Below are 72089 nucleotides of genomic sequence, written 5' to 3' on the forward strand. Positions count from 1 at the left end.
ATCCTACTGAGATTTGTGCGGTTGTATATATTCTTTTCTGCTGATCAGGCACTCCTGTCCCTCTCAGCTGGTGTTCTGCATGCACTTCTGTGTCTGACAGTGTATTCCTAATGTATCCGTGGAGAGAGATGTACTCCACGTCCACCTGCTCCTCTGCCATCTTGTTCTCCTGGACGCCAATATTCTTGCCTGGAGAATCCCATGGACAGAGGTGCCTGGAGGGTTACAGTCCATGGGGTCACAAAGAGTTGGACACTACAGAGCAACTAACACACACGATTATCCCAGCGCTGTTATGAGGATAAAATGAGACAATGAATGGAAACCACTTAGTGCAAACACTTATTAGACCTTCCATAAATGTTGATAACGATACAGTAAATTTTCAGTAATTATCTCATGCTACATATCTGCGAGTGACGACTCTTGTCTTACCTTTTCTAAGCACCTCTTAGAATGACAGTCCTTAAAGATATCCTTTGTAAAAGATATTTAAGCATGTATCTTAAACTCTACATCCAATAATGTTACCAAAACAAATCTCCTACAATGAAAACATTGATTTTTGACATATGGATAACTGGAGCCCCCTACTGTCAGGGGAGCCCTAACTATCTGATTTTGTTTTCTGTTTTTTTCCATCCAATTCTCAAAACTCCTAGGAGCCTTCTAGGAGTCCTGAGAAGACTCGGGACAATTGGTTAACCCAAGACAACAGAGGGCTTCCCTTGTGGCTCAGACCGTAAAGAATCAGCCTGCAATGCAGGAAACCCAGGTTCCATTCTTGGATTGGGAGGATGCCCTGGAGAAAGGAATGGCTACCCACTCCAGTATTCTTGCCTGGAAAATCCCATGTACAGAGGAGCCTGGAAGGCTACAGTCCATGGGGTCACAAATAGTCAGACATGACTGAGGGACTAACACACAACAACAGGTCCCACATGGCAAAGAACCTGAGAAAACCAGCCCTCTCCATAACAACAGGAGATGCTTTCCAAGAGCGGGATAAGTTGAGATTTCTTGATGCTTCCAGAGTATTCTCAGGGGCTTCCCTGGTGGCTCAGAGGTTAAAGCGTCTGCCTGGAATGCAGGAGACCCGGGTTCGATCCCTGGGTCAGGAAGATCCCCTGGAGAAGGAAATGGCAACCCACTCCAGTACTCTTGCCTGGAGAATCCCATGGAGGGAGGAGTCTGGTAGGCTACAGTCCATGGGGTCACAAAGAGTCGGACAGGACTGAACGACTTTATTTACTATAGAGTATTCTCGAGTCTCTTCCCCAGATAGAAGCCTCCATCCTCCTCACCACCTCCCAAAGAGCTGAGCCCCCTCTCACTGCCCTTCTGAAGCCTGGGGATTCTGGTGCATGGAGACTAGCCAGACCCCCATGGCAGGCACCACATTGTCCCCACTCTGCTCTGCTCTGAGGAAAGGATGGAGCCTGGGAGCCACCCAGCCTCCTCCCCTTTAGAAATCAAAGTCTGAAATAGGCAGTCAAGAGGCTGAGGAAAAAGAAGAGACAGAAGTGACCTGAGAGCATAGCCGCCGCCACCACCACCATGGGCCTTCACAAGAAACCCAGGAGTGAGATGATCCCAGAGAAGCTGCAGACGCGGGAGGAGGAGAAGGTTAACTTGAGGCCACTCTCCGTGCTCACGTAGCCGGTCCAGAACAAGACCCCGGTGCCCATCAACTGCCGCAACAACAGGAAGCTCCTGGACGCTGTGAAGGCCTCCGACGGGCACTGCAACACGGTGCTGGAGACGCGAAGGAGAGGTGGGCCGAGGTTTCCAAGGGTGACAAGGGCAAGAAGAAGTCCAAGCCAGTCAACAAGGACCGCTACATCTCAAAGATGCTCCTGTGCTGGGTCTTCGTGGTCCTGTGAGACCCGCTCAGCCCTGACAAGGAGGGGGCCTCCTCCCCGCCGTCAGAACCTGCCCCTCATTCTTGTTAAACAACAAACAAAAATACTAAGGAGCACTGATATTCCGTTTAAAACTGCAACTCTCCCCCACATCTCCAGCTTTATTCCTCTCCATTGTGTTTATCATCTTCTTACATTCTGTTTTACTTGATTTCTTGGTTGTCTGTTTTCCCCTTCTAGAAAGTAAAATCCTCGAGGGCAGGGATTTCTTTCTTCTTTGCACACTGCTATATTCTAGCACCTAGACCCTGCAACACTGTAGGCTCTGAAAATATTTCTTAAATGGCTGAAGCAATTGAAGAGTATTTATTGGATTTGAAAGTGGCTCTATCTTTTTGACAGATCATAACAGGTCAAAGCTTTAAAATTTCAAATATTGTGAGTTTTACCCATGTCCTCCTTGAAATATTATGAAAGTTTATCACAAGCATCTCTAAAAAGGCTGAAGTTTTAAAATGGATGCAAGGCTTAAAATAGTAAATGATACTGTTTTCTTTGTTGTTTGTTTTTCTTCTATCTGCCTCGTCCCCTTCACCAACACCACTGCCTTCCCCCACCCACCGCTGCCCTCCGTTGCAACATACACATATATATCCTCTTGGATTTTGCCCCCCTTAGGCATCTAGACTATTTTGTAAATTTAAAAATACCATGATGGAAGGAGGGAGAAAAGAGTCTGTTTTTAGTTTTAAAAGCCTAGGCCCTGAGAAAATTCAGAGCATAGGAAAATCGTGAGTATGGGTCAGATATTTATACCCTCAGACCAGGAAAAGATTTCCCAGGCTGTTGAGGGCAACCACTTGTTTTCTGTATCTATGACTCTGTTTCTATTTTGTTAATTTTTTTTTACTGTTTTTAAAAAATTTTATTTTTGGTTGCTGTGTGCAGGGCTTTCTCTAGTGGTGGTAAGCAGGGGCTACTCTTGGTTGCAATGCAAGGCCTTCTCGTTGCGGTGGCTCCTCTGGCTGTGGAGCACAGGCTCTAGACACCTGCGCTCCAGTAGCTGTAGCATGTGGGCTCAGCAGTTGCGGCACAGGAGCTTAGCTGCTCTGTGACACGTGGAATCTTCCCAGATCAGATCATGTCTTTATCCATGTTCCCTGCACTGGCAGGTGGATGCTTGTCCACTGCACCCCGAGGGAAGTCCCTTTTTATTTTTACTACTTTAAAAATATGTATTTATTTATTTGGCTGTGTTGGTTGCAGCATCAGGATCTTGGCTGCAGCTCGTGGGGTTTCCGTTGCCGCTCTCGGGCTTTGCTCCAGTTGTGGTAAGCAGGCTCTGGAGTGCGCAAGCTCAGTAGCTGCAGCACGTAGGCCTAGTTGCCCTGGGGCATGTGGGATCTTAGTTCCCCAGCAGGGGATCTAACCCATGTCCCCAGCACTGGAAGGCAGATTCTTTACCACTGGACCACCAGGGAGGTCCCTGTTTTGTTTCTTAGATTCCACATGTTAGTGAGACCATACAGAACTTACTTCAGTTGGCATAACACCCTCTAGATTCATCCACCGTATCACAAATGGCAAGATTTCATTCTTTTTATGGCTGGATAATATTCCATTGTGTGTGTATGTATATGCATATACACAGTGGAATATTCTTCTTTATTCCTTTGTTGATGGCCACTGAGGTGGTAATGTGATGTTTTACAAAAACAACACAGATATGTGGGATTATGGATTATTTTGTGTGTTCCCTTTTGTGAAAAAAAGGGATGACAGATTTAAATTAATTTGGCTCCAGGCATACTGGAACAAGATTTTGTTAGTGCCTCATTCTCCCCCTTACACTGAGGCTCTTCCAGGGCCCAGTTACAAGTCTTGCACTACAGTAGATGTAGCCACAACTAATATAGCTTCCAAAGAGGACAAGTAAAGTGAGCCCCCTGGGATCAGGAAAAGCAGCAGGAGGAGGGGCAGTGAAGTCTCCTTGTTTAAATGCATGTCATGTGTGTTCAGCTCAGATATTTCTCTTATTAAGCTCATATTCTATGTGATTAACACAATTTATAAGGTTTCATAGATACATATCCCTATAGTGTTACACAACAAATTGTGTGGCTAGCCTAGACACAACTTCAAAAAAATTCACCTTCTGAATTATTCCTTCTATATGACTTCCTGATCCTTTATTGACAGACCTACAACCCTCATGATTTTAAGTGTCTCTTGCTGATATTTTGCAATAGGAAATCTAGGCTTGAAGAAATTTCTGCCAGGTCATTTATTATTAATAGTGACTATTTCCCTCATTGGAGAAGGCAATGGCACCCCACTCCAGTACTCTTGCCTGGAAAATCCCATGGACGGAGGAGTCTGGTAGGCTGCAGTCCATGGGGTCGCTAAAAGTCAGACACAACTGAGCGACTTCCCTTTCACTTTTCACTTTCCTGCATTGGAGAAGGAAATGGCAACCCACTCCAGTGTTCTTGCCTGGAGAATCCCAGGGATGGGGGAGCCTGGTGGGCTGCCATCTATGGGGTCGCACAGAGTCGGACACGACTGAAGTGACTTAGCATTAGCATTAGCATTTCCCTCATTAAGTTACAAAGGAATGAGGTACTTTAGAACCCAGAAGAAGCCTCCTGAACCTCACTTGGCGAGATTGTGTGATATGTAGGCTACTCATAGGCTAAGGAGGAGAAGGCAATGGCACCCCACTCCAGTACTCTTGCCTGGAAAATCCCATGGATGGAGGAATCTGGTAGGCTGCAGTCCATGGGGTCGCTAAGAGTCGGACACAACTGAGCGACTTCACTTTCACTTTTTACTTTCATGCATTGGAGAAGGAAACGGCAATCCACTCCAGTGTTCTTGCCTGGAGAATCCCAGGGGCAGGGGAGCCTGGTGGGCTGCCGTCTATGGGGTCGCACAGAGTCGGACACGACTGAATTGACTTAGCAGCAGCAGCAGCATAGGCTAAGGACTTGAGGTTTATTGTATGTGTGATGGAGACACATGAAGATGCCCAAGGAGAAAGTGATCTCTGCGTTTTAAACCCTGCTTCTCAGAAGCTACTTTTGTAGCAGTATGAGCAAGGGTTGGAGCACCAAGACTGTGTGAGCAGGAAGTGGGCAGCTGCAGTGATATGAGGTAGAGATGATCAGGCCCATAGAGAGAGCTGTTATTTGCTGAGTGCCCCATCTGTGTCAGAGAAAAGAGCTCAGTGTTTCTCACTGCTAGTCTCCACAATAACCTTGTGAAGCAGTTCTTAACTTCTTTTCACGGATCAGAGAAATGGAGACCTAGAGAGGTTCATTACGTTGCCTAAGTTCACACAGCTACGAAATGTTTGTTGTGGTTGTTCCAGTGGCTGCTGCTACTGCTGCTAAGTCGCTTCAGTTGTGTCCGACTTTGTGCGACCCAATGGACGGCAGCCCACCAGGCTCCCCCGAGAGAACTGCTACATCCCAAATGCCAAAAGTGCCTGTTTCACGAAATTCTGGAGACAATCTTAAAGGACATCTCCCTGCCAGACTGGAGAGAAGTGGGAATGAGAGACGGAATTTCAGAAATAGATGATTCAGAATCTATGAGATGTATTTTGTTATTCAGTTGCCAAGTCGTGTCCAGCTCTTTGTGACCCCGTGGACTGCAGCACACCAGTCTTCCCTATTCCTCACTACCTCCCACAGTTTGCCAAAGTTCATGTCCATTGAATCAGTAACGCCATCCAACCATCTCAAATGAATGACACTAAGAAGAGCTCAGAAAGAGAGAACATTCTGAAAAACCAGCAAAGTCAGCATCAAAGTGTGGTTTCTGGAGCACCTGGAATCCATCAGCATCACTTGAATTCATTAGATGCCAAACCTTAGACCCCATCCTAGAACTTCAGAGTCAGAAGCTCTGGGTTGGGGCCAACAACCTGTGACCTAACAAGCCCTCCAGGTGATTCTGATGTACAACCAATTGAGAGAACCATCGAGGGAAGGGCTGGGCAGAGAATGAGGAAAAGAGTGCAAGAAAAGAGAAATGAGAGTTTCTGGAAGAAGTGGTCAGTGGAGACAAATGCTGTGGACTCAAGCAGAGCAGCCACTACATCTGATGAAACAGGATGTTCTCGATGACTTTGCCAGGAATAGTTTTCCATGGTTGGGCAGACTGAGGGCTTATCTGGAATAATAATAATAAAATGGAGAGTAAAAGAAAAAGGAGAGATCGCTAGTAGCTTTAGAAGGACATAGGGTTAAGGGAAAGTTTTTTGTAAAGAGGACAGAATTATGCTTATATAAGACAAAGGTGAAAAATAAACAAGAAAAAAAAAATTAGAAGCTCAAAGTGACTGGACAGTAAGATCGAGCCGAGTGTTGTAGGTAGCAGGGGCAGGGAGATACTGGTTGAAACAGGACATACCTTTCCAGAAATGGGAAGGACAAAGGCAGAGAGAAGTCCAGAGGTGTTGAAAAAGCAAGGACGTTTAACACTTAGCATGATGCCTCCCACCCAGCAGGCTCTTGGGACTAAGGAGGCCACTAAATTTCAGCTTGACTGTTCAGTGGCCATGTGGCCTTAGGCAGAGCAATGGACCTGAGTCTCGGTTTCACCCATCTGTGAAAGGACAGGCCAGATCTTAAGCAGAGCTCAAAGGGGCAGGAGCTGGGAAGCAACCTTGGAAAATGGGAAGATCTAGAACAATTCCTGTGAGGAATGGGAGACAGAGACCAGTAAAAAGAGCAAGTACGCAACCTGGTAAAGGGTACATAAGGAGCTTGTGAAACCAGAATGGTACAAAACTTAAAAATAATGTTCCAGCTCTGGACTGACATTCCAGTCCTTCTTATTTTGGTTCAACTTCTGTATACATCAAACAACAAACAACCCCAAACCCAGGATTGTGTGGTTACTGAGAAAGGAAGAGCTGCTTATAGTGGATTAATTTTATGTATCGTCTTGACTGGATCACTGGGTACCCAGATGACAGTCAAACTTTATTCTGAGAGTTTCTGTGTGGGTGTGTTTGGATGAGATTAATATTTAAATGGGTGGACCCAGGTAAAGCAGACTGCCCTCCCTAATGTGAGTGGGCCTCATCCAATCAGTTGAAGACCTGAATAAAACAAAAGGCTGACCTCCCACAAGTCAGACAGAGTTCTCCTGCCTGATGGCCTTCGAGCTTCGACATTAGTTTTTCCTCATTCTACTGCAGCGTCTGGCCTCCAAACTCAAACTACAACATCAGCTCTGGAGATCTGGGACTTTCCAGCCTCCATAACTGTGTGAGCCAATTCATTATAATAAATCTCCTCTCAGAGTTTCCTATTGGTTCTGTTTCTCTGAAGAATCCCCCCAACTACTCTACTGTCTCCCTGCATGATTTTACCATTCATCCCCCTCACTTTTGGAGAGGATTTGAAAGGGCTGCTTAGCATCATGAAATTTCAGGCGAGCCTTTCAACATGCAAACTGTTCCTTACAGGAGCAAAAGCAGGCTCATTGGAAAGGGGTTCTGAAATGAAGTGAGAATAAGGGAAAACAGAATAAACAGAAGAATTACCAAGGTAAAACAATCAAAAGAGAACCAGAATGTTAAAAGATTGTGACCAAACAAAATAAGGCACGAAAGATACACAAAGTTATCAAAGAAGGAGGAAAAAAAAGGAAAAATGGAGAAGTCTTGATAAATGTTATTGGGGCCTCACAATTTCAATGTGGGATTTGATGAGTTTGGGGAGACTAAACTGGAGAGTTAACTTTTCCAGGGAGGAGGAACTGAAGCTGTGTGTCTGAGTTTGAAGATAAGAGCCTTCCAAATCATTTATTTTAGAAAAGGAATTCTGAGGCAAGGGCAAACAGCCAATTTAAATCTGTAGCACTTTGGGAAAAGCTCACACTTTCCTTCAACTGAAGTACCTAATTAGACGGCCCCATTCCAGAACTAACACTAGCAATTCTCAAGCAATCAATTCCTTGTTCCCAATGGTCACACCTCTCTGAAGTTGCAGTACTTCCTGAAAGAGTTAGGAATGCAATATTAGCTGAGCCAGATGAATACCTTAAATGACTTAAGAGGCAGAGGCAAGATAGAGGTTAGAGTAGCAACCATTTATATGATAGATTTATTTATTTTAAAAAAATATTTTCTTGGCTGTGCTGGCTCTTAGTTGCAGCATGTGGGATCTTAGTTCTTTGACTAGGGATCGAACCCCAGGCCCCCTGCATTGGGAAAGTGGAGTCTTAGCCACTGGACCACCAGAGAAGTCGCTCTGATAGATTTCTATATTATGTTAAAGAACAGAGATCATAGCTGCTTGTTTCCCAGTAAAAGGGCATAATGGATTGAAGCAAAAAGACAACTTGCCCTCATCATGAATGTGGAAGTGAGACATACATATTGGGAAAATGGGAAGGAAACCAGTGTCCTCCACCCCCACGAGCTCTGTTGTCATATGTTGGCTATTGTCAAAGAACTGCCATACCATGAGTTAGCTGGGTATGTATCCAATAGGGTCTAAACTGCCAAGTAATTTTATAAACACATGATGACTAGGAGTTTGAAGAAATCGGGGCAGAAATTCATAGTAAAGTTCACAAATTACTAAACTCTGCCTGGATCTCCATGGACATTTGCAGGATACCATTGAGTCTGTTCGCAAAGCACTCTTAAAGAGTGACGGGGTAGACAGCTTTGGGGTGCAAAGTCCAACATACTTCCTGGCATAGAAAGTTCTCAATAAATCCAGGTACTGGATGAACCCAGCACTGGCCATAAATGTGACAAACACATGAGTAAGAGCCCTGCTGGGGATTCTTGAAACATGTCAATCAGACCGTTCGGTGGGTTCCCTTGCCATGAGAACTCAATCTAGGTTCTCTGCCGTGGGCTGTAAGACCCTACTGGCTTCAAATTGTTGACACCCCCTCTAGGTCAGAAGCTGTGTTGACCTTGCTATTCGAACCCTCTGAGTGCCTTCCCCGCCTGGACCTTTGCATCTGCTGTTCCTCCAGCCAGGGATGGTCTTCCCCTAGTTCTATGCAGGCCCAGCATCTTCTAGGGCAAGTCACCACCCTGTTTAAAGCAGCTCTCTTCACCCCTTCTCAGCCCAGGTCACTCTCTTATCACCTCACAAGGTCAGAGGTGCAAGGCTGTACTTGATGTGTTTGTTGCCGCCCCACCACCAACAGGTCAGCTCCAGGTGGGCAGGGTCCTTCTCCAGACTGCTTCGACACAGCCAGGTTTTCACAACTAGTCAACATTTGCTGAAGGAAATGGATTCTGCCCTCAGGGAACTCATAAAGTGTACCTTCAGGGAAGGGTCGTCCAGTGAAAGAATGTGAAGTCACTCAGTGGTATCCTGACTCTTTGTGACCCCATGGACTGTAGCCCGCCAGGCTCCTCTGTCCATGGGATTTTTCAGGCAAGAATACTGGAGGGGGTTGCCATTTCCTTCTCCAGGGGATCTTCCCAACCCAGGGATCGAACCCAGGTCTCTGGCATTGTAGGCAGACTCTACTGTCTGAGCGACCAGGGAATCCCCTGGTGAATGAACGAACTAGAGATATTCTCTATAGAGAGTGTATCTATATTCTCCACAGAGAGTGTAGAGGAGTGTCAGTGACATGTACCAAAGCAGCAGAGAGAGACCATCAGACCAGTTAATCCTCACATAGCTTATTTCTCAGACACTGCTGGGAAGGAGTGCTGACTGTTGTCATGACAACTGGCAATAGCAGAGTTCCCTGAAACAGATGTGTGACGACCCGGTAGTGGGGGAGGGGTCAGCAGCCTGCTGCAGCTAAGTCCAACTGCAAGATGAGTGGAACAAAGGAAAACACGAAAATAAAGACACTGACAGAAAAGGCCATTAAACCTTGGAATAAATAGCAAGAGTACCGAAAGGAGTAAAACCTTGAAGTGTAAAACTCCACATCTTTCATAAAGGGGAATTCAAATTAATTTTTTATCTACATTGATATAAATATATAAGAAAAGAATTGAGGGAATTTGTATGTAATTTGAAAATTTAAAAACCTGGCAGGCTTTTAAAATTTAGAAATAATAAATATATATTAGAAAAAATATATATTTATTTATATATAAATAAATATATAAATAAATATAGATCATAAAATTTATCCTTTTAAAATGTCCAGTTCAGTGTGCTGTGCTGTGCTTAGTCCCTCAGTCATGTCTGACTCTTGCGACCTCATTGACTGCCGGCCAGGCTCCTTTACCCATGGAATTCTCCATGTCAGAATACTGGAGTGGGTTGCCATTCCCTTCAGGGAATCTTCCCAACTCAGGGATTGAACCCAGGTCTCCCACACTGCAGGCCGATCCTTTACCATCTGAGCCACCACATCAGTGGGTTTTGATATATTCACAAAGCTATGCACTATAACCATTATCTAATCTCAGACTATTTTTATCACTCCTAAAAGAATTGGGTACAATTAGTAGTCACTCCCAAATCCCTCCCTCTTCCTGGTCTCTACCAACCATCAGTCTTTCTGGATCTTTGGCTTTGCCTATTCCTGACATTTCATATAAATGGAATCATACAAATATATGACCTTTTATGTCTGGCTTCCTTCACTTGGCATAATGTTTTCAAGAGTCATCCATGTTGTGGATTGGAACTTCATTCCTTTTACGGCTGAGTAATATTCCATTGTGTGGCTGTACCACAGTTTATTCACTCATCCATCATAAGTTCCTGGGCACATGTGTCGTGTCCACTTTTTGGCTATTGTAAATGATGCTGCTATGAACTTTCATGTACAGGCTTTGTAAGGATATATATGTGTGTGTGTGTGTGTGTGTGTGTGTGTGTGTGTGTGTGTGTGTTTACAATTCTCTGGGGATTATGCCTTGGAATAGAATTTCCAGTCATATGATCCTGGTGAGTTTTTAATGGGGGAATTTGCCTTCAAACTATATGTAGCTAGAGAAAAACTGATTTCAATTCACATGAGATGTAGAAAAGACAAGAAAGAAACATCAGGTAACATAAAAAATAATACTAACAATAAAAACAGCAGCTAACAAGTTAAACCCCTCTTCTGTGCCATGTGCCTTACTAGGAAGTTGGTACACACCATGAGGTTTAATTCTCACAATAATCCTAGAGTGTTGTTATAATTATCCCTCTTCTGCAGGTAAAGAAATGGGTTCAGACCCCAGGATGTCAGGCTGCCCAAGACCACACAAGAAGAGAGCACACAGATCTGAACGTGGCAGGGATGTCCAGCTCCAAGAGGCCAGCAGAGACCGCAGACTGCTGGGGCATTCCTCACCAGCACCCATGGCCTAAATTCCCCATCAGAGAGACTCTGGTCAAGTTGAAAACAAACATAAAACAATAATAAAATAATATTCTGCTTTCAGAACCCACACTGAGAAGCTAAATTAAAAAGAAGGAAAGCATCCATTTTGCACAAAGGGACATTGTTCCTGGGTAAGTGAGCTCTTCAGACCTGTGAGCAGACATTCCTCCAGCAGCAGTGCTCGGGCGCACTGAGGCTGAGCAAGGGTGGGGACAAGGCTGGCTAGGAGGCTGTCAAGAGAGCAGGGCCGGGGTGGAGAAGGGGAGGAGGAACCCCAAACGCTGGAGTGCCTGGATCAAAGGGCGAGACAAGGAACAGAGAGCAGAGGTGGGTGTGAGAGGCTGGGGTAAGGGGGTATGGAGGTTTGAGTTTGGATGTCACTCTTTCTTCCCTTGGCCAGTTATCCTGCCACTGGGTTCAAGAAGGAGGCAAAATCTGTGACAACACATCCCTGGTGAGAACCACCCGCACACAAGGTAGATGTCTGTGCACAACTTGCCTCTTTCCAAGGCCACCCTGTAAACTGCTAGACTTCTTGCTGAAGACCTGAGCTGTTCACTTTTATGAACCTCTTAAATCCCTCAAAGAGTCAAGAGACAAATAATGTCCTTCAAGAACATGTACTGAATGTCCCCTCAAAATCTCCCTCCAGAGCCTGGCATGGCAGCCGCTCTGCACACAATGAGTGCTAAGTGAGCGCTGACTGACAGGAGAAATTACATTCCCTTTAGAGCCACCCAGCTGTGTTTTCAATTCCGCTGATTCAATATTTCCCATCAGAAACAGCTTTTGGTCTTTCAATATTGCAACTGGTTTACCATCGTGCGCAGAAAGGCACAAAGTATACGCAGCTGTCTTTTGTGATCAAAGAGAAAGCTGTCTCGTGTAGCAATCTGAGGCCCATCAACAATGACCCAGAAAGCAAGCCTTTGCTCTCCTGGGAAATCAAGTCTGGCAATCAGAGTGAAAAGAAGCTGGGCTGGCTCTGCCAGTTAAGAGACAAAGAGAGCCACCAGACATGCAGCATGTTAGAACAGCAAGGGCAGAACAGCTCATTGCTCCAGTGTCCAACCTGACACAGTGCGCTAGCCACTATCACCTGTAGCTGTGCACATTAACTAAATTCAAATAAGACTACAAGGGCAGTCCCTCAGTCACCCCAGCCACACTTTAAGTGACCTGTGGCCACCTGTGATAGAGGGCACACTGGGTAGCAGAGACACAGAATGTCCATCACCATAGGAAAATCTCTTGGATAGTGCTGAACCAGACCAACCATGTGGTCAGATCTGGAAAAAAAAAAAAAGGAAAAAAATAGACACAGATGTATAGAACAGTCTTTTGGACTCTGTGGGAGAGGGCGAGGGTGGGATGGTTTGGGAGAATGACATGTATAGTATCACATGTGAAACGAATCACCAGTCCAGGTTCGATGCAGGATACAGGATGCTTGGGGCTGGTGCACTGGGATGACCCAGAGGGATGGTACAGAGAGGGAAGTGGGAGGGGGGTTCAGGATGGGGAACACGTGTACACCCGTGGCGGATTCATGTCGATGTATGGCAAAACCAATACAATATTGTAAAGTAATTAGCCTCCAATTAAAATAAATAAATTTATATTAAAAAAAAAATTAGTCTATTCTGTACCCACTGACAGAAATAACAGGTTGACTTTTTTGGACCAATATCCTTAACTGTTTTCAGAATTTGGACTTCATAGATCAGTAAAATACCTCTTTCTTATTTGGGGTTGCCAAGTTTATACTTTGTCAATTAAGGCTGCCACCAGATGACTCTTAGGCCCACCAAGGCAGGCACTGTGCCTTTTCACCGCCCAGCATCATTTAGGCATATGCCCTGTACCTAAAACAATGCCTGGTGCCTGGTATGTGCTCAGTGACTGTCTGCTAAGTAAGTGATTACACAGGCACACACAGACATCCTTATTTTTTTCATGTTTTTGGTGAAAACTCTGTCACTGGCTGGCACCGGAAAGGTGTCTGGGTTCTACACACACACACACACACACACACACACACACACACACACACACACACAAGGCTGGATTAAGTCACAAAATGAGTATGAGTCATCTAACATTTTCTGAGAACTTTACATGAATAAATACTTGCAACAAAATATAACAAATCAGAATGGGCTTCTCTAAACTGTATTTCACAACTAACCTGAGGGGCAGTGAAGGGGAGTGGGGAGAGACTGTTAGCTTTTCAACGGCACCAGAGTGCCCTCTTGTGGGAAAATGAAGTACTTGCGTGGTCTCAACTTTTTTTTTAAAAAAACATGATGTTTCTAGTAACACATTAAAACCTGTACTGACAAGTAATTATTCTGAGAATCAGCCCAAATATGTATACCAGTCACTGTAAAATCTGGCCAGTTGTGTTGGTGAAAAAGATAATTAAGAAAGATTTGTCACAGAACTATTCAACGAGGTCATCTACATACCTAGGAAATAGACCCATGAGAACTGCTTTTTAGGTCTGACATTCTGGTTTGTTTATCCTCTAGCTAAAAAAAGAAAACTACCACTGTCAGGTTTAAGGCAGTGTTGTACATACTGTTTACTCCACTTTTGGGCAAACATCAACAAAAATTTTTGCTGTATCCAATTTATTTTTCACTTTTGATATCATTTTTTTTTTGTTGTTTATAGAAACCATTCTTTGAAACTCTGTTATAGCTGTACTTTTACACTTTATAAGTAGTGATAAACCATACCCACAGTGGATTTTCCATTAAAAGACTAAAAATGGGACTTTGATCATTTTAGATGATTTTTGCAAATTTCAGCTTGATACTCTGTGGCCTTGCAAGGGCAATGGACACCGATGCTGGTCAGTTTTGGCCAAGGCAGAGCTTTCTGCTTCTCCTGATCCATGTAGATGTAGAATGCTGGTCTGGCTGACAGGTAGGAAAAGCTGACTTATCCATGATGATCCTATTAAGTGTGGTCTGTGTGAAATAGAGAAGAATCACTATCTGAATGAGACCTTAAGAAGCTCACAAATTTTAAAGTCAACAACCCCCTCTGGGTGGAGGGGTTCAGAAGATGAATCTTTAAAAAGCAGTCTCAGATTGCAATTGGCTGACACTAGCATCTGAGCCTCTTGTGTGCTTGTAGGCAATTCCTCAGACGTACTCCTTAGACTGTTAGCCACAGCTCTAGAGAATTTAGCAATGAATTTGCATTTTTATTAAATTCTGCAGGTAAAGAACCACTGTGGACATAATCAATTCTGAGCAACTGTTAGGAAATGTCGCTTGTGTGTGCTGCCTGCCTTCTGCTTTGTTGTAAACTTTCTTCTTCTTGTTATTTTGACCGTTCTTGCATGAAGGTTGTTGTCCTATTTCCCCTCAGTTTCATTTTTTTAATCTAGCTAAACAATCCCGGGGGGTATTCTCTACTGCTAATCACTTCCATGGTTTTATTCTGTTTCCTTTTTCCTCTCACAAGTCACTGGACTCGGATCTAAGAATATTCTATGGGTTAATCTGCCAGTAAATAAAATAGTTCTGATGTGTTGTATTTCCTTTTTAAAAAGGCCAGAATTACATTCATATATTAAAATAAAGCTATCCATGCTAGCAAAATAAAGACCATAAAAAACTTTACAATACTGAAATGGGTAGACTTCAATTTAGAGACAAGAACTGAATTAGAGCAGTTTTCAACAAATTTCCTCTGGAATACTGTTACAGACTTTCTAGGACAAACCATCCTTTACTAATGTTAACAGGAAACAATAACCACATTTCTTCTAAAGGCCAGCACGGTTTTCACTATAAGCTATTCCACAGTATTTGTGTATACCACGTTTAACCTTGTGTGTGCGTGCTAAGTCGTTTCAGTTGTGTCCAGCGCTCTGCGACCCTATGGACCGCAGCCCGCCAGGCTCCTCTGTGCATGGGATTCTCCAGGCGTGAACACTGGAGTGGGCTGCCATGCCCTCCTCCAGATCTTCCTAACCCAGGGACAGAACCCGAGTTAGTATCTCCTGCGTTGGCAGATGGGTTCTGTACCCCTAGCGCCACCCGGGAAGCCATTTTAACCTTGTGTACATGTTAATTTCCAACATTTGGGGCTATTTAAAGTGAGAGCAAAGAACAGTTCACATCTGCTGAGTATCTGTTACATACACAATATTACTTTAAAGGTACTACTTGATACATGCTCATTCAGAAAGCTCCACCCAGAACACACAGTGTCTGCTTAAGGGCGACTCCAGCAAGTAGGAAAATCTTCCAGGCCGAATAACTAGCACGGAACACCTGGGCACATCATCCAAATGTCTGGGCCAAAGAGTAACACAGCTCATTATCTGATGACCCACACTCCATGCCTTTTCCACATCACTGTCTATCTTGAAAAGAGATTATGGAATGTGCTTGCCTCAGTCATTCAGCGCCTACTAGAGACTGGGGGCATGGGAGGAAGAGAAAGAGCCAAGTGGTCAGAAATCTTAGGCTCTGAAGAGTCGGACACGACTGAGTGACCAAACAACGAACACTAGGTAACCAGAAGAGTGAGTGAGAGTATGTGTGGTATGATCCTATTTTTATTTAAAAATAAACTGTGTGGACAATGTATGTTATAGAGATATAGGAGAAAACCAGAAAAACGATGTAAAAACTTCCTTGCAAAGAAGAAATTGAGGGGGCTGGAGGGGTGGCCTCATGTTTTACTTTATAGAAGTCTGGATTTGTTTGAAGTTAACCATTACTTCTGACTTAACAATATACAATTTTGAAACCAAATGGATTTAGGAGGCTAATTTTCTAGGTGGAATATGATAGTTTAGAAATGCCCTTAAAATGTAAAAACCTCTTTCATTTACAAGCCTGTGAGGCCATGATAAAGGGAACACTGCCACAAAACCTGATTTCAAAAGCTCACTCAGGACATTACCCTGTCTTATTCCAGAGATCTATAAGGCTAGCCATGCCTCTTTTCAAACTGTATCAAAAATAACACAGATGTCAAGATGAGGGCAAAATTAACAATCTTAAAAAACAAACATAAAATAAGGACTTAAGACAAAACAGACGACTAAAGCAGCAGAGTTCTACTAAACTTTATTCAAAACTGACCCTACTTCCTACTTGAGGTACCCCAAAGTCTAGTGTGCAAATATAAATACCCATCACATGTTCAAAAATAATCTTCCAATTGGTGCTCTGACCCAGCTTTGGCACACGTGAATCATCATGCATGTCAGCCACGATGGTCACCTCTTGGTATATATAGCACAATCCTGAAGTGGCACAGCGAGTCAGCCATGACACCATTTATTAAGCTCTCACTGAACTGTATTCTTGGAAGTTACACACACCACAACCCACCTTTGCACAGGTAATTTTATTCTCTCCTGTGGGTGTCAACAGTGCTCAGAGATTGTAATTTGAAACATTCAGAAAGCACATACCTGAATATTGTCACATTTCTTTACATCACGATTCAGTAACTATTAAACAATTATGTCTACTAAATACAGTGAACAAAATGGCATAACTGTTTACACCATTCCCTTGTAAACAAGGCTTTTGTCACAATAGTAACAAATGGAATTAATGCATACCACAATATGGATGAGGAAAGACCTTTTTAAATAAACCATTCAGTTCATAAATAAACTCTGATTTTTTTTTTCAGTACACATTTACAGACCTGATCAATAAAAAGAAACAAGACATGTAGTTTCCTTTTAAAAAGAAAATGTTGCGAAATGGACCTCTAGCGGAGAAGGCGCCTAGGAGAGGAGGTAAGAAGCAAGCAAGGGGTGAAAGAGAGTTACAAGTACAGCCCCACGGCAGCCTATGTCTGTTAGCAAACACCGACACGACACGAGGACAGGGCCGTCTGGAGGGCTCATTTTACTTGAATTCCAGCAAGTTGCAATCGATCTTATAGTACACATAGGGGTAGTATTCCTGTTGACTCAGGTTTAAGCCTGGAATATCCATAGGAGCCTACGGAAAAGTCAGATGATTATTCAACTAAGTACTTAGAGAAATGAAAAAAGAAAAAGAATATTACCATTCACAGGCCTACCTTGGAGATAGCAGATTCTGATCCAGACCACCGCAATTAAGCAAGAGTTACCATAAGCCAAGTCACAGGAATTTTTTGGTTTCCCATTGCGTATTAATGGTATGTTTACACTTACTATAGTCTACTAAGTGTGCAATGGCCTTTTGTCTTAATAAACAAGTACCCAATCTTAATTTAAAAATACTTGATTGTTAAAAACTGAGAACCATCATCTGACAATACATGGTTGCCACAAACCTTCAATTTGTAAAAAAATGCAGTTTTGCAAAGTTCAATAAAATGAAGCACAATGAAATGAGGTATGCCTGTACCTTCTTAATGAACTGGGCTAAGTTTATACATTTTTCCTAATTTAATCTGAGTTTGACATTGTTAACTCCATTTTGCAATAAGGAAACAATCTCAGAAAGGCTGACCTGCCCTGGGAAACAGAGCAAGTGAGTAGTAATGCCAGATTCAAGTACTCTGCCCTCAATGGCTGTGTGGGTTTAACCGTGACTCCACCGTCCTTTTCTATGCATACTGTATAAAATTACTTTTTTAGTCTCAGGCTTGGGGTATTGAGTTTATGAGATACAAGGCTTATAAAATGATGGATAAAAATAAACCAACTGTGATTTTTACTGATACCACTTACTACGTATGCATGTTATAAGAATTTACTGGTATAAAATTCTGCATCAGTTGGACTTTACATATTATCAACAATTCCATGAAAATTTGGAGTCATTTCCTGCCTTTTCTTCCATTAAAAAAACCTTGATTTTTCTCCTACGGGTTCTAACTAATGCACATGTGAAATACTGCCATTCTAAACTAGAGGAAAAATATCAGCAAGCTATTTGAAACAAAAAATATAAAAGCCTGCTACAATTTTAAACAGCAACAACAAAAAGAACACATTGTTGTATGCTTTTGCATGCATAAATGTTCATACATTTCTGTTTTAAAAAAGATATAAACATACACCATTTTAGAGAAATGATAATTCTCTTTAAAAATGCCCATCTATTGACTCTGCTACTTCTACCAGATAAAGTTACAGTAATGACTTATTTTCTTCCTCTCTGCAATCTGTAATTCTTGTAAACAACTAGTATCATTGCTTGTGTGGTCTCTCTGCAGCTATAAACATCAGATCTACAGCAAGACAATGACTGGCTCTTAGAAATACCAAGGAGCAACTACTATAAAATGGAGTAAGCAAGGTAAATTATTTACTAACAAATTGAGAATCTTAAAGCAATTACATAACATCTTCTTCCAATAATTTTTTTCTGAAATTCATCCAGTTCCTATTTTACCAGGTTAATAAATACTTACATCAATAATAGCTGCTGCGCTGCTGTCTAGATGTTTATACAATTCATATAATACTTCTCTCAGTTTCTTCATTGTTTTCTTATTGGGTTGAAGGAGCATTGCTTGGAAGTTCACTGGCAAGCCATACCTTATAAGGAAGCAGACATACAGGATGTAACACAAGCAAACATATGCAGAGATTTTCTGCTTAAAAGCAAGTATTCTCATACTCTTCTTTAATCACTGTTAATGGGGAGAGGGTGCCTCATTTTAATAACCACCTTTACAAGTTCAGAAACTCACACCTTCTCTGGTCCTCACTGTCCATTAGAAATCTTTAAAATGAGAGCCAACTGTCCACTAGGAATTACTTTTAATTAGTCTTCAATTTTTAAGGTAATTTATGCCCACCCTCAGCAGACAGTGATAATATGTCAACAGTACAGGCCTCTAAGTATCTGCAGGGAACTGGCTCCAGGACCTCTGTGAACACCAAAACCCAAGGGTGTTCAAGTCTCTTAAATAAAATGGTGTAAGATTTGCATATAATCTACATATATCCTCCCATATACTTTAAATCATTTCTAGGTTACTTATAATACAATGTAAATGCTATGTAATTCGTTGTAAATAAAATGCAAACGCTATGTAAATCATCGCTAGTGCCCAGGAAATTGAAGTTTTGTTTTTTGGAACTTTCTGGAATTTCTTGTTCAAATATTTTCAATCCACAGTTGGTTGAGTCCATGGATTTGGAACCCAAGAATATGGAGAGTCAACTATTGATTCCTTTATGATAATAAAGAATATGGGGGAAAAAAAGCATGAGATTACCCATCTACTACGGAAATTCAAAGAAATTTACAAATAGCATGATGGCAGATAAGTATTTTGAACTATTTCTAATATGAGCAACGTGTACAAAGCATCACAAGATGGTTGACATTTTAAGTATCTCAAAGTAATAAAATATTTTAGGCTACTATGAAACGAGGACTTCAAATAAGGTTACTGTGTATCAAACTACATGTAAAATCTGTGATAGGTCTTTTAAACAAACACTAATATTCATAACCTACGTTTAACTTAAGCACAGAATATGGAAAGAACCAGAGCACAGCAGCATGATCTTTTTCTAAACTCGGTATCAAGGGCAAGACCAACATGCACGTCATAAGCAGTATGATACTGACAATCTCTCCCTCATGAGTAGCCCTTTGGTTTCCCCAAATCAATTTCCTATTAGCAGACTGCATTTCAATAAAGAGGTGCAATGCCAAGGGATCTACACATTCTTTAGTTCCAAGTTTCTCAATGAGCTTTCTTTACCTCAAAACAGACTCAACAAAAACCCTCAGAGCTTTCACATGAATCCATGCAATAAACGCCTCACTGAAATTCACTTTCAGCCACCGTACCAGTGGTCCCTATAGAAAGAAAGAAAAGAATCACCACAAATTTGGTCTTCAAAATGGCAGTTAGAAATCAGATAAATCAAGTATTTTTAAAGCAGTGACTATCCAGTGAGAATCTTAAGGAGAATTCAGTCACATTATGTGTCTGTGTGCTTAGTCACTCAGTCATGTCCAACTCTTTGCGACCCCACAGACTGCAGCCCGCCAGGGTCCTTTGTCCATGCGGATTCTCTAGGCAAGAATACTAGAGTAGGTAGCTATTCCCTTCTCCAGGGAATCTTCCCAACCCAGGGATCGAACCCAGGTCTCCTGCAGTGCAGGCAGATTCTCTACCATCTGTGCTACCAGGGAACCCCCAATCACATTGTAATTCACTTTAAAAATGTTTCATTATTCTCATATCTTGCATACTTTACCTTACATTAGATGAAAAGGTTAGCTACTACTGTGTAACCTCAGTAAATACAAATATCCATTGACTCTATTCACTACACAGAAAAGGCATGTATGTGTGCATGTATGTGTGTGTGTGTATTTTTCTTTTTTGCGGCCATGCTGTGCAGCTTGCAAATCTTAGTTCCCTGATCAGGGATCAAACTCATGGTCCCTGTAGTGAAAGTGCATAGTACTAACCACCAGGACTGCCAGGGAATTCTTAAAAAGGCATATACTATAGTGAAGTCATTTAAAATGATACAGAATATACAAGTGTCCTATAGATTTGAAAACCAAAGTATAAAAATCTAAATTTACTATCCAATACTGTTAAACATTTAATACGTTCAAAATAGAATTTAATTACAAACAACTTCCTTGGAAACAGAAAAAATAGTTATGTAGTAAGTCATTTAATATTTCTAAGTATTAGTTTTCTCATCTGTAAAATCAGGGGGTTGACTTAGATCCCTAAAACCTGCTCATTATGTTCTAATTTCTTAATGATTCTATTATGTATTGACAGCATAAATTCTTTATGAACTTATTAAACTATTCAGTATTATTCCTAGTACTAAATAAAAACACTTCTTTAAAGAAACAAACTTCAAACAACTTATTACCATTTCTCCATACTCAAAAGACACACACGATCAGTTCAGCTAACAGTTATTTGGGTAATATTACTAGGCTCATTTGGATATAGCCATCAATTTACACAAAAAGGATAACAACACAACAAAGTGAAAGTCTTTGGTTAAAATATCTGTTCTTTTAGGGTACTGGATCTCCCCCCCAACCAGCTGCTTTTATTTGACATTACTTCATTAGGGTTAGTTTTCTTCCAACTGAGATGTTAGGGTTTATAAAGCACTTGGAAATAGTTGTAAATGGAATGTGCTTTCGTTTCCCCTTGCATTGTAAGAGAAACACGTGTTCACTCTTCATGTTTCCCCTTCCATACACTCTTTAATCTTCACAAAAATCCTTTACTTGAGGATGGCAAGTCCACACTATCTTTCACTCACAATTCCATCCCTGTTCTCCACCGTGCCTAGAACATACTAACTCACCAATGGTTTACGTACAAATTCCTTCAGTAAAAGACTACAGCATTAAAAAAAAAAATTCTGCCTCAAGAAAATGAAATTTCCTACTGAAAAGAGAGAATAATTACTTAACTAAAATGACCCCTCACTATAGGAGCATTAATCAAAACACTGTATTTAAAATTAACTTTTGATACAGACTTAGAGGGATTAATTTTAAAATATACATTTTAAGATAACAATTCACAGATCTCAGCTTGCTTAGAGAAAACTCATTTTGACTATTTAATAGAAAAAAATAACTAAAATCAAAATCAGAAAAGTTTTTTCTTTTAAAGAAAAGCAGTACCAGTTTTTCTTCTGCTTAACACTGATTATATTAAATATTAAAAATACCTACAAATTGCTTTTTCTTGTCAGTAGAAAGCCTGTTCATTTCTTCTTTGTCTGCTTTCATCTCCTCTTCATTATACTGGAAGTCACGGACGATGAATCTAAATTAGGAAAAAAAAGAAAACCAAAATTGTCCACAGGAAGTATAGATAATCTAACAAATTTAAAAAACTTTTAAAATAATAATCTTACTTGTTTTCCCTGGCTTTGTGTCTGAAGTCATCAACTGCCTTCCTAAACAAGGTGACATTACATAGGTAACTGTCTTGGTCCTCTGAGAGAACACTAGAGAAAGAAAGACAAAGTCCATTTAAAGCTTTATATTTATTGCTCACATTCATATTGAGGGCAGAATTCAGAAACAGGGAGGAGGAAGAACAAACAGAAAGGTATGGCAGCCCTTCCTGAACCCCTCAGTGCTTTTCAGCTGTACTGCCTCAAATGCTGAGGACACTCAGTCTTTATGTTTTTACTTACAGTGTCTTAACAGGCCCCTCGTACATTTCTTCCTCACCAACAAAATTAAGCATTAACTCAAGGAAAGCTTCCAAACCCTAAGACCATGATTTTCCATCTGTATCAGCAGCAGGCCAGCCAAGGACAAACTGTCCAGCAGCTGCTTGTTTTCCAGACTCTCCCTGCTTCCCGGCTAAACACCCTCTTCTCTTTTGCAATCTGAATTCTCTCCTCTTCTTTCCGGCCCTGCCCCCAGAGGCCTGGCCCTCCCCTTTTAATTTGTGCCCTCTCGAGACTATTACACTTAGTTCTTTTACCCAGTGCCCATCAAATCCAAAGCAAGGCAGCTACCAAGTAGGCAGAACTTGATTTAAAAACGGAGGCAGAAGTCAAGTGGGGATAACTGTTTGTGAGCTACAGGTCTGAGTCTCCAAACTCTCTGCATTCAATTCTACTGTTGTGTACAAGCAGTAACAGTACATTCTCACCCGTGTAACCAAGCCAAGACGAAACTAAGAGTCAGTGCTTTTCAGCTGTCTCATGGCATTTTCAGTCACCCACATGTGTGGCAGTGCTTCTGGAGCTTACAAGCTCTTCTGTTCTCTTCTTACCTCTCTCCCAAGGCTCAGTTCTGCCATCTGCTCTGCTCCAATCAACTGACCCATTTCACTGCTGAAGCATCTTTCCTGCTTTTCTTCATGAATTATCTTTGCTAACCCGGCTCCAAAGCACAGATGAAACTTTTCTCTGCACAATGGCTAGTGTCATCTTTTTCTAGGTCCTCCTTGCTAGCATCCTCTGCTTCATCTAGAACTCCAGCTCCCTGAACAAAAAAGCTTCTGTGAAGCACCACCAAGTGTGTGGTGCTGCTTCCCACAACAGAGAAAAGGCCAAGTCAACCAATGATCTGACCCAACTAGTTTATCTGAACAGGCAAAAGTAGAGACAAACAGCTAAGCGGTAATTGTGAAAGTATATGTGAAAAGCACCTCTTTTTGAACAGTTTTTCCAACAGAAAGAAGCAGAACAATAGTCTGGCTTCCACTTCTTTGGCTGTGTGAACTCTGATGCGGCATGTATACACGTCTTTGCACTCAGCCACCCAATGACGGCAGCATTTCACATGGTCCAATCTTTCAAGATTTATGAACATTTTGCAAATAGCTAGATTTTGTGTTTAAGTGAAATTATTTAAGTTTGAAGATGGTCTTTTTCAATCTATTCTCCCTCAAAAGTCCACTTTCATCTTCACTGCTTCCAAGAGTAATCACTCAAGTATTGTGCCAAAGAGCAACAAGTGACAACGTTGCTACCTAAAATTCACTTTAAAATAAGGCACTTAGAATAATGACTAGCACATAGTAATTACTCAAAAATGTTACTTATTAGGATAAGCAAAACATCCAGCATTAGCTCATAGAGCTCTTTCCTAAACCGTGTATAGCATTTCAGACTGACTCACTAAGATGTGTCTGCCTCACATAAACTAACCATCCTCTTCAGGGCTGGCCGAGCTACTGCCCTGTTCTTAATGACTCAAATGCCTTTTCAAGGAGGTGATCTGAAATCAGTCTTTAGAACTGCTAAGCAGATGAACAGATGTTTTCACTGAGTGAGGAAGAGCTGGAGGCACTCAGGCGGTCAGTGGACACTTGGGGGTCATTCAGAAGATAGGTATCGCCTATACTCAACTGGCAGCATCTGAAACTTTTTCCTTTAAACTACTAAAGTGATTTTCAAAAGATGTAAATCTCTGAAGGAATATTTCTGAAGTCCGTCTTCCTGAGTAAACCTGGGCTCACATGCCACTCCCCTGGGCTCAGCTCTCCACAGCCCAGGAGGGCATGTCATGCGCACTGCGTCCTCTCTCTCCTCCTCCCCCACCCCCAAATGTCAAGCCAATCTCTGTGGCTTTAATGGGCTCCAAAGAACAAGGTTTAAGAACGTGTCATCCGTCCGGATAAACAGCTTCAGAGGAAAACCAGTATCAAGACACAACCTCAATCTTCAGTTTACCATGTGAAGGGCCAGTGTGAATGGAAAGCACTCCCCAAAAATGGGAAAAAAATTCACAATGAGTACAGGTTTGTGGTTTTGTTCTCAAAAAAAGAAGTCAACATTTATGAAACTGCAAGATTCATATTACCTTCTACTTTACATATCTTCTCAAAATTATTTGTCTATTTTTTTTTGGCTGTGCTAGGTCTTCACTGGTGCGAGGGCTTTTCTCCAGTTGCGGCAAACGGGGGCTACTTCTCATTGTGGTGCTCTGGCTTCTCACTGAGATGGCTTCTCTTGCTGCAGAGCACCAGCTCTAGGAATGTAGGCTTCACTAGTTGCAAAGTGTGAGCTCGTAGTTGTGGCGACAGGCTCAGCTGCTCCATGGCATGTGGGATCCTCCCAGACCAGGGATTGAACCCATGTCTCCCACACTGGCAGGCGGATTCTTTACCACTGAGCTAACAGAGAACTCCAACTTCATATATCTCATCGAGTCTTAAAAGGACCTCATAATGTGTACAGCAAAGGTGTGATGCTCATTTTACAAAGAAAATGAGGCCCAGAGAAGTTAAAAGACTTACCCTAGGTCACACAGCAAGTTGGTAGCAGAACCAGCAAAAGAACTCAAGATTCCTGGGTCCAGGACTCTTTCCATTATACTAAGCTACCTCCCATATGACACAATGAAACTGGAAAAGAAAATACTTCATCGGCCTGGCCTTACTACCACCACTTCTCTACTACCTCCCAGACTTTCCTTTCATCCTGCTGACACCTCTTGAGGAATATACACACAAAAGAATTCTTCGGGGAGCATACACACTGTACTTATATTTTCTTGGCAAGTATCTCATGTGGAAAGGCAGAATACAGGAAAAGATGACATGTTATAATGCCATGAGCGCACAACTTGCAGTGAAAAGACCTCAATTTTTAGTCCTAACTTTGCCATTTGACACTTTTATGGCCATATGCTTTAGGCCACAACTTAACTCTTGTGCATTTTTTACTTCATCTATGAGAAAAAGTGTAACAACTGCCCAAACTACTTCACAGAAGTGTTGTAAATATCAAATTAGACAATGAATATTAACCTGTAAGTTCAAAAATGCTTAATAATTTTTTTTTTTCCCAAAGGAAAGTACAGGCTAGGTAGAATCTATGCTCACTGGAAAGTGATAGTAAATATCTGCAGACCAACACAGTAGCCTAGTAGCCATTTTGGTATACTTCCTTGACAAGATAAATGGGGAATTAGAGACACACAGTAGGTATGAGATAAGTACTGAAAGAAGGATCTTGAGAAGGTTGTACAGCAGAAAAAGTACCACACAGGAGACCTGGGTTTTGGTTACAGCTATGCCACGTATGAGATATGTGACTCTGAGCAAACCACTTCAGCTCTGTGGCCTCAAACTTCCACATCTATCAACATGAGTGGGTTGGTGAGACTGTGCAAAGGCCCTTCCAAGTCTAAAATTATAATAACTAGAGTTAATATAATTCATTTATTAGGTGAAAAAGATGGTTCCAAAACTATAAAATTTACCACAAAGAAAAGATAAAGATATTTCCTAATCCAACACCCAGACTACAAAGGAATTCTGGGCGAGAGCAGGCTGTAAGGCTACTACTTACTTGCTAGACCTTGGAACTACCATTTCAGCTAGTGTCTCATACTGCTTAATCCAGTCGTTGTGGTTTAACCTGCAGAAAAGGTACAATTAAGTTACCAGAAGAGAAAAACAAGTCCTACTTCCTGCCAGACCCAGAAAGAGAAAAAATTATGTGACAAACTATATATATATATAATTCAACTATATATATATAGTAAATATATCTCAAATCTATCTAACAAAAGAAAAATCAAGTTTCCTACAGAGAATGAATTCAAATACATTGAATGGTGAAGGAGGAAACATAACGCACCATCTCTTACATCTAGTAACTACTGCAAAAGAGGCACACCCTAGAACTCAGTTTGGAAAAGAAGCAAAGCAAAATGGAGATTTGAAATTATTTTCAAACTTTAGGGTTAATTTATATTACCTCACTAAAAAGAAAAGAAGAAAGCAAATAAGGAAGTAAGAGAGAGAGAAATGAGAGAAAGAGAGAGAGAGAGAAGCCATGTTGAAATCACTAACACTTTTATTCAGTGGCCATTCAGAAGCGCTGGGAGAAGGCACGTTTACTGAAGCACAGGGTACCAGGAAGCACTGAGTCAACAAAGCGACAGTAAACCAAGCTGCCACAGAGCATTGTGCAACAGCCTTCCTTCCTTCTCTAGAGACCACTGGCTTTCGTGGGTGTGGCAATATAAAATAAAGAACTGTATCGATAGTATTGTAGCCAGGATAATAAATAAGCCACTATACAAGGTACCCTAGGTCTGACCCTAGGTTTCCAGTACAGTGTACAGAAAACTATGAAAATTTCTTGTCTTAAACACAAATTTTAAACAAAGGTTGCATAAGACAAATCTTTTCTCTGGACAACGGTTATTTCCATGCATAGTATAAAAACACACATACACAGACATTTTTCAGAAATAATCAGTATTTTCTTATTCTGCAGTAAGCGGGGAAAGGCAAAAATCAGATGATACTGTCGCCACTGTAAATTAAATGGAGGTGCTTTCCCGCCCCTTTCCAGGAGGCATCATTTTCCTATATTCCCAGTTTCCTAGCCAGATAAAAATGGAGAGCACAGCAAAATAAGACTTTATGAATAATGCTGACAAGAGTCCCCAAATCTCCCACGCCAGTTTGGATCCCCCAATGATTTCCTGATGGTAAGATTTCAGTGCAGGTCAGAAATGAAACCATTAACAGGATTTTCCGCCACCCACCCACACATACAGAATTCTAACCTTCAAAAGATTTCATTTTATCAAGATTAACTATGCCCAAATGTTAATTAATACAGAAGGCCTAATCTAGAGGAGATTTCAAAGAATTATCCAACCTAAACTATGGCCATAACCTGTACCTGTTTTTGTAAATAAAGTTTTACTGACACCAGACATATCACTTCATGCACACAGTGGGGATGGCTGCTTTTAGCTACAACCACAAAGCTGACGTGGCAGAGTTGAGTAGCTGTATCACAAACCATATGGCCTGCAAAGGGTAAAATACTATTCGGCCTTTTATATAAAAGATATGTTAACCTTTGATCTAATCCAATCCTTTACTTCTTAAAGGGGTTAATTTATCCTAATCAATCATAAAGATTTTTCAGAAAAACAAAGAACTTCCTATTTTGAAATATCTAAAAACAGTATTTTTTTAAAAATCCAATAGTTTAGCATTATTTAATTTTTTAATGGTCAACTCTACTAAGTTGAACTTGATTTAGAATCTCAGTTTATAACTGACATCTCTATTACCAGGTTACGAACTAAATTCCACTGTATGTGCCATATGAGTATATGTTGGTTGACAGAACAAATGACAAGGTGATATTCCATTCACACTCGGGTTTTGTGGAAAACTTCAAATTACAGTATCAGGCACTAACATTTTTCTTGTATTTTAATAAGTAAAAACCTTTTGTAATGAAAAGACATACTTGGGAACTACGACCAGTAACGTGACGAGATACTCTGAGTCAAGAACAAAGTCATCCTTCTTCACAATTTCTGCTAGACTTCGAGTTAGCAAACTCCCTCTGAGGAATAAGAAAAAGATCATTAGGCTGATAATTATGTGGTTCCATAACACAAGTAAAGATACAGCAGGCTAAGTATAGTTACATATACTACACATACATCTCAAGAGAGATTAGCCTGAGTTAACATTTTTTATTTGATGTATCAAGAAGCCAAAATTTAGCTGAATATTTCCCATATCTAAACCCAAAGAAATGTCAAAATTTTATCAGAATTTGCCTCTAGTGTCTCCCTTTGTGTTTGTTTTAATTATTATAACTCAGTTCTTCTCTTGATTATATATATATAATGTCTTAACTGGGAAAGTGTTATTCATTAGGCATCAATTAAAGTCTACCTCACCATAATTATGCAATCGTATCATCTAAGCACAACCTTTGATTTTCCTCCCTCTCCTTGGGTATCAATTTTGGTTAGTTAACCCAACAATCAACTCTTTGAATGCAAGTCTTCACTTGGTCTCCCAGTAGATTCACACTGAAAATGACTTGCCCTGTTTGCACCCCTGACAGGACGACTCAGTTCTGCCTCTGGGATACGAATGTATACCTTGAAGAGTTAAGTGCTTAAGGCTACACCTGTAGTAGTCATACTACAGTGAGATCAACCATAAGAAGAGTATTCTATTTTAAGAAAACCTAACATAAAAAATTGAAACATAAAAACAGATAAAAATGGAAACACTGGAAAACAGATAAATTAAAGAATGAGAATTACATAAAAAAGGATTTTTCTATATAATTCTTTTAAGCAGCAGATAATTGCTATGTAATTAAATTATGATTTAATTTAAAACAATTAACTTTAGATAATTTTTACAGTGAAAAATCAGATGGATAAAGGATAAACCAGGACCCAGCTCAGAAGTATTATGTATGAAACGAGCATAATAAATCAGCCTCACATCTGTTTTGACTAGCCTGAAATAATGAGTTTTTCTCCATGAAGTGAAAAAATACCACCTGACTACAGAAACGGCACACACTGGAACTTACTAAAACCCCCAGCAACAGTTTATCCGCAACATACGCTACACAGCGGTCCTCGACATTTTCGGCACTGGGGACCAGTTTCATGGAAGACCACTTCCCATGGACCAGGGAGGCGGGGCCGGGTGGCTCAGGGTGATTCAGCCTGTTACATTTATTGTGCACTTTATTTCTAGTATTACTACATCAGCTCCAGCTCACATTATCAGGCATTAGATTTCAGAGGTTGGAGACTCCTGTGCCACAGCGCTTCTCCAATTCTAAATTATTCACATATAGTTGACATGCTTACGCGTTCTTTCGTTCCAAATTCTGAAGATTCCCTTTCAGGTTGTTGTATGCGGATGCTCGAGATTTCAGGTCATTGTCAATCTGAGTGACACCCTTTACAGAAGAAAGAAGAGAAATAGGGAGAATCTTCCTAAATCTGCCTCTACTAATACAATTAAAGTAGTTGTGCTGAAACTTTAAAAAACAAACCCACCACCAGTTCCTGATGTAATAATATTCTATTATTTTAAAGGCATTATTTTTAAAGGTCATTAAAAAAATAACCTACTTCATTTTTAATAACTATGGGAATTTTCATATAATCTTTTCTACTAAAGATAATGTTTTATCTACATGTATTTTTATTATTGTTACTATATTCTTAAACCATGTAAATGAAATCTAGATCATTGATTAAAGACATGACTAATTGGAAGGTTTTAATACACAAGTCTAAAGAGTTAATTTCCAAAGGAACGAAATCATACAGAGTTTTGCTGTTTATAACACCACCATTCTTACACAAAACATTTTTGCAATGAAGTTAACATTTTGCTTCAACTTATTTATAAATGTTACACAAGCTAATTTTTCAAAAATATGATTAAAACTACTAACAATTTAAGGAGAAGACACAAAGCAGTAGATTTAACACTTGAAGAACTAATTTCAACTTAGCTCTACCATTATCAGCCATGTGGCACGCTGGGGTAAATCACGTCACCTCTCTGAGCCTGTTTCCTCATCTATAATAGTATCAGGAAAAAGATGACTAAATCCTTGATAAGGATTAAAAGAAAATAATGCTCAGTCATAATAAGAACACCATTTTATATTATCTGACTACTCATTTTCATTAAATTATTTGACCCTGAGTTAAAATCCTTGATAGACTATTTATTTACATTTAACCACAGAGCACAATGTACAAATAAAGTCAGTGGAAGCTAAGGAAGTCTGTCCGAATGATTTAAACTGTACTGTTCATCCAGCCAGGTCACAGATATGTTGTCAAACAGTGAATAGGTCCTTGTCTATTGCCTCATTACAGTTTCAGTTTTACATTTTTCTCTCAAGCTCAAGGACTTTGCAACAGAAAAGGAACTCTTAGTTTAGTGAGTTCATGGATGGACTTTCAACACCTGTGGACTCGCTGAAACTGTTCATAAAATCACGCAGTATGAGAACACAGGCAATTTTTCTGGGTAAGGAATCAATACTGAATGTCAGAAGGCGTCAGAGAACCCAAAAAGTTTAATCTGAATCAGTACTGTACATAAACATACTCAAGTGACCATTATCATATATCTGAATGATTTGTAAATCTCTAATCAATTCCAATTTATAATTCTATGTGATCTCAGTTATGCTTAAAATTTGTAATTTTAAAGTTACTTTTCTTAGTCAAACACTGTTGATGTAACCTTTAACTTAACCACTTAAAAAAACAAACCACACACATGGATAATGTGCATGTGAAAGTGTTATCCTCTTCCGACAACTTTCTTTTTTAAGTAAAGTTGCAGAATGTCACATATAATTAAGTTGCCTTGTCAAAACCTAAATTAGAGTACTTAATAGCTAAATACTTATAAAATAAATAGAATCACTATAAATCAATGTGTCCTACCTGTGTCATTTTTTTATCTTACCTTGGCAATTATTTCAGAAATATTTTTCAGGGACTGCTTGATTGGATATTTAGCCATGTCCCACTGAAACCTTGTTATATAAGTAACCAAGTCAACTGAAATAAGGGAAGAAATTAATTACTGAGGAGAAGCAATAGAGTTTTTTATAGTTTGTTATACAGTAATGCCAAAATGGGCATTAAGAAAATCAGTAAAGATATCATCACTTGTGAAGGTTAAATAAATGTGGGACTGTATTAGGTAACATGGATTAATCAAAATTTTTACCTGTAATCTGACTGAATTCTCTTCTCCTTACTCAAAATTTAATATATATATTAAAATGCTCCTTCTAACTTGATGACTTAATAAATGAAATATGCACATACCCATGATACATGGGAAGGTGAGAGAGACACAGAGATTGAGAAACTACTGCAAAGTGTCTCCTCAATAAGAATTTGACAAAAGTATGTTATTTCTTTGCAACTTACCCAAACAAATTGAAAATGAACTTGTCTGTTAAAACCATGTGATGACTGTTTCTAGGAGTCTGTATTTCAGTAATATTCAAAACGTGGACCTTTTCACTTTCAAATGAAAAGAATAAAAAATGCAAAGCCAAAGAGAAACTCAACAACTAATTCCCTGGAAGTCTAGTAGTCAAGATGACTTTATCCCTCAAGCCTGATGGGATCAAGGTCAGGGAAATCAAATGTCAATTATAGTTAACTGGTGAAAGTAATTCATATCAAAATATCTTCTCTCCTCAACTTCTCCCGACAGAATACCAGCAAGTCAGCAACATATCTGGTATTTTCAAAAGCAGTTTTGGATGCAATGTTCCCTAGATGGTCACCCCCCTATTCTACCAAGAAGACTGACTTCCCTACTTCATCAAGTACTTAGAGATCAGTGAAGGCACCTAAGTTAACACATCTAACTCCTGTCCTTCTGCCCCAGCCACACATTAACAGAAACAGTAAGCAGGTCAGGGTTGCTATTTTAACAGAGAGCAAAAATAAATTACTAATTATTTTAAATTGATTAAGTACTTACTGAACATCTACAATTTGCAACGGAAAGAAACGAAATTAGAGAAACACTGAATTTAAAATACAGTGACCACTGAGAGTTTAGCCAAACCTCCATACTACTGCCTTCACATGCATTTTACATGGCCAAGTAGCCAGCAGGAGCCTAGAAATCACACTAGATAATAGCCCTCCTGGCTAACAGCCCTAGATAACAAGCCTGCAATCACAGTACACGTAAGCTCAGTTCCTGGTTCGATTTCCGATACCAATCGGTGATAAGCACTCTCCCCTGCTGCCCAGGGCCTCCCCTGCTAGTGGACCCTTTAGATAAGACCCCCTGGGGCAGGAAATGGCAGCTCACTCCAGCATTCTTGCCTGGAGAATCCCATGGACAGAGGAGCCTAGCAGACTGTAGTCCATAGGGTTGCAGAGTCGGACACGACTGAGCATGCATAGGGCTCTTCAAGTTAATCAAAATTCCCCTTTTTAGTTTGAATTAACCAATCAGGACTTGGCTTGGGAATCCCAAATCACTCCACCCATGGACTCTAATAAAGGCATGTGCTCCAGGTCCTACTGTTCTTCCTGTCTGCACCCCGCCCTAACTTCCCTGCATTGCTCCCCTCCCTCCAGGACCTGTGAGTAATAAACTTCTCTATTTCTCTTTCCCCTGTGGTCATTCGTTGAACTGTGGCTCACCATCCTATGATAACCCAGGGCTCTACCTAACAAATGTTAATTTATTATAGTGACCTACCACAGTAGCACAGTAGGCTATACAGGACAGAAAGAGAGGAAAGGATTGTTTCTTATTTTAATGACATATCAGTAAAGATCCAACCAGTCAATCCTAAAGGAAATCAGTACTGAATATTCACTGAAAGGACTGATGCTGAAGCTGAAACTCCAATACTTTGACCACCTGATGCGAAGAACTGATTCACTGAAAAAGACCCTGATGCCGGGAAAGATTGAAGCCAGGAGGAGAAGGGGATGACAGAGGATGAGATGGTTGAATGGCATCACCGACTCAATGGACATGAGTTTGAGTAAACTCAAAGTCGATGATGGACAGGGAGTCCTGGCGTGCTGCAAGTCCATGGGGTCGCAAAGAGTTGGATATGACTGAGCGACTGAACTGAATTGAAAATGAAACACATGCTAAACTGATATTTCAGGAGAAAACAACAAGTGCAAGGACAAAGGACAATGATGTGGTTGAAACCATCTTTATAAAGCTATTATTACACAGAACAAACTTTATGTAATTATTAGCTTCTAGCTACAGACAGGTCAGTAGTAGACTATTCTATAAGTACTAAAGAAATGCCATATGAAATTTGAGGGGAAGAGGCATTACTCTGCAATAAGATTAATAATTTTCATTCTAAAGCTTCTGTAGTTGGATGCAATTAAATACAAAAAGCTAGAGAAAACTGCAAGTATTCACCTGGAACAATGCTGAGACACCTAACTCAGAAACACACTTTTAAGTGGAACTGACAGGTAGATCCTGGAAAGAACTAAGGTAAATCTTTATGATACTGCTTTCGGAAGGATCCATATTAAAAAAAAAAAAACTATAATATATATAATGTACGACTGTCTTATGAGAGGTTGTGTTTCAGAGGACAGAATGTAACTGGCAGTATAACCAAATTGTTAATAATCATTCTATTTTAATGGCTTTCTACGGCATTTAATACCCTTATCTATATCTTTTTTATGTCTTTCACTTTATTGAAGTCAATATCAAATCATGAAACATTAGCTTACCTCCATTGGCCAACAGGTTCTCCTGAACTTTATCTTTACTGTCCTCCAATACGTCAGCCATATATTGAGCCACTTTCTTAACCACCCTTAGGAGAAAAAAAAAAATCAGTGGTCACTTTCAGGAAAACAACCTAAATTCCATGCTACACAATGAACATGTTACATGAACACATGAATTTGACTCTGTTTCCATTACACTATCTGTATAATAATGTTAAACAATGGGTCCTAACTTCCAAAATAATGTTAAGGACAAACTGAACCAAGATTTTATTATATGTAAAACTCAACTCAGTAACTGTAGTTTTAAGGAGACCACCTGCAATACGTTTATCAAGTCTGGAAAGAAAGTAGTGGAAAGTTGGCGAGGGTAAGCTGAAAGAGTGTGCAACAGACCTCACCACCCTGCAAGAACACAGTGGGAAGCAGGAGCTTGCACTCATCAGATGCATACTTCCCCTCAGGACAAAAGGGATCCGACAGGCAACAGAACACAAGCAACAGTGCAGTCCTACATTATGTATTCATTACCTACTGACGAGCATCTACTATTTGAGATTTGTTTTGTTGTTGTTTAGTTGCTAAATCATGTCTGACTCTTTTGTGATCCCAAGAACTATAGGCCGCCAGGCTCCTCTGTCCACGGGACCTCCTGCTCAGTGCTAAAGAGGAAACAAATCATGGTGCCAAACTACTGAAGCAACTGTGTATCACCTTGTCAACCCCTTTACTTTATAAACACACCCAAGTATAAAGACAGGAAGTGATTTAGTTCCAGAAGTCACAAAACCAGTTCCTGGCAGAGCAGTGACAGAAACCTGTCACCCTGATTCTTGTGTTCTGTGTTCTTCACCCCCTCACCCCCCACCATTCCTTGTCCACCTATGGGCCATGGGTGGGATATATAAGTTCAGCTCAGTTCAGTCGCTCAGTCATGTCTGACTCTTTGCTACCCCATGAACCGCAGCACGCCAGGCCTCCCTGTCCATCACCAACTCCCAGAGTCCACCCAAACCCATGTCCATTGAGTCAGTGATGCCATCCAACCATCTCATCCTCTGTCATCCCCTTCTCCTCCTGCCCCCAATCCCTCCCAGCATCAGGGTCTTTTCCAATGAGTCAGCTCTTCCCATCAGCAACTGTGTATCCCAAGTATTGAAGTTTCAGCTTCAACATCAGTCCTTCCAATGAACACTCAGGACTGATCTCCTTTAGGATGGACTGGTTGGATCTCCTTGCAGTCCAAGGGACTCTCAAGAGTCTTCTCCAACACCACAGTTCAAAAGCATTAATTCTTCAGCAGTCAGCTTTCTTCACAGTCCAACTCTCACATCCATACATGACTACTGGAAAAACCACAGCCTTGACTAGACGGACCTTTGTTGACAAAGTAATGTCTCTGCTTTCTAATATGCTGTCTAGGTTGGTCGTAAAAATCTGTGGTGAGTGCCAACTGAGATGATCAGGTTACAGAGATGCATAAAGGAAAAAGATTTCATTTCCAGTGACTGTAATCAAAAAAGCATAATGGATCAAGAGCAGGGCAGTGAAGGACAGGAATGGTTTTTTTTGAAAGGCTGATTAGGCATGAAGAATGTATATTCTTGCCACAGGGCATCGTATGAGTCAAGATCTGGAGAGAAAGAAAAGCAATGAATGAGGAGGGGTCCAGACAGTCTGGAGTGTCATGCTGGGGAGAGAGGGAGGTTGGGCTAGGAAGGCAGGCTGGGGTCAGACTGCATGGGGATCACCTCTGATGGCAGTCAGCAGGAAGACGGGTGACACGGTCAGGACTTGGGCCAATTTCTTGTATGACTTTTGTGTTTAATGGCAGGGAGTGTAAACTGGAAGACAAATTAAGAAACTCCTGCAACATGAACCAAGAAGGGCCAGGAAAAGGCGACAGAAGGACAAAATGTGAATGACAAACCTAAGCTGAATGACCTCAATTCTAAGAAAGTGCAACAAATTCAGAAAAAAATGATGTAAACTGTAAGTCCTCAACATGCTTAAACCTGGGATCTGTACATACACTTGGCTATTATCTCCAAAATCCACCCATTCCTTCAAAGATGAACCATTATTCCCATATAACTTGAGGAGCATCTTGTAAACAGAACCATGTGCTATGAACATTCAAAAATGGGCATGATCACAACACTGCAAATCAACTATACTTTAAAAAAAAAAATGCAGGTTTACCACAGAAAATAGTTCAGAGTGTAAAATTGCCTGATATCAAATTTATCAACTTAACATTACAGAACTGAGAAATTCAAAATCTCCCTCTGCATCTCTACAAGAGTATCTATGACATATGGTCACCTTAAAAAAAAAAAAACAGTTCTAACGGTTAGACCACTGAAAAAGTACAAACTATAATTTACTCCACCACAATGTTCAGACTTAAAAAACTAACACTATAAGCTAGAATCTGTCAATTCTACCAAAGTCTAAGAACCATATGATTTTTAAAATTCCTCAGATCTTTCAGGGAGACTGATAAGGACACGAATGCATAACAGTGCAAGATAACAACAGTGCATAACAGTGCGTAAGAACTGCATCTGTGTGACACTTACTTTCCTAAAATTTGTGCGCCAATCTTATACTATATTCAAGACATCCTGCTGATGATTTAAAGAAAAATCTAGAAAGCTATCGAGGTGATGAATAAGGCTCCAAATAAGTGTTGATAATTATATTTTCAGGAGCCTCCCTTCCCAGTGTCTTTCTTTGTCATGACTTAACATTGTAATGAGGTAGGTGGGACAGCAGAAAAGACAATCACCTCAAGGTGGCAACCACAAAAAGTTTCCTCAAACTCTTTTATTAATTAAAAACTTACATTAAGAGACCAAGAGACAATTCTTACCATTGGTCAGTTTTTTGAGAGTATCATCAATAATTACTTTCACATTTGCTCTATACAGATGCAAGGAATTATTAACCCTTTAAAAGCAAATCTGTTACTCTCTGCTTTCATCCTCTTTTCCATTTTTATTGCCCAATGCCTCCTCTTACTTGAGGTTTTCATTATTTCTTGCCTAATTCGACTGTAAAACTGGTTCTTAACTGGCCTTTCACCTCAGGAATACATCTTTGCATGTATACGTGCTAAGTTACTGCAGTCGTGTCTAACTCTATGCGACTCTATTGACCACAGCCTGCAGGTTCCTCTGTCCATGGAGATTTTCCAGGTAAGAATACTGGAGTGGGTTGCCACACGCTCCTCCAGGGGATCTTTCCCACCCAGGGCTCAAACTCGCGTCTCTTAGATCTCCTGCATTCACAGGTGTGTTCTTCACCACCAGTGCTACTTGGGAAGCCTAGGACCTCTTCAGGTCTATTTATTTCCTTAGCACACGTTGTTATGTACAAAGATCTCTCTGAAACATCTCAGCCTCTATTACCAGAGCCAGTGCATTTGAGGTTCTACCAATTCAGAAAAGTCTAACAACACAGAAGGGAAGACCCTTCTGTACAGATTTAGAGAATAAGTTCCCCTCTATTCAAGCCTGTTCCTTTAAAGCGTCAATCAGATACACACTTCTTAAGATTCACCAAAATTCTTTTTTTTTTTTTTAACTAATTATACCTATTTACCTAAGCCCTAAGTATTAAAAGCTCTGTATCTCAAGACTCAAATGATTTGATTATAGACTGATTCTGTCAATTAATCAAGATACAGAAAGTTATTAAGGATCCCATACCCACCTTCAGCTAAAATACACAGAAACTGAATTTCCTAAGTAACTAAACCTGTAATCTAGAAAAATCTTTCAATGTAACTGAATTTTGAACACAAAAGCATCACTAAATAAATCTTCCAACAAATGGCAGAACATCCCATGTTCACCAACCAAAGATTTAATATGCTAGGGTGGCAACACTCCTGAAATTATTTACAGATTCTACACAATCCCCACTGAAATTCCAGCTGACTTTTTGCAGAAATTTGACACAGTGTTCCTAAAATCCAAATAGAAATGAAAGGAACCAGAATAACCAAAACAATCCTGAAAAGACTAAATAAACTTGGAGAACTCACACTTTCTGATTTTAAAACTAACTACAAAGCTACAGTCAAGAGGGCAATGTGGGACTGGCATCAGGACAGGAATATGGAACACAAAAGGGAGTTCAGAAATGTTAATAACTCTTACATTTATGTTCGACTGATTTTTGCAAGAGTGTCAGGACAATTCACTGCAGAGACAGAATAGTCTTTTCAACAAATGGCATTAGGACAACTGGATACTCAGTCAAAAGAATGAAGATGGACTTCTACCTCACACCATATACAATAAGTAACTCAAAATGAATTCAGTTCAGTTCAGTCGCTCAGTCGTGTCCGACTCTTTGTGACCCCATGAATTGCAACACGCTAGGCCTCCCTGTCCATCACCAACTCCTGGAGTTCACTCAAACTCACGTCCATGGAGCTGGCGATGCCATCCAGCCATCTCATCCTCTGTCGTCCCCTTCTCCTCCTGCCCCCAATCCCTCCCAGCATCAGAGTCTTTTCCAATGAGTCAGCTCTTCACGTGAGGTGGCCAAAGTACTGGAGTTTCAGCTTTAGCATCATTCCTTCCAAAGAACACCCAGGACTGATCTCCTTTAGAATGGACTGGTTGGATCTCCTTGCACTCCAAGGGACTCTCAAGAGTCTTCTCCAACACCACAGTTCAAAAGCATCAATTCTTCGGCACTCAGTTTTCTTCACAGACCAACTCTCACATCCATACATGATCTCTGGAAAAACCATAGCCTTGACTAGACGGACCTTTGTTGGCAAAGTAATGTCTCTGCTTTTGAATATGCTGTCTACGATGGTCGTAACTTTCCTTCCAGAGTAAGCGTCTTTTAATTTCATGGCTATAGTCACCATCTGCAGTGATTTTGGAGCCCCAAAAAATAAAGTCTGACACTGTTTCCACTGTTTCCCCATCTATTTCCCATTAAAACGACCTAAATATAACAGCTAAAACTAGAAAACTCTTAGAAGAAAATATAGACACAAAACTGTGATCTTGGATTAGGCAATGGTTTCTTAGATACAAGGACAAGAACATAAGCCACAAAAAAGATAAACTGGACAGCAAAATTAAGTATCTTGTACCTCAAAGGACACCACCTAGAAAGTGAAGAAAAACCAGAGAATGGGAAAAAATATCTGCAAGTCCTATCTGATAAGAGAGTTGCATCCAGACTATATAAAAAACTCTTACAAGTCAATAATCAAAAGAACGGTAAGTCAATTAAAAAACAGGTGAAGGATCCAAACGGACATTTCTCCAAAGAAGAAACATAAATGGCCAACAAACAAATGGAAAGATGCTTAACACATTATTAGCCATTAGGGAAATGCAAATCAAAAACACAGTGAAATACTCTTTAATATCCATTAGGATTGCTATAATCAAAAAGATGGATCTTAATGAGTGTCCATCAAGAATGTGGAGAAATCACAAGCTTCATACACTGCTGGTGAGACTGTAACAGAGTGCAGCCAACTCTGAAAAACAATCAGACAGGTCCTCAAAATGTTGAAAATACAGTTACCGTATGCCCCAGCAATTCCACTCCTTGGTACGTACCCAAAAGAAATGAAAACATATGAACATACAAATACTTACACACAAATATTCATAGCAGCATTTATTCATATTAGCCAAAATGTGGAAACAACCTTAATGTCCATCAACTGATGAATGGATTAATAAAAGTCTATCTGCACAATGTAATATTATTTGGTAATAAAAAGAAATTAAATGTTGATACATGCTACAACATGGACGTACAACATGCTACAACAACCTTGAAAACATTACACTAAGGCAAAGAAGGGCTTCCCTGGAAGCTCAGATGGTAAAGAATCTGCCTGCAATGCAGGAGACCAAGGTGTGATCCCTGGGTTCAGAAGATCCCCTGGAGAAAGGAATGGCAACCCGCTCCAGTATTCTTGTCTGGGAATTCCCATGGACAGAGGAGCCTGGCAGGCTATAGTCCATGGGGTTGCAGAAAGTCAGACACAACTGAGTGACTAACACTATAAGGCAAAGAAGCCAGTCACAAGAGACCACGTATTTTCCGATTCCATTTATACGAAATGTCCACAAAAAGCAAATCTATAGTGTCAGAACGCAGATTAGTGGGTAGTGGGGGTAGGGGATAACTGCTAATGGGAACAGGATGTTTATGATAACAGAAGGGAGATGAAAAGGCACTAAAGTTGACTGATCTCTAACTTCATTCCAATAAGCAGAGTATGTATACATATAATAATAAACCCAATCCCAGGGAGCCTGATAATAGCACTCTCATTCTGCTCTAGCCTGTTCATATAAATAAATACGTTACCCTTCTACAAATGCATCCAGTTTAGCCAGTTCATCTGACAAACCAACCAGGACATCAAGTGTGCCAACCTAGAAGGGAAATACAACATTTTATTAGATTTCTCCTTTTTTAAAAAAACAAGGTAGTACAGCATCTTGATTTGAAAGGCCTGCAGATCTTAAGTTCTCCATATTTTATTTCATAATATGCAAGTGTGGTTAAAAAATGCAAGACATTTCAAAGCTATTTATATGTACAAAATAATCCTCTAATTTATGAGGAGCACCATTTAGATGTGAAGATTCCACAAGAGCAGGCCCGTGCCTCTACTTGTCCTGCCCAGTGGGAGGGTTCATTTGAAGTTGTGGTTTACATTAGCAGCTTTTAAACACGGATCCAGGGCTGTGCATCTTTAGTTCCATTTGGGTTTTTTGGTCCTTTTTTTAAAGAAATCTTTATTATTACTAGCCATGCCACAGGGCATGCAGGAACTTATTTCCCAGACCCCGGATTGATCTGCGTCCCCTGCAGTGGAAGCATGGAGTCCTAACCACTGGACCACCAGAGAATTCTCTGTAATTTAATTGGTACACAAAACCAAGTATGTATAAACAAGCAAGTTTTAGAAGAAATGTCCATAGTCTACAGGAGTGTATCAAAGGACTTTATTTCTTAAATGAGTGCTGTGTACAACTGTCGAATATCATGATCTTTTCATCCATTACAAAAGTTCAGTCAACTGATTACTGGCAGTCTGCTTCACTTAGAGGCTGCTAGGTTACTGATGTTTAATAAACATTAAATAGATAAACTACATTAAATAACTAGATTTACCAAGAATAATTTAAAGAGATGCAATGGTAGAACAGTTACAATATCAGTGAGTATTACATGAATAACAGAAAAACATATTCACTGTGATATTTAAGAATACATATTACTAAGATTTCTCACTTCTAAAAATCTTCCCTGTGAAAGTAACACATCAAGTATTTTCGTAAGATTTCTCATTAAAATTTAAATCATAATTTAAAAAAGCACAAAAGTTTAGGGGAATATGTTACTTTGTTTTAGTAGTTTTCTTCAAAAAAATCTCAATTTCCTTGTTATCTAAAATCTGAAAATTAGAAAGAACAAGGTAAGTTGTAAATTATGCCAATCCATAGAATTTTCTCTCAAAAGAACCTGGGTATCTCATTTCGACCAAAAGGTAAGCAGAGACAGCTGTCCTTTCCCTCACAATGAACTCCTCTGCACAGCGCAGGTTTACCTTTAAGTCAGGAATGTTGAACTTTGAAGAAACTGCAAGGTTATTGTTTTTTGTAGTTGCCGCATGCAATTTCTCCCATGTTTGCTGACACGTTTTCTCCCCAGGAGCCGATATAAGCCAGAACTCAGTCATGTTGTTTACCAGATGTATCTTCCAAAATTAAGACTCTGAAAGGTAAAACAAAACTAAGTAAAAATACATTTACTACCACTTGTTTCTAAATTATTTCAGAGTGATAAGCACAGCCTGTTGCAAAACTGATTCAACAGTGGTATACAATCCTGAACAAACTCAAATTTATTTACCTGGATATAAGTCCATATAAATGGGAAACGGTGATTTATTTACATACAATACTAGGAAAAAGTGATGATAAAGACCTAATACATGAAGTACACAATTTTCTAAAAATGACCCAACATCCTAAAATGGGAGCTAGTCAAGAAGGGAGACTACCAAAAATGTCAGCCCCCAACAGTTTCAATCCCCCAAAGAAGTTGGAGAGTCACCAATTAATGGGTTTATCTTAAATTTTTAAAATAAAAAACCTAAATAGGAAGTGAAAAGCTATACATAACTCTGACCTTTGAAAAAGAACTGAATCAATGCACTTCAACAGTAGCCACCAAATAAATTTGCCACATCTGGTTTGGCAAATCCTACAAGGTCAGCCAAATTCTAATCCCTAGTCAAACTAATCTCAATCCCTAACATATACTTAATGGTCATCAACCACTTACAAATTTGCACACACAAAAAAATACTGCCAATCAGCCTTGTAAATCAGTCTTTTATTTAAAATATGCCTGGGAGGGGTGCATAACATACAACACTATTGGATCTGAGTAAGAGGCCGTGGTTCTCACTTTCCAGAGTTCCATTAAGCACACAATCCTCTTCCCCAACCTCTCTCCTCCCTTTTCCCCTCCTTCCTCTTTTCTCTCTCTCTCTCTCTCTGTCTCTCTCTACACACACACACACACACACACACACACACACACACAGAAAAACAAAGCCCAAAGTCAAACTTGGGAATATAAGTAGGTAAGCACGAAAACACAAACTATAAAAGAACTCAATATAACAGTATCATTATTTCTACTTTAATATGCTTTCAGTATAACCAACATAAACTTTTTACTACCACAACTTGTTTTGAAACCTTTCCTGAAATTTGGAGTCTTAGAAGATTAACTGTCTTACAGAGTTGTCCTGATAATAAATCAAATAATGAATGTGAAAGAACTCTGCAAATTTACATTTCCTTTAAAATGTAAAGCATGAGAGTTAATTACAATGGACTTTCCTAATTATAGAAGCCCACTGTAATTAACCCTACCTAGTCAGTACACAATTGAAGGTGATCATAGATGTCATTCTACATACTTGTTTTTTCCTAACTTCCATTTCAAGAGCATCTACCATATTCTAAATGTCTTATACATTGTCATCTCAATTAATCTTCCTAACACCTCTATAAGATACATATGATCCTTTCCATTTACAGATTAAAAAACATTCTCAGAGCGATCAGACTGATAAAAATACAGATGCCGGTACTAAATCAATCTTTCAAGAATCCTACTCTAAGATGATTTTTCCAACATTACTGGGGAAAAAAAAAAAAAGCTGCACTAAGAACTACTCTCTCTCAAATGGCCAACAAACTAAACAGAGCTTTTGTAGTGACGGCAGGCCCAGACAAAGCACTCAGCCTGGCCAGAAAAGCAGTCTTTGATGACATTTTTAAACCTCCTCTCCTTGAAAAATGGCAGGTGATGGGATCATCAGTCCTGCTTATGACACTGTTAAATTATCTAAACTGCAGTTTCTTCAAAGATTGTTAACAATAGGAGCTATTACAGTAGATGTCACTATCATACCACTCAGAGTTCTAGAAAATCTTTTTCAGCCAACAGGTTTTCAAACGATTTCAAGAAATAAGAAAGAGGACCACATTTTCTCATTTATAAATAAACATCTGCCCGACTTACTGAGTTTTCACTAGAGTTGAATGAAATGTCATGTTATTTCTAAATAGAACTAGAGTCCCCTCTGGCCTTCAAAGGCTACTCTCAGTATCCCAAGTAGGAAATATCTTGTTTACTTACTATCTTATCAATGCCACTGTAATGCAGTTATCACACTATCCTGCTTCATTTTTTTCATAACATTTTTTCCTCTCCACCTGACTGGGAAATCCTGAAGGACCAAAATCATGTCTTCTTTTCTAATGCCCTGAAAGCCCAGCATATACAATTCCTGTCAACATCAGGGACTTTATAAATGCTTGTTTTATGATAAAATGAAATATACCAATGACTCCAATCAAAAAATCTGATTGGAGGAAAAAAAATAAAAGCCAAGAAAAATATTTAAATGTTTTTAAACTTTTTTTTAACTTAGAGTCTTTCAGAAAACAACCTTAGAGTAACATAGACATTAAAAATTGATAAAGCTGCAAGTAACTAAGCCTTTGTCTTTCGTTATTTTAAGTTGTGAATACAGAAATATAAAAAAGAGAGACTGAGAAAGAACCTCTAGGTACTTTAGGCAAAGCAATGGCCTCATTTCTTCTGTCCTCTGGTCAAAGCGAACTAACTATACAAGAGGAACCTGATGGGAAAGACAAGCTACTGAAGTATCTAAGGATAAATATAAGAACTGCTCATGAGAAAAGTATCAGGAAGTCTTCCGCAAAATCCCTGTTTTTAAACAAATTCTTTATTTTTTAAACAATGCCCACTGTTATCTGGTCACTTAGACAAGTCACATAAAAATTTTTCTCTTTGAAATTTAAGTACAATTTAAGCTCAGTTCCAATAAACTAATCTCTGCAGATGAACATGTGTGTGTGTCTGTGTGTGTGTGCGAGGGGGAAGGGATGGTAAAAAAATGAAATTCATGTTACAAAACACATTTCTCTTTCTCTCTGAGCTGCACAGAAACAGAGTCAAACCTGTCCAAAAAGTCTGGACACTTCTACCTCTGTTGACTGCTTCAACTCACTGGTTTTTATGCCTAATTATTTCCCTTTGTTTCATCTTGTATATGGAAGTCAGGCATTAACATAGGCAAATCACGTTAAACAAAAGAGAAAATGATTTAAAAGGCATTCCTCAAAACTCAGATCAAGGTTGAAGTCCCTCTGTTACGTGTGTGTATTTGGCTGCTCTCTGGGTGGTCTTTTTTATACTCAAGGTGATTCCAGTTTAGATGCTGAACATTCCCGAACTGTTAGCTCCAGCCTAGGCTCCTCTGTGCATCCAGAGCTGTACCCAACAAGTCTCGACTACAAGACTTTTTCACCTGAATATCTCAAAAAACAAAACCAAAAACACATTTCTAGTCAGACTCCTAATCCCTTCCCCCAAACCTGGTCCTACTTCCGTGTTCCCTTAGCACACCTAGTCCCTGCAACACTGGACAACCGTAATTGTCAAATGTCATCAAGATAGCAGCCAATACTTCTTGCGCACTTCCTACCTACCAGCCCCAGTTAAAACAGTTTATATGGATTAGCTCATTTAGCATACTGGATGGACAGTACTTATAAAAGAAGAAACCAAGGCACAAAAAATGCCTCATAAATTATGATATATATTATAGTGCATTATCATGTCACATATCACACGAGTGTCATGTATCACGTGCTTATATGCTAAGCATGAATGTGTTATATGCTCTCATAGCACCTTTTCAGTATTTCCTTGAGAGACATTTTTATTGATATCTTTCTGCCAAATAAACTGCACATTAGAGGAGGTGGAAAGCATGATAGTTTTTGCTACAAGTGTATTCTTAGTACCTGGCACAGAAGCTGGTATGCAAAACCTCAAAAACTACGTGTTGAATATTTCTGAATGAATACCTAACAGTGAAGATGAAACAAGAGAATCAAGTACCTTGCTTATTAATTGGTTAGGTCCCCTTTACTTCCTTTACATTAAAAGAAAAATCAATTTCACTGAAGTATCATTTATATACAGTAAAATGTACCCACAAGAGCACAGCTGGATGAGTTTTTGACACATACACACACACCTGTGTAACCACCACCAAAACCAAGGTTAAGAACATTTCTGTCTTCCCAAACCCTTCCCTCACATACAGGGTCAGTCAGTCCCAGCCCCACTGCAGACCTTGGGCAGATGCTAATCTGTTTTTTGCCGCACTCTAGGCTCATTGGGCCTGACCTAGAATTCCTGTGTAAATGAAGCCCACACTGCATTCTCTTTTGTATCTGGCTTCCTTTGCTTAGCACGGCTTTGATCGCCCATATCCTGTGTGCGATTCATTCCGGTTTACTTCTTAGTGTTCCATTACATGAATGTACTATGGTTTGGGGCCACTAACAACAAAGAACATTCCTTTTCAAAGCCTTTGTGAAAATACATATACATTTATCTTGGATAAACATCTAGAATTTCTGAGTCAAATGACTAACCTATATTTAACCTTATAAGAACTCATCAAACTTTCCCAAAGTAGATGAAGTACTTTGCATTCCATTAGCAAGATACACAGTCCCAGTTGTCTCGCAGGTCCACTAACACTTAGTGCTATCAGCCTCCTTTGAGCTATTCCAGTGGGCTGTAGCTCTCACTTCCACGATGGCTACAGTTCGGGATCTTTTCACCTCATCAGCCAGCTGTATATCTTCTTTGTGAAGTTTCTATTCAAATACTGTGTCCATTTTTTTTTAATTGCATTGACCTTACCGAGTTAGTTTTTTGTATGATCTTGGTGCAATTTCTTTGAGATGTGTGTGTGTATAAAACATGTATTCTGTGCCTTGCCTTTCCTTAATGGTGCTCTTGAGCAGAAGTTTTCAATTCTGATGTCCAGTTTATCAACTTTTTCTATGATTCGTTTACCCCAGGGTCACAAGGATTTATCCTGCTTGTAGTTCAGAGAAATTCTTGAACCTGTGTTTAGAGTTTTCAACAATTCAGGACAAAATTCATTTTCTTCAAAATTGGTTCTTCTTTCCCTTTCCTGAGACAGATATGGCATGTGTATTAAACCACCTGACACTGTCCCACAAGTCACTGAGCTTCCATTCTTTTTTTTTTTTTCAACTGTTTCTCTCTCTACACTTCAGTTTAGAAACTTTCTTTCTATATCTTCTTGTTGGTTAACTTTTTCTTTACAGTTATCTGCTATTTATCTCAAGAAGTGAATTTTTCATATTTTTCAGCCTTGTAAGTTCTGTCTTTTAAAACTTCTTTCTTCATTATTTTCATGTTTTCTATTAAATCCCTGAGCATATCTGTAATTCACAACATTAAACTGTTGATCACTTGATTTTGTGTTAAGAATGTTGTGTTTTAATATATGTAAACATATAGCAGGTTCACTGCTATACAGCAGAAGCTAACACAACTGTAAAGCAACTCTACTCCAATAAAACCTATTTTTAAAAAATTTAAAAGAATGTTATGCTTTAAAACAGTATGAAAAGGCAAAATGATAGGATACTGAAAGAGGAACTCCCCAGGTCAGTAGGTGCCCAATATTCTACTGGAGATCAGTGGAGAAATAACTCCAGAAAGAATGAAGGGAGGGAACCAAAGCAAAAACAGTACCCAGCTGTGGATGTGACTGGTGATAGAAGCAAGGTCCGATGCTGTAAAGAGCAATATTGCATAGGAACCTGGTCCATGAATCAAGGCAAATTGGAAGTGGTCAAACAAAGATGGCAAGACTGAATGTCGACATTCTAGGAATCAGCGAACTGAAATGGACTGGAATGGGTGAATTTAACTCAGATGACCATTATATCTACTACTGCGGGCAGGAATCCCTCAGAAGAAATGGAGTGGCCATCATGGTCAACAAAAGAGTCCGAAATGCAGTACTTGGATGCAATCTCAAAAACGACAGAATGATCTCTGTTCGTTTCCAAGGCAAACCATTCAGTATCACAGTAATCCAAGTCTATGCCCCAAGCAGTAACGCTGAAGAAGCTGAAATTGAATGGTTCTATGAAGACCTACAAGACCTTTTAGAATTAACACCCAAAAAAGATGTCCTTTTCATTATAGGGGACTGGAATGCAAAAGTAGGAAGTCAAGAAACACCTGGAGTAACAGGCAAATTTGGCCTTGGAATACGGAATGAAGCAGGGCAAAGACTAATAGAGTTTTGCCAAGAAAATGCACTGGTCATAACAAACACCCTCTTCCAACAACACAAGAGAAGACTCTACACTGGACATCACCAGATGGTCAACACCAAAATCAGACTGATTATATTCTTTGCAGCCAAAGATGGAGAAGCTCTATACAATCAGCAAAAACAAGACCAGGAGCTGACTGTGGCTCAGACCATGAACTCCTTATTGCCAAATTCAGACTGAAATTGAAGAAAGTAGGGAAAACCACTAGACCATTCAGGTATGACCTAAATCAGATCCCTTATGATTATACAGTGGAAGTGAGAAATAGATTGAAGGGCCTAGATCTGATAGATAGGGTGCCTGATGAATTATGGAATAAGGTTGGTGACATTGTACAGGAGACAGGGATCAAGACCATTCCCATGGAAAAGAAATGTAAAAAAGCAAAATGGCTGTCTGGGGAGGCCTTACAAATAGCTGTGAAAAGAAGAGAAGTGAAAAGCAAAAGAGAAAAGGAAAGATATAAACATCTGAATGCAGAGTTCCAAAGAATATCAAGAAAAGATAAAGCCTTCTTCAGCAATCAATGCAAAGAAATAGAGGAAAAACACAGAATGGGAAAGACTAGGGATCTCTTCAAGAAAATCAGAGATACCAAAGGAACATTTCATGCAAAGATGGGCTCGATAAAGGACAGAAATGGTATGGACCTTACAGAAGCAGAAGATATTAAGAAGAGGTGGCAAGAACACACAGAACTGTACAAAAAAGATCTTCACGACCCAGATGATCACGATGATGTGATCCCTGACCTAGAGCCAGACATCCTGGAATGTGAAGTCAAGTGGGCCTTAGAAAGCATCACTACGAACAAAGCTAGTGGAGGTGATGGAATTCCAGGGGAGCTATTTCAAATCCTGAAAGATGATGCTGTGAAAGTGCTGCACTCAATATGCCAGCAAATTTGGAAAACTCAGCAGTGGCCACAGGACTGGAAAATGTCAGTTTTCATTCCAATTCCAAAGAAAGGCAATGCCAAAGAATGCTCAGACTACCGCACAATTGCACTCATCTCACACGCTGGTAAAGTAATGCTCAAAATTCTCCAAGCCAGGCTTCAGCAATATGTGAACCGTGAACTTCCTGATGTTCAAGCTGGTTTTAGAAAGGGCAGAGGAACCAGAGATCAAATTGCCAACATCTGCTGGATCATGGAAAAAGCAAGAGAGTTCCAGAAAAACATCTATTTCTGCTTTATTGACTATGCCAAAGCCTTTGACTGTGTGGATCACAATAAACTGTGGGAAATTCTGAAAGAGATGGGAATACCAGACCACCTGACCTGCCTCTTGAGAAATTTGTACGCAGGTCAGGAAGCAACAGTTAGAACTGGACATGGAACAACAGACTGGTTCCAAATAGGAAAAGGAGTTCGTCAAGGCTGTATATTGTCACCCTGTTTATTTAACTTATACCCAGAGTACATCATGAGAAACGCTGGACTGGAAGAAACACAAGCTGGAATCAAGACTACCAGGAGAAATATCAATCACCTCAGATATGCAGATGACACCACCCTTATGGCAGAAAGTGAAGAGGAACTCAAAAGCCTCTTGACGAAAGTGAAAGCGGAGAGTGAAAAAGTTGGCTTAAAACCCAACATTCAGAAAACGAAGATCATGGCATCCGGTCCCATCACTTCATGGGAAATAGATAGGGAAACAGTGGAAACAGTGTCAGACTTTATTTTTCTGGGCTCCAAAATCACTGCAGATGGTGACTGCAGCCATGAAATTAAAAGACGCTTACTCCTTGGAAGGAAAGTTATGACCAACCTAGATAGCATATTCAAAGGTAGAGACATTACTTTGCCAACAAAGGTTCATCTAGTCAAGGCTATGGTTTTTCCTGTGGTCATGTATGGATGTGAGAGTTGCTGAGCGCCAAAGAATTGATGCTTTTGAACTGTGGTATTGGAGAAGACTCTTGAGAGTCCCTTGGACTGCAAGGAGATCCAACCAGTCCATTCTGAAGGAGATCAGCCCTGGGATTTCTTTGGAAAGAATGATGCTAAAGCTTAAAGTCCAGTGCTTTGGCCACCTCATGCGAAGAGCTGACTCATTGGAAAAGACTCTGATGCTGGGAGGGACTGGGGGCAGGAGGAGAAGGGAACGACAGAGTATGAGATAGTTGGATGGCATCACTGACTCGATGGACATGAGTCTGAGTGAACTCTGGGAGTTGGTGATGGACAGCGAGGTGGGGTCGCAAAGAGTCGGACACGACTGAGCAACTGATCTGATCTGATCTGATGCTTTAAAAAAGCTTTTTTTTTTTTTTTTAAAGGCGGGATCCCCAGGTGGTCCAGTGGTTGGGACTCTGCTCTCACTGCTGAGGGCCCAGGTTCAATCCCTAATCAGGGAACTAAGATCTGCAAGACACTTGGTGCGACTGAAAAAATAAATATTAATAAAAATATGTTGTGCTTTGTTCTGACAGTCTTAAGTTACTTAAGCTTTAGCATGTTTCATTCAAGGCTGGCAATGGGCTGGCCAAAAAATTCTTTTGGGTTTTCTTGTAAAATCTTAAGGAAAAACCCAAAAGAAAATTTTGGCCAGCCCAATACTTTGTTAGGTTAGGTCTAAATCTTTACTCTGGGGCTAACTTAGCCCTACCAGTTAAGATCTGATTTTCCTGGGATTCCTCCGGATGCCCCAGGGATTCATAAGGTATTCATAAGCCCTTCAGCACCATGAGCTCTGCCAACTGTCTAGTTTAAAGCTCTCTAGTCATTCTTTTGCTGGAATGTACCTGTGCCTGAAGCATGAGATCAAGGTCTTTTTATCTCACTGGGAACTGCAGCCATAAAGAATCCAAACGCCAGTTTCCAAAGGAAACGCAATGTAACCACCAGGGCACTGCACTGAGAATATGAAGACGTGGAATCTAATCCCAGTTCTGCATGTCGTCGTCTGCATAAATGTCTTCATTTGCAAAATGAGAGGATTGGATTCCCACATCCAGGATCCTTTTTTGCTTCTATATTCCATCAATCTATACTGGGTAGGACCCAGGACCCTTTTATTTTCTTGTTAAATCCTTCAAGTGAATCAGATGATGAGTCAGGTTTTAGAACCACTGTAGTAGAACAAGCATTTCCATGATTATTTAGTGAATTATACAGTAAATGTTACATGAAATGGCAACCGTTCCTTAATAAGATGGCTACATGTCACATCATCACAAACAAGAATCACACAGTACTGTCAGGTCCATAATGCAGGAATGATTTTTGTTCTATGGAATGTAGAAACTTTAAATGTATCAACCCACTTTTCGCATGCTTTCAATGGCGGCTTATGAACTTAAAAAATAAGTGAAAAGCAAAATGACATATGAAATCAAGTACAGAACAAAACAAAATCTGGGTAAACTATTGCTTTGCTCAAGAAACACACAATTTTATTTCATTTGTGAAGGACAGAATACAGAGGATTTTTAAATGCCATATATATAAATAGGTGGGTTTGTGACCACAGTGTAGAGTCCTGATTCACTCCCAAAACTTCTTGAAAATTTTTTCCAGGGCTAAAAAGACTACTCTAGGGACTTCCCCTGGAGGTCCAGTGGTTAAGACTCCACCTTCCAATGCAGGGACAGGGGTTCGATCTCTTGGGAGCTAGGGTGCCACAAATTTTTTTTTTTTTTTTTAAAAAAAAATTGCTTTAGGTAATGGGAGGCTGTGCGTGTTAAGTTGCTTCAGTTGTGTCCAACTTTTTGTGACGCTGTGGACTGTGGCCCACCAGGCTCCTCTGTCCATGGATTCTCCAGGCATGAATACTAGAGTGGGTTGCCATACACTCCTCCAAGGAGGAGCAGAAAGAAAACAAGGCACATGATGAGATTAAAAAAATCGAGCAGAATACACTGGAGGCACAAGAGAAACACTAGTCACATTTCTTAAACACTTCTGTCTGACTGCAATAAGTATGCTTTTTTTTTTTTTTAAACAGGAACAAGTCTTTTTCAAAATGGAGGGAAGGAAAGAAGAAAGGAAATCCTGGTTCAAAGCTCAGAACCTGTTTATTTCATTACTGTATCACCCACTTCTAAGAATTTAAAGGCAGTGGATTATTTTCCAATCACAAGTGATTAGGATGCGAAATAAAAAGAGTAAAGCAGGGACTTGCCTGACAGTCCAGTGGTTACGCCTGTGCTTCCAGTGCAGGGGTCATGGATTCAAGAGCGCTAAAATCCCACAGAATCCCCAAAATCCCCTACTCCAAAAGAAGAGTAAATAACAACTATCATGATAATACAAGAGGTGAAGATAATAAACTCAAACAGCTACTAGCACTTCTTCTGTGGATGAAAGTAAGAGCCTGACCAAAGACAGGGGCAACCACAGAAAATAGGGCATCCCAGTAAGTGCTCCAATATTTAACTGCTTTCAAGAAACCAACACCTCAGTCTCTGAAATGCAACCACCTTTCACAGTAAATTTAAATTTCACAGTGAAGACTGATGGGGGTCTACATGCAAAAAAAAAACATTCTTTTACAGTCCTTGAAAATACCAAGCTGTTCACTAAAGTGGCTTATTTCAACCTGCACAAGGAGGAATACCTCAGATATCACGAAGTATCACACAGCCTTCCAACTGTGACACATCAGCGTCGAACAGAACTGATCACAGTGTAAAACAGCCCCAATCCATCCTTCTTAAAAGGCTGCTAATCCTTCCCCGGAAATTTTAATACCACACAAATAAAAGGTAAGAATAATTACCTGAATGGTAACTTCTGCATGAATGAATAATTCTGAATGCTAAATTCTATCCTTCAACAAGGAAATATCTTAACTGGGATTGTTGGAGGGGCTTACTCACAATAAAATTTGTTTAAATAAAAGCTTCCAATAACAACAAGGAATTCTACCTCTCCAGGGAGACTTTGGTGATTTATATGTAAGTTTGAAATTGTTAGGATACACAGCTTCTTTAAATCAATCTTAACTTTTGTGTTCTCTTGTCTTCAACTGAAACAGCACTTATAGATGGCCTATAATCACATTAAGGATTACCTGAACTTCATGCCATAAATATACTGAAATGTGAAAGACTTTTAGTAGATGTATTTTATAAACAGCCATCTTTTTTACATCTTTGTATCTGGCTAGAAGTACATTTGGAAAAGCCAAGCCTTACTTAGGCATGTTAATGCAAAGCTGCTTCAGTCGAGTCCGACTCTGTGCGACCCCATAGACAGCAGCCCACGAGACTCCCTGGTCCCTGGGATTCTCAAGGCAAGAACACTGGAGTGGGTTGCCATTTCCTTCTCCAATGCATGAAAGTGAAAAGTGAAAGTGAAATCGCTCAGTCATGTTCAACTCTTAGCGACCCTGTGGACTGCAGCCTACCAGGCTCCTCTGTCCATTGGATTTTCCAGGCAAGAGTACTGGAGTGGGGTGCCATTACCTTCTCCTACTTAGGCATAGATGCCATCATAAAAACAGAAACAGGCCAGAAAGATAATAACACATAACACAATGTTTAAAAAAAAATCTCTTGCAATTTCTGCTAAAGCAAGTTGAATCCACAGACAGGCAAGGAGATCACTGTACCATTACTGAAAGGAATCACCAGAACCTTCGGAGCGCCCAGACACTTCCTCTCTGCCACAGGCAACTCAACACTGACCCAGGGAGCAAACAATTCCTTCCATGCCAGGAAACTCCCTGACTCTACACTCATTGTCTCCCAAAATGTTACTTCCCTTCTCTTTCAGGTTGGTATCTGATAATAGTGACTGAATCACAACACCACGTTTCTCACCAGAAGGTGTTAATATCTCTAAGACGATGTATTCTAGCCTGAAATTCAACAAGCCAAAGACTTGAAACAAGTTTCATCACTCAAGTAAGCTTGAGATCCTGTTTCCTGGTAATGACAACCACTTATTAAATATGTGCTATGTTAGATCAGTACTCAATATGCTAAGCAATTTTATACTTGATTCCTTCAAGGAAGATGGTATCACCACCCCTATTTGCAGATGAGAGGGCAGTTAATGAAGTCTTGCCCAAGGTCACAGAGCTAGTGACTACATACATTTTACATGCAAGTTTACTAAAACACTACTCTTAACCTCTATGCCCCCAACATATAGTAGAGGGCCTGTCACTAAGAAGCACTCAGGTATATGTTCAACAGATAAAGGATGCCATCGCAAAGGGTGCTGCACAACCAAATGGTACCTCTCTCCTTCAGGAGTTTCGAAATGTCTGGGATCATTTTAGGTTGTCCCAATGTGGGGGTCACTACCATCATTTAGCGGCTGGTGGCCAAACAAGAGGCAGTTCTGTCCACAATGCCAACAGCACCCATGAAGAAACACTAAACTATAGGCTAGCCCATTAACAACAACAACAAAAAACTGTCATGGTTAAGTCAATCCACCTATTAACCACCTTTATTTACAAATAACTTCCTATTCATGGATAGTTTGCATAAAGTATCTTAAAAGATACATCATCCTCTTTCTATAAAATACCATTTTTACATTTGTCTAGCATCTTATTTTCAAATACAGAGCTAAGGTTGTATCTTCTGGTCTATGATGGAACCAAAGCACCTCTCCTCCACCGCCCTAAGGACTCCTCTTGGAACTCAATAAATATACAGCAGATTTGCTACACCTGTGGAACAGAAATTTGCTTCATTATCAAGATCAGAGTTTGAATTTTCTAGTTCCAAGGATCACTCATGTCGAAAGGAAAATTTAGATTGCCTGGTGAAGAGAATTTAGATTGCCTGGTTCCACCGCTTGAGCTGTCTTTCCAAGAGCACCATGCTAATGGTTTACTGTGTCTTTAAAATATCAGTGAAATGTGAGCTGAACATGAATTAGATTGTAAATGAAAAGGTATAAAGTTGCACAGCCAAAGAGTGAAAAAGGTTTACTCTGGCAGACAGATCAGAATAGGTACAAGAACAAAATTCAACTAAGAGGTATGTATTTCCATGGGGTCACAAACAGTCAGACACGACTGAAGGACTGAGTACACACACACACATTTGGTGCAAACTGTAGTTACCCCTAAGCAGACTCAAGCTCAAAAGGAAGACTGATCACTTAGGGACTGTGGACCAGAAGAAGACCCTTTGGCAAAGGTTTATTTTGGCATTCCAGCTTTGCTCTTTGGCCAATGCAATTATTTCCAAAGTTGTGGAAATAATCAGGGAATCAAGACTTTTGAGGCCCAAATGTTTCTTTTTAGGTAGAGAGAACTAACGTAAATAAGGCTCCGAAAACTGACATCAAAAAATAAAAGTGATCATTTACTGCCCAGTTCTATACACGAACCATCTAGCTCGCGGCATTTAGTCAGATCCCGAGTACTGTTTCTTTAGATTTTACCTAGTCCCTGAAAGATACACCAAAAGAGAAAAAGATCCGGGAGTTCTGAGACATAAACCCGAGGTTCCCTCTTTCGGCACCATTTGAGACGTGCTGGTTGCCAGAGAACCGTGATTGACAAGCTGAGCACCTTTTGCCCACCCTGCTGCTTATTATCTCCTCCACCTGAACTGTGAACTGAACAGCTTCACCCAAACTAACTAAAAAACGGTTTTTAAAGCACTGACCACCGCTGCAGAATCCCTTTGAAGCTGTCCTACTCAAGTTTCACCGAAAGTGCTGAATCAAAGGTAAGAATGCACTAGGAGAAACTCACCCTTCTCTCTAGAGAGATTGTGGTTAAGTACTGGGCAGGTAATTGGCAGTCAGAAGACAGTAGAAGTTATGCTAGACTTAAAACACATCATTTGATCTGTTTCTAGGTCCAAGAGTCTATCTAGATAGGTCCCGGTCTATACGATGAATGGCACTTTCATCTACTTCCTCTCAAAGACCTGTGAGAACAAAATAAACAAGAAAGGGGCTTCCGGGGCGGCCCAGTGGTGAAGGATCTGCCTCGCAACGCAGGGGACATGGGTTCGATCCCCGGCCAGGAAGATCCCACATGCCTCAGGACAACTAAACCACAACTACTGAGCCAGCCCGCTAGAGTCTGTGCTTCACAAAAAAGCACACAACTCGAGAAACCTGCACACCACAGCTAGAGAGTATCCCCCCGCGGCAACTAGAGAAAGCCGGCTCACAGCAAGGAAGACCCAGCGCAATAAAAAACAATAATTAAAAAAAAAAAAAAAAAAAACGTAATTCCTGTGACTGTTGTTCAATAAAAGGTATTCGGGAGTAGTTGACAGTACCAAAGGATAAGTTCAGAAGGCCAAAACAGTTCACAACTCCTTCACAAAGGAGTCTCCCCAACCCCCAAATGATCCAACATCTGTGTACTTCAGGGCTGTTTGGGGGGCGGGGGGGGCGGGGGCGGGGGGGGGGCGGGTAGTTACAATAACCCTCAGTGAGGGATGCAAACACAATCTAATCTTTTCTCCCCTTTGCTCCTGCGTTTCTCAGGTGATTCAATTTGCCGGTGTGACTCTCTCCTCCAGTTCCTTTTCAGAGTTTCTTGCCTACTCTTCCCCCATTCTAATTAAACAACAACAACAACAACAAAAAAAACACTGAGTTCTCTGGAATCCCGTTTTTTCCCCTGTCACAGGGACCCTGCGTCCTCGGTGAGGGTCTCCTAGACCCTCTAAACTGCCATCACCTTACTCGCAAGCACGTACGCCCAGGGGAGGTTGTCCCGCTCGCTGTGACCTCACACACACCACCCCGTATCCTCATCTGGGCCACTCTGTTACCTTTCGTCCCCCGGAGCTAGGATTCGCTGTGACCCTTACCCCAACCCAAGGAGAAACGCCTCAGACCCGCAGTGTTTATGTCTGCCTCTGCCACAGAACAGCCCCTAGGGCCCTTTCTCTTTTCCCCTCCTTCCATTCCCCTTAGAGACAGAACCCAGGCCCACGGCGGCGACAAACTCGCGCCGAGAAACTGGACACGGCCGCCCAGCCGGCGGCTCCAACGCCACAGCCTCGGCCCCCGCGCGCACCCCCATCCTTCCCAAGCCGCGACCACAGCGCGAGCTTCGGCCCGGCCGGGGTTTCCGAGGGGAGGTAGCCATCGCTCACTGACCCAGGGAAGTGTCAAACGAGGACGTGCCGGCAGTAACAGGCAGAGAAGCGGACAGCCTGGCAGGCGTTAACGGCTCAGCGCTCCATCCCCTCCCCGACCTAAGCTCCGGCCTCACGGCTTCCTCGACCACGGCGCCTACGGAGCAAGTCACGTGCCAGCCGGGACGGTCAGCTGACCGCGGCGCGCTCCGCCCCGCCTACGTGCGCCGCTCCGCCTACGCGCGCGCCACTGCGCAGCCGCCGCGGCCGAGCCCACGGAAGAGGGGCGGGGCTGGGAGGCTCCCCGGGGAGCGGGGGAGAGCCAGAAGTCTGAGCGGGCAGAGCTCTTCCGGGGAGGGTGGGGTTTCTGCGTCTGGAGTTCCGCCCGCCACCTGTGAATTTCATCGCTGCCATCCTTAAGGTTACCCCACTTATTTTCATGTTTCTGCGGCTTGGAATTTGCCTTCAGACTTCTCCACTCAGGATTTTCTTCGGACAGCCCGGTTTTCTGAGTAATATCCTTAAGAGTTCCCTTCAGCCTCTGATTCACCTTTTCCTTCCAGTCCACTTCGAGTTAATTCCATAAATGTCCTTGGAGCATTTACTATACGCTCGTCATTGTGCTCATTATCTTAGGATTGTCTACCGACGTGAATCACTCCTTGCAGGAGAAAGCTTGTAATCTTGTTCGGGCGTCTATGAGGCCTGTGATAAACATCGGATAGTTGGAACCACAGTAGATAAAAATGAAAACCAAACAAGGTTACAGGGCAGAGGCACGGACAGGAGAAATCATGTCCTCTGGGAGAAAAAGATAGCAAACCGCTCTCCTGATATTTCATATTTCATTAGCTTGGGAAGGTAGGTGGTATTATTCTGGTTCAGAACATAGTTTAGAAACGTTCAGTTCAGTCGCTCAGTCGTGTCCGACTCTGCGACCGCAGAAATTGCAGCACGCCAGGCCTCCTTGTCCATCACCAACTCCCGGAGTTCACCCAAATTCATATCCATCGAGTCGGTGATGCTATCCAGCCATCTCATCCTCTGTCGTCCCCTTCTCCTGCCCCCAATCCCTCCTAGCATCAGAGTATTTTCCAATGAGTCAACTCTTCTCATGAGGTGGCCAAAGTACTGGAGTTTCAGCTTTAGCATCAGTCCTTCCAAAGAACACCCAGAACTGATCTCCTTTAGAATGGACTGGTTGGATCTCTTTGCAGTCCAAGGGACTCTCAAGAGTTCTCCAACACCACAGTTCAAAAGCATCAATTCTTCAGCGCTCAGCCTTCTTCACAGTCCAACTTTAACATCCATACATGATCACTGGAAAAACTACAGCCTTGACTAGACGGACCTTTGTTGGCAAAGTAATGTCTCTCCTTTTGAATATGCTATCTAGGTTGGTCATAACTTTCCTTCCAAGGAGCAAGCGTTTTTTAATTTCATGGCTGCAGTCACCATCTGCAGTGATTTTGGAGCCCCCAAAAATAAAGTCTGACACTGTTTCCACTGTTTCCCCATCTATTTCCCATGAAGTGATGGGACCAGATGCCATGACCTTAGTTTTCTGAATGCTGAGCTTTAAGCCAACTTTTTCATTCTCCTCTTTCACTTTCATCAAGAGGCTTTTTAGTTCCTCTTCAGTTTCTGCCATAAGGGTGGTGTCATCTGCATATCTGAGGTTATTGATATTTCTCCAGGCAATCTCGATTCCAGCTTGTGCTTCTTCCAGCCCAGCGTTTCTCATGATGTACTCTGCATATAAGTTAAAAAAGCAGGGTGACAATATACGGTCTTGACACACTCCTTTTCCTATTTGGAACCAGTCTGTTGTTTCATGTCCGGTTCTAACTGTTGCTTCCTGACCTGCATACAGATTTCTTAAGAGGCAGGTCAGGTGGTCTGGTATTCCCATCTCTTGAAGAATTTTCCACGGTTTATTGTGATCCACACAGTCAAAGGCTTTGGCATAGTCAATAAAGCAGAAATAGATGTTTTTCTGGAACTTGCTTGCTTTTTTGATGATCCAGTGGATGTTGGCAATTTGATCTCTGGTTCCTCTGCCTTTTCTAAAACCAGCTTGAACATCAGGAAGTTCATGGTTCATGTACTGCTGAAGCCTGGCTTGGAGAATTTTGAGCGTTACTTTACTAGCGTGTGAGATAAGTGCAATTGTGCAGTAGTTTGAGCATTCTTTGGCATTGCCTTTCTTTGGGATTGGAATGAAAACTGACCTTTTCCAGTCCTGTGGCCACTGCTGAGTTTTCCAAATTTGCTGACATATTGAGTGCAGCACTTTCACAGCATCATCTTTCAGGATTTGAAATAGCTCCACTGGAATTGCATCACCTCCACTAGCTTTGTTCGTAGTGATACTTTCTAAGGCCCACTTGACTTCACATTCCAGGATGTCTGGCTCTAGGTGAGTGATCACACCATCATGGTTATCTGGGTCATGAAGATCTTTTTTGTACAGTTCTTCTGTGTATTCTTGCCACCTCTTCTTAATATCTTCTGCTTCTGTTAGGTCTATACCATTTCTGTCCTTTATCGAGCCCATCTTCGCGTGAAATGTTAGAGAACTTTTTAATTCAGTTTTTGATTTTGATTCCTATTGTGTGATTAGTTTCAAATACTTTCCCCACTTAGTTTCATTGAGACATTTTATCTTTTTCCCTTGAAGAAATTATGAGGAAAAAGCAAATCTTCTCTATGCATAAAAAATCAAAAACTTTTTTATTTTTTAATTCAGTATTTTTATATTAGGGAAGGTGAAGAGCTAGAGATCACAGAGCTTTATAGGACAAGGGAATAGACATATCTGGTTTTCAGTCGTGGCTCTGCTGCTGACTAGCTGGGTGACCCCAGGCCTGTGAATTTCAGCTTCTTCACCCGTAAACTGGTGGCAATAATATATACGTGATAGGGGTGTTGTAAGGCTTAAATGCAGTGTAGTGCCTGGCACATAGGAAGTGCCTTGTGAAGGGTTGCTGTTATTACTATGTATTATATAGGACCCAGGTTTTCTGACCTATTTTATGCCTTTACAGGCTGTTGTGTCCATGCAGAAATTCACCACAGAATTTCTTAGAGCCTTAGTAATACATCTGAATAAAAAGTAACCAACCAACCAACCAACCTATCTTCAGCCTAATGCTTTTCACTAATTTTGGATGCTGTTCAGGCAATTCCAACAACTGGTTCTGTAACACAGCTTTGGAAACTCGTCAGAAATTCCAAGGGATTTATCATAGCATGTGCCCAAAGGCCGTGTTTTGTTAGCTCTGTCTGTGCAATACAACTTTCTTTGGTGGTGAAAATGTTAATCTGTGCTTTCCATATTGTGTCCACCAGACTGAAGTGGCTCTTGAGCACTTGAGATGTGGCTATTGTGACTGAAGAACTGAGTTTTAAAATTTATTTCACTTTCATTAATTAAAACTTAAATACCCAACAGTGAGACTAGTGACAGCTGCTTTGGGCAGTGAAAATTAGGGTCTGCGTTTGAAACCTTTTGGTTTCTTTATGCTTGTGTGTGGCCCTGAGGCAGAATTCTCATGCCTGTTTCTTAATTTTTAAACTCAAGTGCATCTATTTCTGACGTCTGGACACTTTGCAGTGTTTTAAGCATCATGTTATACTTGAGAGGCAGTATAAAGCATTGTTCAATAAATGTGAGCTCCATTTATCATCAGACCTAGCATATCTCATTAAAAAATCTAGCAAACATGTTTAAAATAAGCAGGGCATGCTTGCTTTCTAATGGCTTCTGATAGAAAGGGAATGTGTTTACAAAGAGTGGGGACGCTTGCTTTTCCTTACTGTGCATAGGAGCATCATAGGTATCTAAGTATATATAGCAGGCATGACACACGTTTTCCTGCATTTCCACGTACCTAAAGCACCTTTTAAGCTTAAAGCACTGAAAAAAATGCATAGAGAAAATTTATTTTTTCCTCATAATTTTTTCAAGGGAAAAAGATAAATGTTTCAATGAAACTAAGTGGGGAAAGTATCTGAAATTAATCGCACAATAGGAATCAAAATAATTTTTCACAAGAGAGTGAAAAAGCTGGCTTAAAACTCAACATTCAGAAAACTAAGATCATGGCATCTGGTCTTATCACTTCATGGCAAATAGATGGGGAAACAGTGGAAACAGTGACAGACTTTATTTTCTTTGACTCCAAAATCACTGCAGGTGGTGAGTGCAGCCATGAAATTAAAAGACACTTGCTCCTAGGAAGAAAAGCTATGACCAACCTAGACAGCGTATTAAAAAGCAGAGACATTACTTTGCCGACAAAGGTCAGTATAGTCAAAGCTATGGTTTTTCCAGTAGTCATGAAGGAATGTGAGAGTTGGACCATAAAGAAGGCTGAGCACCAAGGAACTGATGTTTTTGAACTGTGGTGTTGGAGAAGACTCTTGAGAGTTCCTTGGACTGCAGGGAGATCAAACCATTCAATCCTAAAGAAAATCAATCCTGAATATTCATTGGAAGGACTGATGCTGAAGCTGAAGCTCCAGTACTTTGGCCACCTGATGTGAAGAACTAACTCATCATAAAAGACCCTGATCCTGGGAAAGACTGATGGCAGGAGGAGAAGGGGGCAACAAAGGATGAGGTAGTTGGATGGCATCACCGACTCAATGGACATGAGTTTGAGTGAACTCTGGGAGTTGGTGATGGATAGGGAGGCCTGGGATGCTGCAGTCCATTGGGTCACAAAGAGTTGGACGCGACCAAGCGACTGAACTGAATTGAACTGAAGTCAGGAGGAGAAGGGGATGACAGAGGAGAAGATGGTTGTATGGAATCACCAACTCAATGAACATGGGTTTGAGCAAGCTCTGGGAGATGATGAAGGACAGGGAAGCCTGGCATGCTGGAGTCTATGGGGTTCCAAAGAGTTGGATATGACTAAGTGACTGAACAACAACAACTGTAATATCTTGAAAGGTGGCACTTATATTCCTCTTAAAAAAGGAAGTGTCCTTGTTTAGGAAAATACTTAGATAAACTAACAGAGTTGAAGATAAGCTGAACTTGGGTGCATGGAGACAAAAAAAGCCATGTCTAAACTAGTTTCCAATCTCAATTGGAAAGGAAGAGAAACCAGAGGAGCAGGTGAAGGCACGCAAGGAATGCATAAGGCATAGGGAGCAGAGAAGAAAGAAAGCGACATGATAAAGAACTTGTGAAATAGGTCTGCTTAGGACCCCATTTGAGATCACTTTAATTGCTGTAATGTAAATCTATTGCCATCTGCTCATACCTTTAATGAACTCAAATGCTTTCATGAACTGTTTTTTTCTTTGGTAAAAATTTATGGTATCCAGTTTATATTATGTAAAGTGCACAGACAAATTAATAAGAACAATAATAAGACCCTAACTGGGAAATGAACAAAAAGCACAAAAAATTGACATAAAAGGAAATACCACTGGCTGAAATAAAACATATGGGGAAATGCACACTCTTACTAGTGCTCAAAGATATAAGTAAGATAACATACATAGAAATATTTATCAAAATAAATAATATATAAAAGTAAATGTGAATAATAACTTACATTAGCAAAGATATGAATATATACATAATAGCCAATGCTGGTGAGAATATGATAAGACAGAATCTCTTATACTGCTAGTGGTTCTGTAAACTGGTACAGTTTTTATGGTCAGCAATTTGACAATATAGATGAGAAGCCTTAAAAATGCTCATTCTATTTTCATCCATATAAGGATGGAAATAATGGGAACAGATAGGAAAATATTTATGTAAAATATGTTCATTACATCATCATATCTGTTTTCATCATCAACATTAAAGATGTAGTTGAACTAAGCCTACTCTGAAGGTAGAGCATTGAAAATTATTTGATAACATCTGGAATTTTTAGAGTTGAATGCTCAGGGTTAATAAATAGGATATGCTAAGGCATTCCCTGGTGGTCCAGTGGTTAGGACTCTGTGCTCTCACTGATGAGGGCCTGTGTTCAATCCCTGGTCAGGGAACTAAGATCCCCCCACAAGCTGCAGAGCATAGCCAAGAATAATAATAAGATACACTAGACCAGTGGGGGATGTTTGGCCATGTCTGGAGATGTTTTTGTCTGTCACAGCCTGTGGGGAATGACATGCTACTGGTATCTAGTGAAATCAGGGCAAAAGTCATAGATGCTGCTAGACATCATGCAATGTCTAGGACAGCCCCACAACAAAGAGTCATCTGATCCAAAATGTCAGTAGTTCTGAGGCAGAGAACCCTAGTACTAGACCCGGGATGTTCTCAGAGTCCCAATTTCTTGACAAACAATATATGTTCCTGCAGTTCCACTCCTGGAGTGGAAAAAAAAAAAACAAACATAATTTGGAAAGATACAAGCACCCTAATGTCCATAGGGGCACTATTTACAATAGTCATGACGTGGAAGCAACTTAATGTCCATTGACAGGTGAATGGATAAAGATCATGTGGTACATATACTCAGTGGAATATTACTTAGGCATAAAAAAGAATGAAATAACGCCGTTTGCAGCCACATGGATGGACCTAGAGATTACCATACTAAATGAAATAAGTTAGACAAAGACAAATATATTATGTTGCTCATATGTGGAATTCTAAAAAAAAAACAAGTGAACTTACATACAAAACAAATAGATACACTGACATAAAAACAAACATAGTTACCAAAGGGGGAGGGGGTAAGGGATAAATTTTAGAAGATTCAGATTAATATATATATGTTACAATACATAAAATATATAACTGACAAAGACCTATTCTATAGCATAGGGAAATATACTCGATATTTTGTAATAACCTTTAAGAGGAAGAATCTGAAAATATATACATGTGCATATATATATGTAAGGATATATGTATATGCATATATATATAAGTGGATCAGTTTGTTGTATACCTGAAACCAGCACAGCATTTTAAATCAACTATATGTCAATAGATAAATAAATAAGACTTAAAAAAAAATCCTCTGTCTCTGACCCAGGGGTTTTGTGTCCACTACCAGCATCCATGAAATTGTGACAGGCCAGGCTAACTTGTTCGGTAAAATCTCAAACCTTTCCCAGTTCTTGATAGTGTTGGTGACAAGGATGGGATATATCAAAGATAGAGTTTTTTGGAAAACAAAGGATGAGCATCGCATAGGTCAATTAATGAAATTTGCAAGAAGTCCATAGAAATTGATGGTAAACCCAATTTTACAGTTTCCAGGAATCAGTTGTAGGCTAGATTGTACGGTCTGCTGAGCAATAAATGATCTACTGCTTAATTGCCTGTGTTAGTCACTCAGTCGTGCCTGACTCTTTGCAGCCCCATGGACTGTTATTCACAAGGCTCCCCTGTCCGTGGGATTCTCCAGGCAAGAATACTAGAGTGATTTGCCATGCTCTCCTCCAGGGGGATCTTTCTGACCCAGGGATCTAACCTAGGTCTCCTGCATTGCAGGAAGATTCTTTACTGTCTGAGCCACCAGGGATTGAATTGTAATTGCCTGTAAATGAGGAAAACTTGAGAAGTGGTTGCAGGCCATGTCATCTCAAAGATTCCAAATGCGGTCATGGTTGCTATAGTATTCTCTTCCTACTTTTCTGGCACTTAGCCTCAGGTCCACCCCTTGTAATAACTGGCACTAATATTTGTCCAGGATAGGCAGAAGTTTCCATAGCCTGTCAAACAACAATGATAGAGAGCATACGGATAGTGACCATTTGGTTCAGTACACTGCTTATCAACTCTCTCTGCAGTGGCTCACGGGCCAAAGTGGGAACATCATCAAGTCACTGTAATAAGTTTATAAAATGCCTTCTCTCTCGTGCCTGACTCAGAGATGAAAAGTCTGGGTAAGAGGAGGGAATGACTGGGGAGAGGCAAAGGTACAGCTACTGGAATGGGACACACAGTGTATGTGATGACGAAAGGAGAACAGCAACCTACCACCTTTGCAGATAACACCTTAGACCTCAGCAGGTCATCCAGGGTCGGGGAGCAAGAACCCTAAGGACCTTTGTCCTTTGGAATTGTCCCCGGAGCCTTCTTTCAGAATGAAAACATCTTAACATGGTTCTGCTAAACTCTTGGAAGCACGGTGATTTAAATCACTGCTGGCTGGGTCTGCCATCCCCTGCCAGATGGCTCTGAACACAGTTTGAAGTTTGACCCCCATTTGCCTTAACTTATCCAAAACATCTATCTGAAATAGCAAGGGGTGTCCCAACTCCTACACCTCCCACACAAAATCCCTGTCCACACCTCTAGATGTCTTCCCCAAACCCATTCCACAGCCATTGCTCAGTCATTCCTTGGGGTGGAAAAAAATGCCACCCGCCTGGTGACCTGGACAAACAGCAGAGTTTAGTCTGACTGCAATCAGGCAGTTCCTCCATAAACAAAGACCAGACCTGATTATTCAAAGCAATCTGAGAAGGCCAAGATTTAACAGCTGGTGGAGAGGCTGTGTTGGTGACACTGCCAACCTGTGTCCTTGGAACAGTGGAGGTCTGACCTGAGGGGCACTGCCAATAGTAAGCCACCCTGTCTTTCCAGTGCCACCGTGTGCATTCCCAGGACTATCGCTTGCATGGAAACCAAGCATTATCTTGGCTTCCTCCCCGAAACATGGTGACTTGCACCTTAAAGGCGATTACAAGAGACCTTCAAGTATTTAAGGAAATACCACTAGTAGATCACATAGCCCTCAAATAACTGAGGGCCCTCAATGAAGCTTCCTTTGATTACGTGGAAGAGCTTCCCAAAGGGATAATTGACTCATTATTTATGCACAATCTGTGGCCAATTATTCCTCCAGTGGAAGTCATCCAATTAGAAAAAAACAGTACAAAATTTGTCCCTAACTCAGATTACTGGTCAGGGATATTATAGACGGTAGAATTGCTTTAAACCTCTTCCTCTTGTGCCATGGCAGAGTCTATAGGATTGCTTCTAGACTTGCTAATAAATCCTGCCATGCTTATATTAACACCTTGGGCCAAGGGGAGAGATAAATAGAGAAACTTAAGGAGAGAGCCCCACGACTTTTCTTAACTAAGGCCCTGGTAGTTTGGGGGATTTGTTCAATGGGTTGATTCTAAGACCCTGGGGGTTATAACTGAGGTATATTCTACAGGAAGGCCTCCTCATGATGCTAAATTCCTGATCACAGTAACCTTAATAAGATGCTGTATGAGACAAATTGAATAGATTTTTTGCCCAGTCTCTGTCAGTTAATCAGAGCAGCCAGTGGAGTGGCTATTTATGGGAAAAATTCACCAGAAACCAAGATGGTGTAGAAACAATGGGTGGGTATTGCTGAAAGACAGTGCCTCATGGATTCCTCACATTTCTGCTGTTTGTCTGGATTCTTTTTTCAAGAGTGTTTGTATAACAAACAATGTCAGAAAGTAGAGATATTAATAGTACCCCCACCCTCCAGAGCAAAGGCAAAGTAAACAATTTATTTTAGAATAGTTTTAGATTGACAGAAAGGTGGTAAAGATAGCAGAGAATTCCTATAAACCCCACATTCAATTTTCACTCTTATCATCTTTTACTGTTATTGGTGGTTTAGTTGCTCAGTCGTGTCCAACTCTTGCAACCCCATGTGTATCCTGGCAGGCTCCTCTGTCCATAGGATTTCCCAGGCAAGAATACTGGAGTGGGTTGCCATTTCCTTCTCCAGAGGATCTTCCCTGGTACATTTGTCTAGGTAAGCTTTCGTGCTGTCTAGTCTGAGAGATATGGGTTCTCTAAGTCCAGGATCCTCTCTGTGATGGAACCCTCTGTGTGTTCGGGCATCCAGCTCTGTCTGTCCACATCCATCCTGTAGGAACTGAGGCAGGGGAACTGATGTACATATGAGTATGCTCATGCCACTTGCTGTGTGGGGAGTAATAAAGTCCTTTTTCACTGACCTAAGAGATTTGTGTCTTAAGTCAGCATCCATGAAAATATGGCAGGCTACCTTGTTAGCTTGCAAACCAGGGTGAAATCCCAAACCCCTCACGTTTTTGACAACCCCCTCTGCCCTCCACCAACTCAACTCCTCGAATATGTGGAACAGCTTCCTGTTTGATAAATATATGTTGAGCTGAACTAAGATGGGCTAATGATTTATTCGAACAATTGTGTGAGATACATATGCGGTCAGAGGTCAGGCTGGTATCTGCAGAGAACGTGGTCAGATCAGTCAGTCTTTGTCTATTAATTGAAGGAAAATGGAAGATACTCTACAGGCCCAGAGAAGTAAATCAATTCTAAGGGTAAACGGGAGAGAAAACAGACTGCTGGGAGAATTGAACGGGTAGGAGCTGAGGTGCGAGGAGAGGGTAGGCCAATTGATAGAACCTGGTGTCCGGAGGAGGCAGGGAGAGCCCTCAGGTAGTGCTGCCCTGTGGTCAGGAGGGCACAGCAGGGGGGCTTAATGCACAGCAAGCCGTCTCAGCAGAGCACAGAGACAGGCAATCCAGGAGCCACCCAGTGGGGCCCGTGAGTCCAAAAGCACCCTGGCTTTTTTTTTTTTTTTTTTTGTAATTTTTAGTGTTCATTTTTACTGAAATAGAGTTGATTTACAGCGTTGTGTTAGTTTCAGGTGTATGGCAAAGTGATTCAGTTATACATATGTATATATTTTTTCAGATTCTTTTCCATTATACATTATTACAAAATTTGAGGATTGTCCCCTTCCTAAATAGTAGGTCCTTGTCAGTTATTTATTTTATGTATGCTGCTGCTGCTGCTAAGTCGCTTCAGTCGTGTCCGACTCTGTGCGACCCCATAGACGGCAGCCCACCAGGCTCCCCCCGTCCCTGGGATTCTCCAGGCAAGAGCACTGGAGCGGGTTGCCATTTCCTTCTCCAATGCATGAAAGTGAAAAGTGAAAGTGAAGTCGCTCAGTCGTGTCCGACTCCTAGCGACCCCATGTACTGCAGCCCACCAGGCTCCTCTGTCCATGGGATTTTCCAGGCAAGAGTACTGGAGTGGGGTGCCATTGCCATTTTATGTATAGTAGTGTGTATATGTTAATCCCATAATTCTAATTTATCTCCCCTCTCCCTTTTCTGTTTGGTGACCATAAGCTTTTTTCCTGTGTATGTGGGTCTATTGATGCATTGTATGTAAGTTCATTTGTGTCTTTTTTTTTTTTTTGGATTCCACATATAAGTGAGGTCATATGATATTTGTCATTCTCTGTCTGGCTTACTTCACACTTCACTTAGTATGATAATCTCTAGGTCCATCCATGTTACTCCAAGTGGCATGATTTCATTCTTTTTTATGGCTGAGTAATATTCCATTGTATAAATAGAATCACGTCTTCTTTATACATTCCTCTGTCAATGGATATTTAGACTGCTTAGATATCTTGGCTCTTGGTCTTAAGTTCAGCAGTAGGTTTTCAGTTTCTGAGCTGTACAGCTCCCAAAGGCGTGTGTGATATAAGGCCTGAATCCCAAAGTAGAAAACCTCAAGCAGGCTGGGGATGGCTTTGAAAAGTACAATTAATATCATATTATCACTTTGTTGGGGTGGGGAGGCACAATGCTTTTAATATGAATTAACATCTGACAAAACATTCTTGGTGTAACTGCTCCTCTTGGGGACCTTGAAAGCTTTGTGATTGTGAGGGGTAAGCATGAGTTGGACAAAGAGAAGGATTGTGAAGTACAGTCTTAGAGGGACTGGATATCAGGCAGGGACTCCATGTAACGAGTACGTTGGACCTGGGTCTACCACTCGCTATTGTGTATGATTCTGGGTGTTCTCATCTATATACCCCTCAATGGGCTTATTAGGAGAATTAAATGAGATAATGCATTTAAGCAAGTCCCTGGCATCCAGTGACTTTCCACAAACTGCTAGCTATAATGATCATTATTATTTATGAATAGAATTGGATCATAAACAAGGGGACTGAATCTCAAAAAGGTTGCAGCCAAGTTACTGGAACAGTTACCAGTCAGGCACAGGGTGGCGGTCATGAATCTCAGCATGGGGAGCTGGAGGGCCTCCCATCTGCCCCATGTTTGTTGGTCTCATAGATGAGAACAGAGCCCTGAAACTCCAGAAAACACCTGCCTCAGAAGCTGCACATGTGACTTCACTGATGGTCCAGTGGTTAAGATTCCCCCTTCCACTTCAGGGGTTGAGAGTTCAAATCCCTGGTCAGGGATCTAAGAGCTAAGATCCCATAAGCGGCAGTAGCCAAAAAACCAGAACATAAACAACAGAAACAATATTGTAACAAATTCAATAAAGACTTTTAAAATGGTCCGCATTAAAAACCCTCTTTAAGAAGAAGCTGAACACAAGCTGGGTCTTAAGAAGCAAGTGAATGATCATAACCTATTTTCTACCCACACAAACACTTAAAACTTGTAAAACTTTTCACCTTCAAAAGTTAAAGTATCAAAAGAAAAAAAAGTTAAAATATCACTAAATACCAGATTGCATCAAAACAATCCCTGACATTAGTAATACACCCAATGCATCGATTTATTTACAGAGCACATAGATATAGCTAATACTGTATGAAGGGATATGAGGTGATCTTACCGGTTAAAAAAAAATACTAAAAAAAATCAAATCCCGTTTATATGATACCACCAAATCCACCATGGCATATCAAATCTTTGTTTTTCTTTCCTGATTCCACTACCTTCATGATCCCGGAAAAAAAAAAATCAAGTTCCTAACCTGATTTTGAAATTAGACTTGCTACATATAAATTTTGTAATGATTATGATCATTATATACATTTTCCAACTAGCTTTACAAATATCCAATCCAAAATGGTGTGTCAATACCAGTGCATTCTTTAAGAAAAAAAAATATGTAACATGTACACCCCAAGCAAAGGGAGTGACTACACCTCAGAAGTAAGAGGGTGAATTAAAAGAGAGGGATAAATATTAATGGGATATAAATGAAAATGGCATTGACAACATGCAAGCAAGCATGAGTGAAGCTGTTGGTTGAAATTTAGACTCCATTTCTTCACTTTAGACAGTTAAATAAGAGCCGTAGCAAACGAATATTTTATTTCCATAAACATAAATTTTTCAATCAAGGAGGAAAGAATAGTCTCTCCCAGGACCTATAAGTTTGCTGGGTATGATAAATTATAAAGAAATTTAGGGTGGAAAAATTGGGATTGGGGAGGGATAAACATGACCCAATGTTTTCCATTCATTATTAATATGCACCCTGATAATTCTTTGTGATTATACTCTAAAGTAAACAGGTATCTTCAAACTTGGAAACACTGTTTAATTGCTAAGACATAATTCACCTTTTCCTCATCAGTCAATTTTAGGCCCAGAAGGGAAATGTTGCATAAGTTCCCTTTGTACATATGACTCTTTGATAAGAACTGTGGATCCTAGCAACCACCTTACAATATCAGAAAGTAAACTGCTAGTTTAATTTGATGATTCATTAATTTTTTTTTTTTAACTTTACCTACCTACCTCAACCACACCCTTAGAGCTACTCTGCCTAACACAAATAGAGCTTGTCCTGGAAATTCCTAAGATTCTTGTGGAAAATTCAAATAACTGAGACCCATGAAAAACATTGAATATGAATTCTGGGTGCTGTGGCCTGAGTATCTGCATTTTAATAGAACCTCTAGCTCAATTGGTAAGGAATCTGCCTGCAATCCAGGAGACCCCAGTTTGATCCCTGGGTCGGGAAGATCCCCTGAAGAAGGAAATGGCAAGCCACTCCAATATCCTTAACTGGAAAATCCTGGCAGGCTACAATGTGGTGGCAAAGAGTCAGGCAGACTGAGCAACTAACACTTTCAATACTGTATTTACTAAATCATTGAACTAGAACCCATTAGCAGTCCTTCTGAACCTCTATGGCCTGGCTCTATTACTCATTTAAGACTTAAGGTGTACTACTATATAATTTTTATGTAACCAATATGCTTAGGTTCCTACTATGAGTCCAACACTGTACTATGTACTCCTAGAGGCTGATAACGTAACCCCCATTCAACTCCTTTTGCTTTTCTAACAGAATCCAGTTTTGTTTGGAGAAGGCAGTGGCACCTCACTCCAGTACTCTTGCCTGGAAAATCCCATGGACGGAGGAGCCTGGTAGGCTGCAATCCATGGAGTCGCTAAGAGTCGGACACGACTGAGCGACTTCACTTTCACTTTTCACTTTCAGGCATTGGAGAAGGAAATGGCAACCCGCTCCAGTGTTCTTGCCTGGAGAATCCCAGGGACAGGGGAGCCTGGTGGGCTGCCATCTATGGGGTCCCATAGAATCAGACACAACTGAAGCAACTTAGCAGCAGCAGCAGTTTTGTTTAGGGACCCAACCATATAGCCAACGGTTTCAGTGGAAATGGTGAGAAATGGGTCTCCTGCCTCTGAAGGCAATGCCATTTCCCTCACCAATGACCGTGTTGTGAATTTGTATGTGATCTAATTCTGGCCAGTGAGGCATGAGAGGAAGTTGGCTGGAAGCTTCTGTGAGGTTTCCTCACTGTTAGAAGAAAGCAACAAGAAAAGGGGGGATCTCTCTTTTCCTCCAAATAGTTACATGGACTTCTGCTGTGATAGCTGGAACTGCTACAGTTATCTTGTTACTTCCCTGAGGGAAAAGCTTCCACTGAGTATAGCAGGGAAAAGAAATGGAAAAAACTTGGGTCCTTGCTTTGTTGAGCCACCTATCAACCATGCATTTGTTGTTGGTTGTCTACCTCAGTGTTCCAATTTATTGTTAACACTGGTTTGAGTATGTGTTTCTGAACTTGCAGCCAAAGCATCCTCACTGATGCTCAGAAAATGTCAGTTCACGATGATATTGACAATGATGTGAAAAATCAAAATGGTGGACTTTGCTATATTCCAGGATGGTGCCACTGGCCGTGATCAGATTTATGAATAAAAATACAGGTGTAAGACCTACAGTCTTCGCTCCACAGAGCTACCCTCTTTCTCCTAAGCCCCCATGACCTCCTTATGAGCCATTGAGAAGCAGGAAGGTAAGGAGAATGAGAGTGGACCCCACAGATATCTGGTGGCCAACACTGTCCTCTTCTTTTTTTTTCTCCTGCCGCACCCTGCCGCATGTGGACTCTTCCCTGACCAGGGATTGAACCTGCACCTCTTGCAGTGGAAGTGCAGAGGAACCACTGGACCGCCAGAGAAGTCCTGTCCTTTCCCTTTTTGACCATCCCTCATTCCTTGGCTTCAGTCTGTCTGCTCTTTCGGCTTACCTGACACTTGCTTATTACATCACTTTTCTTCTCTCTCATACAACTTGTCCTCCCTCTCCTTCAATGGCTCCTTCCCTCCTCTACCCACAAAAGACAGGTCTTTCCAAAGAATGAACACTCCATTCTCCATTTCTTCCATTCAGCTGAGTTTAAGCCATTTACTCCTCCCATGTTGCAACTGCAACTGACACTTTCACCTAGATATTTCACTCTAATCAAAAGCAATGTGTTCCAAGTCAGAACCACCAGTTCACATCTGTAAACCATCTTCTTTTTCTGGAAATGATACCATAATTTTATCAAGATGAAGACCTTGAGATCCTCTTTATT

At 40.7% G+C, this 72089-nt stretch overlaps 1 protein-coding gene, 1 non-coding gene and 1 pseudogene across 2 annotated transcripts; 2 read left to right on the plus strand and 1 right to left on the minus strand.

Annotated features, from left to right (window-relative positions):
* The first annotated feature begins 838 nt into the window (after positions 1-838).
* On the plus strand, positions 839-2428 carry LOC139186821 (small nuclear ribonucleoprotein Sm D2 pseudogene; annotated as a pseudogene).
* On the plus strand, positions 1050-1122 carry TRNAS-GGA (transfer RNA serine (anticodon GGA)). Its single transcript has one exon. It is a non-coding gene; the product is annotated as a tRNA-Ser (tRNA).
* Positions 2429-16268: 13840 nt separating the features above from the next.
* ATP6V1C1 (ATPase H+ transporting V1 subunit C1) lies at positions 16269-56684 on the minus strand. Its single transcript, XM_019973927.2, has 13 exons — positions 56522-56684; positions 41298-41464; positions 40049-40116; positions 33686-33771; positions 30894-30988; positions 29264-29355; positions 27883-27981; positions 25951-26019; positions 22048-22140; positions 21863-21956; positions 19893-19990; positions 18585-18711; positions 16269-17179 (listed from the first exon to the last, which is right to left on the minus strand). Exons 2-13 carry the CDS (start codon positions 41427-41429, stop codon positions 17084-17086), a joined length of 1149 nt encoding a protein of 382 aa, XP_019829486.1. The 5' UTR covers positions 41430-41464; positions 56522-56684; the 3' UTR covers positions 16269-17083.
* Positions 56685-72089: the final 15405 nt, after the last annotated feature.

This window comes from Bos indicus, chromosome 14 (genome assembly GCF_029378745.1).
Source record: "Bos indicus isolate NIAB-ARS_2022 breed Sahiwal x Tharparkar chromosome 14, NIAB-ARS_B.indTharparkar_mat_pri_1.0, whole genome shotgun sequence".
NCBI classification, from domain to species: Eukaryota; Metazoa; Chordata; class Mammalia; order Artiodactyla; family Bovidae; genus Bos; species Bos indicus.

What these genes read in the sequence shown, in the direction of transcription:
- ATP6V1C1 (XM_019973927.2), bottom strand. Translation starts at nt 41,429, where the DNA reads ATGACTGAGTTCTGGCTTATATCGGCTCCTGGGGAGAAAACGTGTCAG. An exon ending in CACAAAGCCAGGGAAAACAA is followed by an intron (nt 21,957 to 22,047) that starts GTAAGATTATTA and finishes TTCCTAATTTAG; the next exon opens with ATTCATCGTCCGTGACTTCC. An exon ending in GCGCAGCAGCTATTATTGAT is followed by an intron (nt 17,180 to 18,584) that starts GTAAGTATTTAT and finishes ACTTTTCCGTAG; the next exon opens with GCTCCTATGGATATTCCAGG.